Consider the following 72,089-nt stretch of genomic DNA (forward strand, 5'->3'; position numbering starts at 1 on the left):
AAATTTTAATAAATCGATGACTTTATGTCAATTTTTACGTCGTAACAAAATCGTCTCCTTTGTTCCAACTATACGTCTGCGACATTTTAAAATCTCCAAAGATTTCAATATAAATTAAGGAAAGTTCAATTTGGGTCAACTTTAATTGAAGAACAACAAGTGGACAACACCAAACAGTTGCTAAACTTTATATTAGGCTTTAATAAATCAAATATTTGGAAACTGCAAATGATTTTGCACATGAATTTTCATATTTTGTTTCAACGCTATGATTATAAGAATTTCAATAAAAGTAGTTATGTCCATAAGCCACACCAAAATATTTGGCCGCCATTTAATGTTCTCAATCAACGGCAATATATAGGAAGAGTTTATTTTTTCGATTTCAAACCACGCCTTGCAAGTTTTATTATTTTGTCGCATTCTTTAATTTTCTCCCTCGCCAAAGGATGGTCAATTTTTTTTTTTAATTTCATTTGGCCATACTTTTTTTAAACCAAATTGTTAAACCCTGTCTTGTGGATCTCTATCGCCCTCTAGAGCAGTGCTTGGCAACCGGTGTGACGCGACGTTCCCGGAGGTGTGTTACTTGCTGTTCTAAGGGTACTTTTTAATAATCAGTCAAACGCAAAGTTAATGTAAAAAAATGTATCTTTCATCAAGGCAGGTATTTTGACCTTATGCCATCTTCCAGGTGTATTTTATGAACTTTTCATAACATTTTTAAACTTTTTTTTAAAGCCTATGTTACCTTCTATCGCCGAAAACCACATATCAAAATAGTTTTTTAATTGACTCTTAAAACTTTACACCAAAGTGGAAAGGAAGATTAACCATACTTTCAAAACCCATGAAATATTTTTGTAAATATATTTGTTATTTGTCCACTGAAAAAAAATCAGAAAATAATTGTTTTGTCATATCGTTGTAAATATTTATAAATAAACTGGTAACCTGGGCAAGGCCGGGTATTTCGTCCAATATAGACCAAAGTAATTAAAAAATAAACTCAACAATTAATTGTAGCAGTTCAACAAATATTTTGAAAGGATTATTTGAAAATAAATCTTGTAAGCTTCTAAAAATCAAGATTTTATACAAGTGTCATTTCCACCGCTCGATGTCGCCATTGAGCTCGATTAATTAACCGCGATCAAATGGCTGAAGCTTAATCTGAGCAAGGCTGTCAGAACAACACGGCGCTGCGAATGAGAGATGTTAGAGATGTTTTATATTTTAAAGTTTGCACGTTTTTTTCTTGTGTAAACGTTACGTTACTTCCAGCCATAACTAACCACAGCCAGTGTTCCCTCTAAGGTGCTCAACTGCGCAATTGGGCAGCAACACCAGACAAATTGGGCGGTAAAATTTCCTTTTGCGCACTTACATCATTCTCCCATTCAAAACTAAAATATCTTCACTTGTGGGCCATAACATTTTGAAATTTTCGCATTGGCCTTTTCTATGTTTGCAGCAAAAAGCAAGTAAACAAGTGAAATCCGCATTGACGATTGTGACGTAATAAATTACTTTGTATAATCGGTTTTCATCATCCATGCTGTGCGATTTAGGAAAACCAAGCTTAAAGAAAAATGAGTTTAGAACAGTGCCGAACACAGCAGTGGGGTGGTTGATAATAATTCGGAATCATGAAATCGAAATGCATTTCTTAGGACGTAAATTTTTAACACAATTGCAGGTTTTACACGATTTCTGTGCAGATATACCTGTGGGGTCACTAATGGATCTCACAAATTGACAAAATTATCTTGACAAATGCAAATGAGCGAATAGTTCGTGATTCTTGCATCCTATTTTAAAATTAGACATTTTGTCTATACTTAAACCAAATATTCGGATAGTTTTTTGAACATATTTAACTCGATTGCAGTTGCACGTACAAGCTTAAGAGGATATTTGTTTCATGACCTCACGCTTTGCGACTTCCTATTATTTTTTCACGCCTCGCCGCAATATAAAACGTTGATCTGCCGTGGATCCCAGCCAACGCTGCCTTAAAATATTCTTGCGCACTACAACAATATTTGCGCTGTAGAAATGAGGGAATCCTAATCGTAGCTATTTTAATTATAGCCTTAAAAATATAAACCCTGTGAAAAAACATTGATGTCTTTACTGAGTGGCTTCACATAACATAAGCAAGGCTACTATCGACCTACCAACCAAAATAAGGACGGTTAACTCTTAGAAGGGAAGACGATAGTCAATTTTAAACAAATCTTTTATTCAAACGACCCACGGTTTATTACATATTTATTATAAATCTACAACACAGAAATTCACTTAAGATGCTGATTGCTTTAAACGCGATATTGTAAAGTTACCACGGGTCAGATCCAGGGGGCGGCCACCAGGCCATGTCTCTAACCGCCAAAAATAATATTCTTTTCAAGCGTTTACTGTGCAAATATAAAAATTATGCGCTTTATTTTTTCCATCATTTTTTGACCGTTTTAAGCAATATTTCAGCCCAAAGGCGCTAGACATATACGATGGCACGATGGTCATGTGTGGACTCATAAACTATTTCTGCCACAAACTCTAAATGCAGTTTGTTTTCAAATTAGCATTTAATGCCATATCTGAAAAAAGATTTTTTTGCGCCTCGCGTGATTAACCTGTGATTCACTTGCATATTTGCGCACATGCTCACTCGAAAACAGCAGATGTTTTTAAAGTAGCTGGTTTTCTTTTGTTTAATTTACTTTGCTTCAATGCACTTCACTTCTTGCCTTATTGCGTTTCTTGCCGTTACACTTTTACGTTTTCACTATTAACCAATCATTGTTTTCGCCTTGAAGGGCCGTTGCTTCGTTTGCAAACCGCTCTAGAGCACGAGGGCAGTCTTGTTGAGGAAATCACTGTTTAAAAAGCAAACAAGCTGCGCTGCGTTTGCGCAAAAAGTGACGTAACTATGACCCTATTTCTAAAAACATCTCTATAAAATTTGCTTTAACCGTCACCGTTGAACGCCATTGTTTTGGCACCGGACTATTTGTACTTGTTTGGGTTTATGAGGGTTAATATGAAGGGGCTAGCATTCGGGTTAGAAGTGGAATTATGAGGGGAACTACTGATGAAGTTGAGGGTAGAGTTTAGGTTAGTTACAAGTTTTTTAGGCATATTTTAAAGGGCTTAGGCTTTTTTTCGATCGCGCGTTATTCCGACTTTTATTGGGTAGTCTAATTTTGTTCAAAATTCAGTTTTATTTTGCGGTTGATGTTTTTCCAAATTCTGTTTTATTAGTGGAATCAAGTGAAACGTAAAGCACCTAAACACAATACAAGGAATTTCGACTTAATTTAAATAAAACTAAAACACCTTTTATTATTTTGGTTGACATAAACTTTGTATAATTTCACTGATTTTGGTAATTTGACCTTCTTTGTAAGAATTGTAATAGATTGATTAAAACTTCTGGTTGAATTCACACTGTAAATGATATTTAATCATTTTAATTGACTTTCAATTGATTAATTGTAATATAACTGGTTATATGCAAATTCTTCAATCATTTCCTGGAGTTAAATATTTTTTATCTTACGTGTTCTAGTTTCATAGATGCCATGATAGTAGATCGATGATACTGGGATGTAAGCAAAGAGGACATTTCTCCATAAATACTTAAATATAACGCGAATAAATTATATTAACTTCACGATTGTATTATTTTCACCAATAAACACAAACAGCGACGTTTACAAAAGTGATCGCCCAACCAGCAATTTGCATCCACATATAAAAGCACCCAGACATAATACAAACAAGCACATAAATACACCTTCATACTCGATACACGCACTCGTATAATGCCGGCAAAGTAGGTTAAAGGTCACCGCTGTAAATATGCTGACTCACAATGTGACGTCCAGCGGGCTCAAATAAAATTGCTGAGTCATGTTTAGAGGAGTAAGTTTCGTAGTTTAAGGAAACTTTTATGAATTTTTAAGTTTGTTTTTAGTTTAGCTGTTGAATTAACTATTAACGAGTGATTTAATTTGTTGCAAAACTATTCAAAATCATTTTGAAATATTTTTGCACTTAAGGACCGAGTCCCAACTTTACTAATTGAATTATTTTCGTGGGACTCAATTTCGTCCATTCTGTGAAAGTTGATTCCGATCTCTCTCGCTCTACAGACTCGAGACTTAAGTAAACAAAAGGAAGGTGTTACGTAAAAGTGTCGAGCGCTGCGCTGTTTGTGACGCGTTTTGCCAAACAATGGCTTCAGTTCTAAAACGTGACGTCATCGATAAACTCTGGTTTGCTTGAAATCGCTTGATATTTAACTTATATGTGGGAATAGGCGACCACTGCTCTACCAACTGAACTATCAACAAAGTGAACAAACTAATGTTTACTAAGGTTTTGTGTAAATTTACCTCTTAACAAAATTATCTCCTTTATCTTAATTACGTCTGCGATAATTATAAAATCTAAAATATTTTCAATACAAATTTTGTGCCAATTTTAATTGAACAACAATAAGTGAATAACACTTAAGCATACATATTTCATATGAAGCTCCCCAATTCCTATATTTGGCAACTGAAAATGATTTACCAATAAGGTAACCTCAAAAAGGCTGCATAGGATTTAAAATTAAACATAATGAACTTTCATAATTTTTCAGCGGTCTAACTCAAATAGTTTCAAAAAAATAGATGTCACGGTATTTAGCCGCCGTTTAAGTTTCAAGTGAGCGGCAATAATTATAGAGAAGTTCACTTTTTTGGTTTCAAACCACGTCTTGCAAGTTTTTTTATTTTGTCGCTTTCTTTAATTCTTTCACTTGCCACAGGATGGTCGATTTTTCTCCACAACTTGATTGCTGTTTTCGAACTCTGCATTGCTTTGTCATGTTGCTTCATCTGCAAATAGCATTCACCGCTTCGCAAGTGACAATCTGCAATACACATCGCTACTTCTTTATCGGGTTCCGACGGCAAAAAAAGTTCGATCTCTTGTTCAAAGCATTTCACCGCATTTTCAAACTTGCCAAGTTGTTGATACGAACGACCTACATAAAAGCACACAAATGTATATTCTTCTGGTGGAGCCAGTTTTATGTGCTCTTGCCCTTGTTCGAAATAATCAACAACCTGCTTACGTTTGTTTAATGTAAAGCTACATTTAATGAGTTTCCTGTAACATTTTCCAATTATGACATCTATTTCCACAGTTTGATGAAATCTCAAAAACATTCCCAGAGAAGTTTCTAGTGTGTTGTAAGCTTCCTCGTATCGATTAAGTTTGAAGAGACAAGTTCCAGCGTTTAATTGGGCATTTGCAACAAACCGCATAAAGTAATATCCCTGATGTGCGTCACATATGGAGATTGCTTCTTTAAACTGATCTAACGCTAATTTGTAATTATTGTTGTCAAAATTATGCATTGCAATACACATATGCATTTCAGCTTTGACACGAACTTTGGTCCGCTGAAATCGTTTACTTGAGGGGTAGAGCTCATAAGCTTCCTTATACAATTCACTTGCTCGTAGAAAATTTCCTTTTTTATGGTGGATTTTAGCCCGGAACACTTTGCATTGAACAGGAAGATGATATTTGTTGTCTGGAACGTAAGGATTACTCTTAGAAATATTTTTCGCCATTTTAATGACTTTTTCAGCTTCTGTGTAGTTTTCCATCTCGATGTAAGTTTGAGCAAGATCTAGCAACGCATTTGCTGTGTCGTAATCTGAAGTTTCATCGAAGGCCTTTTCACGACATTGAAGTAGATATTTCTCGCCGTATTCAATGCTTTCTTGGTATTTTCCAAGCTTATAGTAATATCGAGAAACATTTCGTTGTGCATTTATCGAATCATTGTCGTTTATAACAATGTGAAGCATATTGCTGGCCTTTTCAAGGTTACCTTCATCAACATACAACCCGAACAAATCGCATTGGACTCTTCGTGCAACCATATTTGTGCTGCTTGAATGCAAAGCTTTTTCGTAGCATTTAATCGCATCCAAGTGCATTCCAAGATTATTGTAACAAAGACCCATCATAAACAACGTTACATCTCGGTTTGGATAGTGGTCCCCCATATATTCCAATAAATGTTTAGATAAATTTAAAGCAAGCTCATGCTGATTAAGTTTGCAGTAACACAAGATTTCGAAAAGAGAAATGTCTACTTTTCTTTCTTTGAACTTAAATTCATTTCCGCTTCTGCATTTTTTAATGACATTAATTGCTTCGTTATACAAACTTAAAGACATAAGCGAACGTATAACACGACGCCAAGTTGATTCCTTTGCTTCAGATTGCTTGATGGTGAACATTTGCAAATTAGAAGTTAAAGAGAAAAATTCAACAATTCTTGACTTTCCGAAAACTTCCAGCAATAAATCATAAAAAGGTTCGAATCTTTTGTCAAGATAATCGCACTGGCTGGAGTATTTGAAGTAAACCCGCAACCTAACTTCACAGGCGAAAGCAAGTGCGAACATAAAATCATCCGATTGCTGCTGTGATATTTTTTCTTCTAAAGTCAATTCCCGCAGAATATCGAAAGAAGACGACGATTTGCAATTATATCGTCTACCAAGTGCTGCTATAAACAAAGTGACGCTTCGAAATACGACGCTTTTTATGTTTACTGAGTCTTCTTCAAGCATTAAAGTCAAGCATTTATCTATGTTAAATTTGTCAGTATCCACCTTAAGTTGTTTTTCCAGATTCTCGTCATAACGAGGTTGTTGTAAAATGTCAATTGTCTCCATCTTCATTTGATTGTAGATTGCATCATCGCCATAAACAAAACATATTTTTGTTAAAATATCGCCCAAGTGGTAACCGTTGTTGAGGTCAATATCTCGTCCTAGATATTCTAACATTTCAGAAACAGGTTTGATCAGCTCAGTATCCCAGGGTTTGTTCGGTGTAGCTGACCTACCAAGTGGGAACTTGCAAGCAAAAGTAACCATTCCATCAAACGAAATGCCACGAGGTGTGTGCGCATCAAAGAACCAGCCCTTACCATTATTTTCCTCATTCTTAAGGTCTGTATCACCACCTAAATATTCAAGCATTTCAGAAACAGGTTTGATTAGCTCGGTACTACCAAGTGGGAACTTGCAAGCATGTGGCATCATTCCATCAAACGAAAGGCCACGAGGTGTGTGCGCATCAAAGAACCAATCTTGGTCGTTTTCCTGATCATTAATGAAAGGCAAAGCGACGCTTGGTATTATGGTTTCACCAAAGTTTACAACCACGACTTGAAACATCACAGATACCCAACGGAAATATTCCAGTATATCATTATAATCTGAACGATTTTGAACACCTTCTTCCAACAAATAGATGTGCTCGAAATCTGAATAAGGAGTGATTTCATTTCTAGCAAGTGATCCCATTCCAACCAAAGCATATTTACAAGGAGCTGGACCTGTAGCTTCCACACAAAACTCCATTATATCTGCCATGAGCCACTTGTATTTTTCTGTAATGTTTTTTTGTAAACTATCTATCAGACTAGCTCTACGTTGATAGGTTTCTGCAAGTGAAATTGCTTTTAACGCAATATCCTTTATCCAACACCGAAAGTCTTTCACTTTAGTGACAGATGCTTCAACCAGTTCCTTCAAACTGTCCACACTGGTGTCATGGCTGCCAGCAAGTTGAAGAACATGTGAACAAAGCTCATCGAGATCTTTCTCAACCTCAGCAACGTTGTCAGGTTTCCTCACAACAGCTGCTTTTAACAACGTGGCGCTTCGAATGTAGGATATTTTCTTGTCGCGTCCTTTCGATAATCGAGCAATTATTTTATACGCAAGGCCTAGTCTGTGCATGACTTTAGCAGATGTCTTGGGGTCTCTTTCTTTTCCGTTTACAAAGCATTGTGACTTTAACTCTTTTGCTAAAGGTTCAGTAAAGCATGTCAAATATTCAACAGACACAATGTTTCCCATTTTAGGATTAAACTGACTAGCTGTGAAAAAGAAAGTGAACTTTCTCAAATGTTGTGAATTTAAACAAATAAAAAATTATAATACTAGAATATTCTAGCAAAGCTAGCCAGTCAATATTAAGATATATACATTTATTTCTCCGGCAAACCGTCGTCAATATTTCCTAATTAATGTAAAGTTCTATTAAATAAAACGTAGAATAAATAATAATTAATAGAATGTTTATAACTAATCCTAATTCACTCTGAACATGGTGGAGGAAGCACTGAGTATATATTTACTTCACGTTCCTTTCCGTTCGCGTAACATAATGACTTCAATTCCTTTGCCAGTTAAAAGTTTTAGCTTTGCAAATAGTAGCTTGATTATATCTGAGCACACTTGCATATTTTTCCTGATTGTTTAAAGTAGCGCAAAACAGATAGAAAGCAATCGTGTTGTTTGAATATTAACTACACATCTGTTTTAACAAACTTTAAAACGACTTCGAAACTACAAGCAACCAAGTCCTACTGACTGTGCGTTAGCCTACAATGTACCAAAGCTCAACATTAAGCTTAAACCGATACTAGTAGGCTGGTTGTGACGCGACAATACTCGATTGTGACGCGAGAATAAATATGGACCTTGATCCATTGTTTGTCGAAGCGAGCAACGAGCAAACATAATCCCAGTGATGTTTGTTTTAAACCGGAACGAAAATGTTTCAGGGCGAAGCAACAACTTGTAGTTTGGATAAAAATATTTGAAATGACTATTTTCCCGTTTTCCTCGGTAAGTTCTTGTTTGATAAGACTTTCAGAAATTATTGGTTTTAGATTGGATTAAATTTCCCCAAAATCCAAACAAAAATTGTGAAAAGCTAAACGTCAATGTCCAAGATTTTCACATTGCTTGTTGTATTTAAAGGTAAATTGTGACTCATGGGTAACTTGGTTAAAATAACTTTGCATAACTTAATTTAATTTATTTTGTCCATACTTTTTTTAAACCAAATTGGTAAACCTTGTCTTGTGGATCTCTATCGCCCTCTAGAGCAGTGCTTGGCAACCTGTGTGACGCGACGTTCCCGGGGGTGTGCTACTTGCTGTTCTAAGGGTACTTTTTAATAACCAGTCAAACGCGAAGTTAACGTAATAAAATGTATCTTTCATCAAGGCAGGTATTTTGACCTTATGCCATAATCCAGGTGTATTTTATGAACTTTTCATAAAATTTTTAAACTTTTAAAACTTTTTTTTAAAGCTTATGTTACCTTCTATCGCCAAAATCACATATCAAAATAGTTTTTTAATTGACTCTTAAAACTTTACACCAAAGTGAAAGGGAAATTAACCATACTTTCGAAACCCATTATATTTTTCCACTAAAAAAAAAATCAGAAAATAATTGTTTGTCATATCGTTGTAAATATTTAGAAATAAACTGGTAAGCACTCTACATAACCTGGGCAACATTCGGTATTTCGTCCAGTATAGACCAAAGTAATTAAAAAATAAACTGAACAATTAATTGTAGCAGTTCAACAAATATTTTAAATGATTATTTGAGGTTAAATCTTTCAAGCTTCTTAAAAATCAAGATTTTGTACTAGTGTCACTTCCACCGCTCGATGTCGTCCTTGAGCTCGATTAATTAACCGCGATCAAAAGGCTGAAGCTTAATCTGAGCAAGGTTAGCTGGTTATGACGCGAGAATAAATATGGAGCCTGGGCCATTGTTTGTCGAAGCGAGCAACGAGCAAACATAATCCCAGTGATGATTGTTTCAAACCGGAACGAAAATGTTTTAGGGCGAAGTTACAACTTGTAGCTTGTATCAAAATGATTTTAGTAACCTTTTGGCAATTAAACTAAGGATAAATGCACAACTATTTATAAGTTTATTAAATAACTCGTTAGCGGTAAGTTCTTGTTTAATAATTATGTTTTTGTGGTATTGAATTTACACATAATCCAAACAAAAGTTTGTTACAGGCCAAATATCAATGTTTAAGATTAGCAGATTGCTTGTCATATTAAAAAGTAAATTGTAAAACAGTGGCAACTTAATAAGTATAAACATGACATAAATTAACCGATTTTGATAATTTGAATTTGTAAATGTAACAAATTTAGTTAAAACACCTGAATAATTTTACATGGGCTAAATGGGGGTATTCTTTGGTAAAAGTTACTTTTCTAATAAACTACCCATTTTAAAAAAATGTATGCATTATAACTGTTTTGTACATAAAGCTGTTCGCATCATGTTTGGTGTATATCACTTGTTTTTTATGCGGCAATTTCGGAAATGAAAAAGTTTCATTTTTTTTCCAAACTGTTAAAAAGTTGTTTTGTGGATCTTTATCACCGTCTAGCGGACAAACATTTATTCAACATATTTTGAAATATTTAACGATTACATTAGAACTTGATTTATGTATTGGCTATGCTGTAAATTGTGTAACATGTTTACCTTAAAATAGCTCGAAAATATTAAGGGGTCCTAATGGTTGCAGTGCAATGTGCGGTTTGTAATAATGTACCGTTGAAAAATATAAACTTAACTGAAAGCGCCTGTAAACCTCGTTTACTTTACTCAATATACTCTAGTTTTGATCCTAGCTCTGAATAAACTGAATACTCCAGTGAACTTTTTACTTTTATTCTCGAAAACTTATAAATAATACAACAGCATTTACACAAGGGTAATTTCAAACTTAATGCTCATGCCGCTTTAGCTTTGTATAATGTTTAACTCGTTCCAGCAATATCAAGGCCCATGTATTACATGTAAGTAAAACCTTCAGACATTATGCTCCACAGTTTAACAGTAGATTAAATTTAAGTCACAATAATTGGCACTTCAATTTAAAGCAATAAACTAAATTCCCGCAAAATTCACCCCTAGGCAATCAATGAATTGCCAATCTACCATTGCGTTCTTGTGGCTTCCAGCATGCTTGGGCTGCAAAGAAGTCAGTTTGTTGCAACAATTCAACAAACCTTGTTCATTTAAGCGTTTCTACAGCGGGCCTTGGTTGAAGAAAGAGTTGTTGTAGTAAGTAATTTAAGTGCAGAAAACCGCTTTCATGTTGACCTTTTGTTTGTATTCATTATTATACTTTTATGTTGTTACATTCTGAGGCTAATATGTTTAATTGAAGGTTATACAACTTTAGATATATCGCCACTTATTTATACAGCGGAAGTTTTTTATATCTACCTACATTTTGTTGTTGCTTTTCTGTTATCTCTATTTTTATGTTAAAAGAATTAAACTGTAGAAATATATGAACTGTATGGACAATTGTACAACAATAGACGTTGTATACAGAATAATTTTTGAAGTTATTTAAAACTTTGTATGAGAAAAGGTTATGTGTTTGTTTTGAGGTTGATGGTAATTATGCCTTGGTCGTAAGATTAAGTTTTCATTGATATCTTGTGGGTTGTTAGCTGTTGTCTTTAAAAACATTTATTTGCTTCGGTTTTTCAATTTTGTACGATTTTAGTTTGACCTTTTCGTTGTTGAAACATTCTGCTTGAACTTTTTGTGTTGTTATTTGTTGAAGGATTCTGTTCTTGATGTTTGATTGTTTAAAGGATTTTGTTAATTTTTTTTTGGTTTGAAGGATTTTTTTGGTTTTTGGGAGTCAATATTTTGTTTTTGTCTTTTTTGGATGTTTGCAGGTAATATTTTGTTTTTATCTTTTTTGTTTGTTCAAAGATTTTTTTCTTGTCTTTTTTGGCTGTTTGTAAGGTTGTGTTTTTTTGGTTGTTTGTAGAATTTTGTTCTTGTCTTTTTGGTTGTTTGTAGGAATTTGTTCTTGTCTATTTTGGTTGTTGGAAGGATTTTGTTTTACTTTTTTGTCGTGTTTGGTTGTTGTTTTTATGCAATATCTTGTTCTTGTTATTGGATGTTTGTAGGACTTTGTTTTTACCTTTTTTGGTTGTTTGTAGGATTTTGTTTTTACCATTTTTGGTTGTTTGTAGGATTTTGTATTTTTATTTTGTTTTGTATGCAATATTTTATTTTGTTTGAAGAGTTTTGATTTTTTTTTTGGCTTTTTTAAGTAAGTTCTTTCTCTGTTTGGTTGTTCGTTTGTTATTTTGTTTTAAACTCTTTGGTTGATTGAAGGTTTTTATTGTTGTAACGTATTTTGTTGGGAGGATTTTGTGTTCAATGATATTATTTTTACCATTTTTTGGATACAATTTTGTTTATGGCGATAGAGCAACAAAATACTGTGTAGGTATTCCACTGACAAACTGTCTTGTGGTCGTACAAGTTATGTTAGCGGCTCAAAAAACGTGTGAAATTTGTGCAGTCAAATCTAACCCTAGCTTGTATTTAGCTTATTGTTTTCTATAACCTACCACATGACACTATATACTCACTGAAAGCTCAACAAGCTGTTTTTCTGCGCAAAACATCAACTTCCAACCGAAGACTGCAGCCAACAAGGAAAGAGCAGCAAGTTTAGCGGAGCACGCATCAGCTGGTAAGTTTCCCTGCGTGAACCACAACACTTACTTGTTTCACATTTAACGTTGGTTTCAAATACGCAGATTAAAGCGCCTCTCCTTTGATAAAGATGGAGCAACTTTACAACAGATCATCATAATGTTTCACAATCAAGGTAAATGAAAAATTTGGTTTTAGAATATTAAGTGCTGTATTTACTCAGAATAAACACGGGCTATAAAAAGATAGTCTTACTTTCTTCTTAAGTCACATATCTGAACAAACTTCTTACCAAAGTATGCAATAACAGAATGCGAATCAAACATTTGTGCCTAATATGCCGGTGCCACAGCATTTGTGACAATCGCTCACTTAAAACTTGGTATTAGAAACATCATACTCTACTTTAAGTTTTTTTTGTTACACCTTTATGTTTGCTTTAAATTTGCTTTTTCAACTGAGTTACATTTTTACACAAATGCTTTTAGAATGAGACCGGAATGCATACGTTTAATGTTTGTTTGTAAAGGAATTATACTTTGTCAAACTTTTCCGCTAACTGTATTGTAAAACGCCATTTTGTTGGTAAGTTTGGATTTTGCTTGTTAAATTCAAGAGCACATGTAATGTTAGCGATTTACGCAATAATCGGTCTTTCGCGTTTGACATAATTTACCAAGTTTCCTCTCTCGCCAGTCGGGCGAGTGGGCATCAAGTCATATTAAACATAACCATCCTTATGATTTTACTAAACCAACCAACTGTGTGCTTGAACATCTAAGAACTAAAGGCCTATTGTAGATTGCCTTCTTTCGGCCAACGTTTACGTTTACTTGTAGTTTATAAACATGCGTTATCTTACGGTTGTCCATGGAACAAAATTATTATTAGCGACACTTCAAAAAACATGTAAATTTGCGATCAGGCACAATGCCAGCTTTGATACAACAACAATCCTAAACATAATCGAATATAACTATATTAACATCGTAGTCGCAAGCAAGAGAAGACAATCCTCGACTACAGGATTTGTCCCGCGATAATTACAAGACATCAGAATTAGACGAACAGGCAGGGTTAGTTCTATACAATTACCTAAACTAAATTCATTAATTACTTGTAAAGTTCGTTGTGTTTAAAAAATGTAATATTTCCAACAACAAAATTTAAATTTAGTTATTTTTTCTTTTTTTATAGTTTGTTTACCAAGACGCGTACAAGTTCAACAGCAACTTATAACATTATAAAGCACCGTCTTCTATCAAGTGACGTAACAATAGTATATTGGCTGTAGCGCGCGTCAACCTCGCTTGTGGGATTTTATATTTATTTGTTAAAAGCATAAAAATGTCTTAATCTCGTTAATATATTTCGTAATCTCGGTAAAGCATTACGCAACACCGGTTCTACATTTTGCAATGTCGCATCTGTGCTGCAAAAAATCGGTCATATATTGCGCAATCTTGGTATTTCATTACGTAATTTCAGTTCTATATTGCGTAATTCCGCTTTAGTATTGCGTAGCTTACCTAAATCCAGCTATTTCAGGTTTAGTTTAGTTTTATTCAGATTCTTGAGACAAACATGTATTCAGCAAGGAATAACTTTACATCGCGTAACAGATTTCGCACCATACTCGTTTTTTTGTCGTTTTTTTAACAATTGTGGCAAATCCCTAAAAGGATTAAAATATTTCAAGCATTATTTTCATCCCACAAGTGAAGTTGACATTTATTGTAATTATAATAATTTAAAAACTTATCACACAAATTCGATGTTAATGATAAAAATGAGAAGTACAACCATGGGCGCGTTAGAGCTTTTTTGTCTGTTTTGCAAATAGTCAAGCTTTTAAAGTCTCCGGGTCATCCTACTTTTTATATTTTATTTTGTAAATTCGCGCCAAGTAAGATAGATTTCCATTTACAACCTTTGTTTTATTTACAATAATTAGCTTTATTAAATTTTCTTTATGTTTTTTAATTATAATTATAATCGCGGACCAACAATGGCGTAGGAAAGCGACTTTCTAAGAACAATTTGGTTAGAAAGATGTTGCTTCAAAATAACAATGTCCGAAATGTACAAAGTCATAAAGATTTTAGAAGATTAAATAAGAATTCGCCCAAACAGAATTATAAAATTCTAGGCAGTTTATTTGGTTTATACTTATTTAGGATTATTGTAGAAAAGACAAAAAAATCACTTTTTAGTCAAATGAGGATTTGCTAGAAGTAAGATTCAGATAACTTCCGCTGAGTCAACAAGAAGTATTACCACCTAAGTTGCTGAGTCATAATATAACTCGGGTAAGTTTCGTTTTAACTTTAGTTGCAAACTGCATCAAATTTCTCGCATATTTATTTGTTTTTCAGATTCTACACGTGCTCACTGCTGTCACCTACCGGACACACCTGATTCTCAAGAAGGTAAACATAAATACCTTACCTCCGATAAAAATAATCTGTACATGAAGAAACTTACAGATACTGGACCAAGGCTACTTTTCAGCTACATTCCATGTTTATGACGCACGCCTGAACAATTAAGCACAAACAGATCGCGATTAAAAAAACAATCCTATAGAATAACTATTTTAATCATTATTTTTGTATGCACATGCGAGACATCAAATGGGTCTTAGATTGCCATCAGTAGCTTATTTTTCGTTAAATGGATTTAACTGGGCACCAATTTCCAACCCGCACAATTTAACTAGATTTCCAAAGGAATGTAAACAAATTAAGAACCCTTCCCTGGTCTGTTAATGAAAATATAGTGGTGATAGATTTGGTTGGATAACTGGCTGACGATGATTAAATATTTAATCAAACCGTCACATATTTTACTTTATTACTATTGTTCAGTCATTAACTTTCTATTCAGTTCTTACATTGAATTCCTAGCACCTTATCCACGGATAGTCTGCTTAGCGTAAGATTTTTTATTTATTTGTTCGTGCAAAGAAAGCCGAATATTTACCCATTATGTTTCTTCATTTCAGACTTCGACTTCTTCAACTAGAATCCAGCCAACATTCCAAACAAGGGCCAAGATTTAATATCAGGTGATAATTGTCAAGTTTAAAACCAGTATTTATTAAGTTTTGTTTTAAGATTTTTTCCTGGAAAAGTTGGAATCAACGCGAGTTCAAGAAGTTAAAAGAAGATCAATATAGTAAAATTATCAGCAATTGATTAAAAACTTTTGTCTATCTAAAGTGTTTAACTAAATTGGCCAATTTATTGTGGCATGCCGATTGAGTGTGTCATATTTCGAAGTCAAATAACTAACCGTGCAAGAAATTCTCTACAAGATATAGTTTCGTCGAATAATCAACATAAACATTAAAATTGCAGATTTATCAGATCACCAAGATTAAGGAATTTACCCAACATCGTGAATAAAGACCAAGATTTAGCATCGGGTGATTATTGTCGGGTTAAAGCTTTTTATTTATTTCCACTTTTGTTTGAAGATTCCTGGCGTTTCATGGACAAGATGGAATCCAAGTAAACTCAACGAGTTTTAATCAAAGGATGGAGACAAGGTGAATACAACCAACTTTTATATACATTTATTGTTATAATCACAACTTGTGGATGTTGTTGTCAGATTTTTGTGGATTACAGCGGATCAGTTACTATTCTTGACCAAATCCATGACGGTCAGATATATTGTTTGTATGTTGAAAGTGTAGCATGTTAGGTTGGCTGGTGGTCGGTGTAATGTTGTCTGGTGGTCGGTGTCATGTTGGCTGGTGGTCGGTGCGATGTTGTCTGGTGGTCGGTGTCATGATGTTGGCTGGTGGTCGTTGTCATGGTTGGCTGGTGGACGGTGTAATGGTTGGCAGATGGTCAGTGTCATGTTGGCAGGTGGTTCCCTTTTTGGTGCCAATGCCATTGACAAAGGTGACGGGTTGTGGTCAGTGTCATGTCATATTGTCGGGTGGTCGGTGTCATGTTGGCTTGTGGCTGTTGGTTTGCTGTCCTTCACTGCATGTTAGTGTTATTTTGGCCGATTGCCAGTGTCATGTCATATTTGCTGGTGGTCGGTGTCATTGGCAGGTGGTAATCTTTTAGGTGGTGACTTTTCAATGCCAGTCTCATTGACAAGGTAAGCGGTTAAGTGCCATGTTAGCAATTTATCGCTGGCATTTAAGCAGATTGCCGGTGTTATGTTGCCAAGTGCTTGCTGTCATGTTGGCAAGTGGTGCTGCTGTCACGTTGGCAGTTGGTCAGTGTCATGTTTGTTCACATACGATCTATATTTTCATTTACAGCTTACTTGCGTTGACAATTCTATAGATCACCAACGATGTTTATAAAAGCCTATATTTACAAAAATTAGGAAATTCTTTCAGTCACGTCAGCTGGTCTAGTTACGTCATTATGACGCGTTATAGAACAGGCGATGTCTTCGTCGCTGCCATGGCAACCAGAAAATGACGTCTAAGTTTTCAGCAAATGTCTAATATAGAGGTAAGCATTTTATAATCACTGTTTTAAGACGACTCCCTGGAAGATAATGTATTGCGACTTTGCTACATTAATTGTCGCTAAAGCCCTTATAAGTGATGAAAATCACTGACGGTGTTTATAAAAGCTTAATATTTTTGGTAAAAAATCTGAATTATTTCAGTTTTATAGTAAACTTAAATAACCTTAGTTACCGTATTTAGTCATTTCGTTTCGTATTGAATATTCATTTCAACGGTCAATTTATTAGATCATGAATAAGTATTACTTAAACTGATAATAACGAGAGTATCAGAAAATACATACAAAATTTAAAATATACTTGAATAAATTTTTATTTTAGAACATTTTCAATATTGTGACCAACTTCCAGCTAGAATAAGCATCTTCGACAAATGGTAAGTTATACAAATTATGTATTTCATTAAATAATATGGCAGAGTATATCCTCTTCAATGTTAGGTTGCTTGGACTAACAAATGAAGCATTGGAGTCATGGATGTTTCTCGACTTGCTCTTCTCTGAGCCTGCATAGCTCAGTTTGTAGAGCGACGTCCCCAAGTTGACCGGAGGTTGTGAGTTCGAACCTCACCACACACTAGTTGTTTTTCTTGCCTGCTCTGCTTGCATTAATCGACAGATTCGGTTAGTCTGTGATGGCTTACGGTGCTAACACAATACAAATTGCTTTGCAGGTGTTAATCCAGTTTAATCAGAAACAACAGAAGTCTTTATCTGTTATAATTTACATAAACTTATACCACAGTAACATGTGCAACTTATTCAAATAGAATATAAAACAACAATGTTACATGAAGCAAGTAAATATGATAACGATAATAAACATATTAGCATAGTAAGCAAATATAACATAAAGATGAACAAGCTGTAATACAAAGACTGGAGCTCCCTACTGCTCGATGCACGGACAAACTAAGATTAAAGTCACGTGAGCCCGACACATAAATTAAAGCGCATGAGAGAAAGGAAAACATAGAATACTTAAACAATAACTTAACAAACTCATCATTGTTTTGTTTTTTTAATTGTTTACAAAACCATAGACAGATGAACTGCAGATGCACCTTTCGTAAGGCAATCAGCAAGTTGTTCTTTGGCATCTATCCATGATATCGAAGTGATTTGCTTTTGTGTAATCATTTCCCTTAATGAGCTGATGTCTATTCTTAAACGTTTTTTGTAGAATACACAGAAGAAAATAGGGAGTGGTTGTCCGTAACACCTTCTATTGGCAAGCTTTCATGTGATTGATTGTTGTACATGACTTCATTCCATAGTGAACTCAGAAAGATTGCTGCATCAAGGCCATCTGACATCGCTAAGGTTTCAGCAGCTAATGTACTTCGAACAACTCTTCTGATCCTCTTTGACTTCCAGCTCAATAAATTACAAGATCCATTTTGGCCCACCAAAAAGACAAGATAAGCGCCTTGGCTGCCACCATCCATTAAATTAGCAAACGCTGCATCTGTAAATACAACTAGCTTCAAGTTCTTAATATCTCCAAGATCAGCATATTTCAAATTAATATGGTTGCTTTGTGTTTTGCGTATTATCTTGTTGCATTCAAGAAGATCACTCACTTTACATTTCTTAAAATTGGTTGCCAGCAAACAAACATCAAAACCGATGTCCGGCCTGGTTTGAGTTGCAACCCAAAGCAACATTCCAATTTTTGAACGAAGAGCTTTCTTTTCTAAAGTATTTAATTCACATGTATGCTGTTGCTTCCGTTCATTTGAAATCAATAGATTTTAATTTCCAACCTTTTTGTTTTTGTTTTGCTACACAAAATAGAACTCTTAATCCATCTTTGGAGCACGTTGGAGAATCCTTGTCAAGTTCTTCTCGATTGTGCTCTTCGAAACCACGTGCAACCAATCTTGCCTTTGGTTTCAATCCAAACGCTGTGTCCTTTAATGTGCAAACCCACCTTACAGATACACACTTTTGATTATTAGAAGGGACTTCATCATATACTGCATTTCTTTTCCAACTATTTAGTTCATCCACTTTCGCTTCTTTGAAAGAAAAATCCTTGTAATAAACTTCATCCACAACAACAGGTTCTGAATCTGGCTCTGGAATTAACTGTGATTCAGCATTTTGCTCAGATACTAGTTCCAAGCCCGTAACATTTTCCAGATTTAACCAGGTCTTAGTACCCTTAACATTACTTGCAATACTCTATATTATATGCATTCTTGTATTTGCCCTTTGCTTTACCAGCACGACTTAGCCCTTTAGCTTGGCACAAATGTTCATCATGGACAAACTGAATTCTCTTACTCAAGAGTGAGGTGCCTTTGGATAACAATTCAGTACCTGTTGTACTAGAATCTGTTGTAACATCCTCTACTGTGGTTCTTTTTTTCACATCGGGAATTGAATCTTCATCACTTGATGAAGAATATTCTTGACTTTCGTCTTCTTCGTTACATGGCTTTTCCGGTTCAGCAACCACAGCTGGAACAGCAGGACTGTGTGCATCGCTATGTTTATTTACATGTTGCACCCGACATGTATGTACCCTTACATACTGACCACCATGCCTAATGAAAACAATAGAACCATCTTGGCCTAAAACATGTGCAGGTCCATGCGAAACATGGGTATTTTCTCTCTTATAATACACTTTATCTCCCACTTTGAAAGCACCATTACTTGACCTTGTTTGTTTTCTGAATGCCCTTCGAATTTTCTCTGAAGACTCAGCTAAAACAATGGCTCGGCGTGCTGCATGTAATGCAGAAATGTGCATGCCAATATCAAAACTTGTCGTCTGACCCTCTAACGCAGGAAGAGAGTCCTCGAGTACAGAAGGTAAGTTAACATTGTGGCTGAATACAAGTTGACATGAGCTAAAACCATTATTAGTTATAAGTGAATTTTTAACACTTAATGCCCAAGCGAGAGATGTTTCCCAATCACATTTAACATCTGATTTTATTTTGCACAGTATCTCAGACAAAACTAGGTTATGTCTTTCGCACAAACCATTTGACCATGGTGAGTAAGCAGCTGTAGTTAAAATATTTATATTAAAATTCTCTCACATGCCATGAAACTTTGCATTGTTAAATTCCAATCCATTGTCACTTAAAACCTTCTTAGGTGCACCAAATATACTAATCCAGTTCTTAAGAAAACACTTAACGATAGTAGATGACCTTTGTTCATGATCACTACAGCACTACTAAATCGAGAAAACATATCAATAAAATGTAAATCCATTGCAACTGTTTCATTGAACTTTTCAGACCAAGAAAAGCCAACAACTGGTCTCGGCGGAGGCTTTTTGTGCATCTTGCAGATATCACATGAGTTTATGACTTGTTCAAGCACATCAGAATACTCTGGAATCCATTTGTCAGCATTTTTTAACAATCTTTGTAAATTAGTTACAGATGCATGTCCAAACTGGATGTGTAGCTTCTTTATAGCTTTTATTCTAGTAGCCCTGGACATGTCATTTGAAAGTAAAACATCTTTATGCTTGTGTGACATACTACAGCCAGGACTGATGTCAATACAGTAATGGCCACTTGAAGTAAGAAGTAGATTAACCCATTTTTTAAACATAAAGGCTTTATCTTGCTGCAGATCAATTACAGTACCAGCTCTCTTCAATGAAGTCTTACTTAACAACAATGGAATATTATCAGAAATAATTGATGCATTTATAAAACAATGTCTACCAGCAATTTTCGCTGGAATAATTGCTCGTTTTGCTGAAGAAACTTTCCTTCCATCACCAAATTTAAAAACTGTGTTGTTGGAAAACTGCTTAATTTGTTTTTTAGAAGGTACACCAAGAGAATTCACATAATTATTAAACCATTTATTACCACATATACAGTTTTACTACATGTTGTATCAATAATAGCTGACGTCACCGTTTCTGCCACAAATATTTCATTTTTATCGAAATCAGTCATTAAAATTAAATTAACTTCTTCACTTCCTTCTTCCCATTCTTCAACAGCCCTGTCAAGTGAATAAGTCAGTTGAACTGAAGGCTAATAATACGTAAGCCGTTATCGTTGGTCAAAAGCAGCTTCAGAAGGGCTAGATCTCAGTTGTAAGCACACATATATGTGTGTACATATGTTTCATTGTATTATGATATGATACTGGCGATCCCCTTCGTTATGAAGCTGCTTGTACTAACAGATTGAGCAAGCATTGGCGTATGGTTGTTTCTCGACTCGTTCCCTTCTGAGCCTGCATAGCTCAGTTGGTAGAGCGACGGTCCCGGCTTGACCGGAGGTCGTGAGTTCGAACCTCACTGCAGGCTAGTTGTTTTTCTAGTCTGCTCTGCTTGCATCATTGATCGACAGATTCGGTGAGTCTGCAATGGCTTTTCGGTGTTGAACTGAAGGCTTTTGAATTTTATGTGGACAGCATGCTGCCCAGTGCATTTTTGAATCACAAATTACGCACCTTGAAATTTTTCCATACTTGTCAAGAGGATTTTGCTTCTTTTTAATAAAACCACGTTGCTTCCCTCCATGATTCTTGTATTGTTTAGTGACAAATGCTTCACTCTTCACTTTAATGCTTGAACTAGAATCAATGTTATTCGAACAGATCCTTTTTAGAGCACTCTTCATGTTAGCATATGTAAGATAGCTGGCAAAGGTCAATGCCATTTGTCTTTCATGTTCACTTAAACATGCCCCGTCAAGTAGTTTGAATGCTACAACTGCATCGGGTAATTTTATATCGTGGGTGCTCATTCTCTGAGAGCAATGTTCAAACTCAATGAGATAGTCATTCATAGATCACTCATTTTTCTGCAAAGAGAAACTGTGTGTATGCACTATATGCATCATCATTCTTTTCACTTTTAAAGGCTATGTCAAGTTGTTCTAACAGTCTTGCCATACCTTCATCAGAATGTAAATCTGCTGTGGTCCGGTTGGAAACAGCCTTTTCCGCCTTTTCATGACCATCCAAAGCCTCAAGCACAACCGTGATTGCCTGATTTTTCTTTTCAAATGATGTGACACAGTTGCCACATTTCTAGTTTGTTTCTCCAAGAAACATATGGAATGTCAACCCTAAACTTTAGCATAGTATAAGCAACTGTAACGTAAAGATGAACAAGCTGTAATACAAAGACTGGAGCTCCCTACTGCTCGAAGCACGGACAAACTAAGATTAAAGTCACGTGACCCCGACACATAAATTAAAGCGCATGAGAGAAAGGAAAACATAGAATACTTAAACAATTTAGATAACTTAACAGCAGGGATTTGAGTAACGTAATCTTACTATACCACGGCATTATTGCCACATTCTAAACTAGCTAAATTATATTTCCAAATCGCCTATTATCACAATGGAAGCGAATGCAAGATACAAATAATATTCTAATAACAGCACTTATTCAACATTGTCACTTACAAACTAATTAATGTTGCATGTGTATTTTCTTTGCAATATTCCATCTTACGTAAATAAAAAACGATCAATGATTGAAGGAAATGTTGCACTAATCGAATTCGTTCCGGATCGATAAAATCGCAAAATACCATTTTTGGTCCAGTTTACCTACTTTTTAGACTACATACCAATGGTGAAAGTATTCCGAAATAATCCATATCGGTAAAAATATTGTTTCTTAAAAGGTTATAGTTTGGTCGGAATATGTTTGAAATAGCAACCCCGATAAATAACACCTCGGGAAAGCTTTGTACAATTTTCTATATTCAGGGTAATACGCATTTTAAACTGAAGAGGTTTTACAAAACGAATAACCCATTTGCTTTGCTTGGCCATCTACAATTATTGGAACAAATATATTTTATGAAATACTAACTGCGCTTTAGAAAACTACTTTTCAATTAAATTGACTGTTTCACAAATCCTCATGATTTAACGATTGTCAAAATCTTAATTAAATCTAATAAGAATATCAAAGCCCATACAGAAGTAAGTAACATTTTGAACGTTTCGAATAACTCTTTATTCATTTTCAACACCTTTAAAACGACACCTACTTCTGTATGGGCTTTGGTATTCTTATTACGTATTACAACAACCTCCAACCATTATGCTCCAAACTTAATTAAATCTATTGTGCTTAATATTAAATATTGAGATTTAATTTTTATTTGACTCTAAAACACTTGCAACGAAGAATTGAGTAACAATGACGTCATTAAATGTTTTATTTACGTAAAACAATGATAGTCTAGCTGCAATCACCAGTTTGGTTACCTGGCAACCGAGTTGATCTGCTGGATTGTTGCGCCACCAAGCGGTGATATTCATTTTCACAACTACCGCAAGGTGGCAGAAAAGAGTTACGGGAAGTTTAAGTGCGAAAGAAAACAACATCTACGTGTGAAAAAAAACCACAGTAACACCCACATACGACTAAAACCTAATAATCGTAATACCGTCTAACTCAGTACAAGACTTAAATGGGCAGAATCAGATATATACAACATTTTACGTTCAATCAATGCTCACTCCTAAGTTTATAACTACCGTAACTCCCCTAATAGTTTCAACCCCCAATTTTTAACACCACCCATTACCCACCAAAACCCCGAAACGGTGACAATAAATCAGGTGCCAAAACAACGGCGACCTAACGGCACCGGTCAAACTAGGGCGCCCATGTGTCTACACTCTACAACAAAACGACCGGTGACTTTTAAGTTGTTATTCTGTCGTGCATATTAGTGCGTATTTGGCATTATGTTTCGTTCGTTCAAATACTATAGTGTTATTATGTTGCTTTTAAGCTCTTACTGTGTATTCCAAGGTTAACGCATAAAAACATTGCTACAAAGCAATACTCTTTCAGAAATGTAAGCGAGGATAATTGTAGATAAATGGATCGCCAAAGCTCCGTTGTTAGATTTACGCGTAGTATTTGCAATAAAGGCGGAGAAAAATTCAGGATTTTGAGTAAAGTTTCTATTTATAAGTCCTTAATATTTAAATATCACTTCAAATTGTTACACCAAAGCATAGCAGACATCACAGGTTGTTCCAAAAATATACATCACATGTCGTTCCGAAAAAATACATCACATGTTTTCCAAAAAATACATCACATGTCGTTCCAAAAAAGTACATCACATATTGTTCCGAAATAGTTTTTAACATTGAAGCTTCCGTACCCGGCCACAATAAATCCATTTACACAAAGTACACGGTGTGACGTAGCAGTTGTACCTAGTTGACTGAGAGCGTATTTGGCCGAGAGCGTTCATAACGCATGTATTTCACCTTTAGAAAAGGGTAAAAAAACTGGGCATAAAAGGCTTGGTTGGCAAATACAACCACCAGTGAGAATTATTTTCTTCTACAAAAAAGCAAGTTCATAATAAAGTGGATTTGCTGGTTCAATATAATTACTATTGTTCCCAAGTTAGTTTTGGCATCATCGTTGTTTTGTATTAATTATTTTTGAATTATTTCTGCGTTGATAGATTGCGTTTTTCATTTTACTGTCAAATATCATGGCTGTAAAACTACTTTTAACACGATCGACTAAAGATTTAATTTATTATTAATGTGGATAATAATCAAGGAAGCTTGATTTTGAAATTTCAAAAAATGTTTTCATGTATAGTTGTTGCGTTCCAACAACAAAGTTAGGAAAAAACAATAACCTCTTTAGGCAAGTTGTAAATGAGTAAACTTTCCAATGGTATTACAAATAATATAAAATCAAATTCAGAAAAAAAATAGTGCTTTTGTCATTAGCAATATGCTAACTTTAATGGATTTATATAGAATGACAATAAACAACAAAATAAAGGGTAAAATTGTTTGAAATTACGAAACGTAAAAGATCTATGTCGCGAAGAAGTAATTTCGAAATGGCTGAAGTTCAAAGTAATGTTACAAGTAAATACCCCACTTAACCTGGGCAACGCCGGGTATTTCGTAATTACCCTAACGTTAATAACAACAAGTAAAAATTAACTAACACCCTTAACTAAAAAAAAACTAAAAGATAATAAAAATAAAATCGTTATACGTGTAAATATTTAGTTAAAAAAAAAACAATTTGATAAAAAATGTTACAGAAAGCACCTAACACAAAATGACACAAGTCCAATTCAAATAACTTTCCCTCAAAGACCTTAGTCAAGCCATAAAAAAGTGACTTATAGAGATTAAGATTAAATATACAACATTTTACGCAAAACCAAAGCCCACTCATAAGTTTATAACTACCGTAACTCCCCTAATAGTTTCGACCTCCATTTCTTAACACCACCCATTACCCACCAAAACCCCGAAACAGTGACAATAAATCAGGTGCCAAAACAACGGCGACCTAACGGCACCGGTCAAACTAGGCCGCCCAAGCGTCTACAACAACGGTTCTCAACCAGTGGGCCATAAGAACATTTTAGGTGGACCACAGACCAATTTAAAAAAGCTCGAATCAGTCTCATTTGTGCCACTATATTTAATTTTACAGGAAAAGTGGCTTGAAGAGGAATTAAAAAGGAATGTAAATTTATTGTTTAGCCGCAAGTATCTCACTAATCCACGGTTAAAAAATAATCTGTTTTGAAATATGTTCTGCTGTGTTTTGTTCTAAACCTATTTTATAGTTTTTTCTTTCTTAAAAATGTATTGGGCCACAAAAATGTTTTGCAACGTAAATGGGCCACGAACGAAAAAAGGTTGAGAACAGCTGGTCTACAACAAAACGGCCGATGCCAGACTTATAAGTTCTTATTCTGTCGTGCATATTAGTGCGTATTTGGCATTAAGTTTCGTTCGTTCAAATACTATATTGTTATTATTGTTATAGATTTTGCTTTGTTGCTTTTAAGGTCTTATTGTGTGTTTCAAGGTTAACGTTTAAAAACATTGCTACAATGCAATGCTCTTTTAAAAAGTTAAGCGAAGAGAATTGTAAATAAATGTATCGCCAAAGCTATGTTGTTAAATTTAAGTTAAATATTGCAAAAAGGCTGAGAAACATTAGGTTAAACAAAGACAATTTAGGAAGATTTTGAGTGAAATTGCTATTTATAAATCCTAATGTTGAAATATCATTTCAAAATGTTACACCAAAGCGTCATAGCAGACATCACATGTTGTTCCCAAAAAAGTGCATCACATTTTGTTCCAAAAAAATACATCACATATTGCTCCAAAAAATACATCACATGTCGTTCGGAAAAAATACATCACATATTGTTCCGAAATGGTTTTTAACATTGAAGCTTCCGTACCCGGCCACAATAAACCCATTTGCCCAAAGTACACGGTGTGACGTAACACGTTGTACCTAGTTGACTGTGAGCATATTTGGTCGAGAGCGTTCATAACGCATGTATTTTACCTTTAGAAAAGGGTAAAAAGACTGAGCATAAAAGGCTTGGTTGGCAAATACAATCACCAGTGAGAATTATTTTCTTCTGCAAAAAAGCAAGTTTATAATAAAGTGGATTTGCTCGTTCAATATAGTTACTATTGTTCCAAATTTAGTTTTGGCATCATCGTTGTTTTGTATTAAGTGTTTTTGAATTATCTCTGCCTTGATAGATTTCATTTTTCATTTTACTGTCAAATATCATGGCTGTAAAACTTTTGCAACAAAATCGACTAAAGATTTAATTCTTTTTAATGTGGATACCAATCAACGAAAATTGATGAAGAAATTTCCAAAAATGTATTTATTTATAACTAAGTTGAACTTAAAGGGTGTTCCTTTCTAAAAACAAAATTAGGAAAAAACAAATATTTATTTTAGTTAGCCGTTAGGAAAGTTGTAAATGAGTAAAATTTTAAATGGTATTCAAAATAATATAAAAAATCAAGTCAGAAAAAAATTATTGCTTTTATCATCACCATTACATTTAAATCAATGAATATTACTAATATTGTTTAGTTTTTTAATATTATATAGAATGCCAATACACAACAAAATATAGGGTAAAATTGTTTGAAACTTTACGAAACATAAAAGTCGACCAAGTCAATGGGCCCCAATCGCCATCGGTGTTGTAAAGAAATATTTTTGAAAAAACTGAAATCCCAATCAAGTCATTCGTAAAATACCTTGTCCAAGTTGTATTTTTAAGAAATAGCATTTTAACCCAAGTCGTTTGTCCGACAAGAATATATTATTACGTCATAAACGAGAAATATGAGAATTTTTTCGTAAACAACGAAAACAAGAAGTAAGATTTACGACACTGGATGGCAAAAGCTTTCGAAATCATTATGTTGTGTAGTTTATCTTTGAAAGGGTACGTACTGCACAACGTATATGTGTGAAAATATATTCATATTACCGCGGACCACAGTTAGGGAAACCCTGATTTAGGTCACTTCCTTTATTAAGTCATGTTTGACTGTATATTTATGCAGAATAGTCATGCAGTGCAATGGTTATCCACCGGTGTACCATTTTTAAGGCTCAAGGGTGCAGAGAGAATATTGAGGATGGTCAACTCTTACAAACAACTTTTTGTGTAACATTAGAGTGGAATAAATCCAATTATAACTTCCTACGTTGTATAGAGTTGATGTGTGTTGTTCCAGTTCCGTTTATGTTGTGTTATTTTAGTGAATTAATAAAAAAGCTATTTTAATTAAAAAAAAAGCTATTTTAATTTGTTATTTTGGCAGTTATTTTTTTGCTGTGGTTTAAAGTAGCCTACTTTTGTGTGGTATGTCATTCATTGTACAGTATATCTATTTTTTTTATTTTTGACGAATTTTTTTTACTTGACGAAAAGTTAACGAATAGCATGCTTTTTCGTACAGATATAAAAACCTGAAGGAAATTAGTAAAAGAGTAAAATTTTCGAAAATGAGGTTGGCATTTTTAGCTTTACTCATTTTTGTGAAACTATCAATCGGTTCCTCAGGGTGCCAAGATTATCAGTGGCAATGTAAAAATGGAGAAGCCTGCATCGACCAATGCGATGTTTGCAATGGCTTTGGAAACTGTGACGACTTTACCGACGAATTGGAATGCAAAACTTGCAAGCAAGGAGCGTTCAGGTGCGAATTGGAAGGACGTTGTATAGTGCCAAGTCGGGTTTGCGATGGTTCAATGCTCTGTATGACAGGTGATGATGAGTCGAACTGTACATCTTGCCCCAAAGATCGGCCTTGGAAATGTAAAACAGGCACCAAATGCATTACTAGAAGGTCGGTGTGTGATGGGCTGAAGGACTGCGACGACAATAGTGACGAACTGAACTGCACGATATCGTGCGATGACTTTCAGTGGAGATGCAAAGACGGGAGCGAATGTATCGATTACCAGTCGATTTGTAACGGAAACAAGGACTGCAAAGATGGAAGCGACGAGTTGAACTGTAATGGAAACTGCTCTAACGATGACTGGTTATGCCAACACCAGAGTGAATGTATTCCTAAACGCTGGCTTTGCGACGGAATTGCAAATTGTGACGACAACAGTGACGAGTCGAACTGCACAACTTGCCCCGGCGATCGATGGAAATGTGGAAATGAAAACGTTTGCGTTAATCAATGCTATGTTTGTAATGGAGTGAAGGATTGTAGCGACAATAGCGACGAGTCAAACTGTTTGTCAGGTTGGTAGACATCTAATGTGCGGTTGTTTGTCCCACCTAAGTCCATGCAAACCAAACGGGAAGTGCATAAAGGAACATAAACTCGCAGATGGAGTTAAGGATTGTGAAAATGGAGACGACGAACCTTGTATTTGGTCTGAAGCAGGTTACTTTCAGAATGCTTGGCGCTGTTCGGATGAGTTCAACATGGACATTCTGCTTTCGTTTCGGTCTTACAATCAACAATTCAACTGCAGCAAAATACTTGGTCCTTGTGAAGATGGAAAAGACAAACGTTGCTACACTGGAGAGTGGCTTTGCTCGAACTTGCGTATTACAAATTTGTACGAGCGTATTAACGGATTGTTTGGCAATAAACACGACCGCTGCGTCAATCCTAAGCTTAGCTTCGGGTTCAAATGTTTAGAAGTAACACTTACATCGCACAAGCCAAATAGATGTCACTTACCACAAGCGAATCTTTACGACGATTTAGCTCAATGTGGAGACGAGTCGGATTTGTGCTTCGTTGAAGGTGAATTTAAGTGCTTTTTGTGCTTGGATGAAAGACTGGTGATATCTCAACAACAAGTCTGCGACGGAATTGTGGACTGCTACGATCTTTCCGATGAATGTTTATGTGGAAACCAAACTGTTTGTGATGCAATATTGGGCGACGCTAGAGACACTTGCCCTCCCAATCAAATACATTGCCACAATGAAACTGACTGCTTGAATATTGAAGATGCTTTATGCAATGAAGAAGTCAGTTGCGCGAAACAGTCCAACATTAGGTGCAGCAGTTCACAGAATCAAAGCTTAGAAACAGTTACATGCAATGTTTTTGACATAAGTTATTACACTTATAAGTTGGCCAAAGCGACGAAATGCGACGGAAGACCCGAGTGTCAATATTTATCTGATGAATGTGATGATTGTGCAACTCGACCCCCCTTCTGTGATGACTTGTGTGCATCAAGTAGTATATTTGAGATATTTGTCTGCCGGGGTTTATTGATGGTAGAGCAAAACGAATCAGTTTGCAACGAAATCGAAAAAAACCTTTGCCCGAAACGCTACAATTGTCGGCACGGCTCAAGGTTTGCGAGCATTGACGTCACTTTGCTTTGTGACGGAATAATCCAGTGTGATGACGAATCAGATGAAATGGAGTCTCGATGCAAGGACACAAGGTTTTATTGCGTCAACAAAGAACCATTGTCGGTCGACATCGACTTGGTTGAAGATGGACTACAACAGTGTTCGGACGGAAGTGACGAATGCCCGGATGTTAGCAAGTATGACACCGTGTTTTCAAATGTGAAAGAAATGATTGCAAACCTTTTTTTTAGAGTAATGTTCTGGGTCATGGGATTTCTAGCTGTGGGTGGAAATTTTACTGTTTTTGTTACCACCTTTAAGGAAATGGCTACTTATAAAAAATCCAGTGAAGTAAAAAAAATGAATCATTTTTTTATTTTAAATTTGTCTTTTGCCGATTTTTTGATGGGTGTTTATTTGCTTGGTATAGCTGCTAAAGGCGCCCAACTTTCAGGTGATTATTGTTTGAATGATGCCGCATGGCGAACCAGTATTCCTTGCAGTTTGTTCGGTTTTCTGGTAATCCTAGCTTCTGATGCAAGTGCTTTAATTATGGCAACAATGACAGCTTATCGACTTTATACTGTGTGTAATCCATTTGAAACTAGGGATATAAAACTCTATAAAGTTTACTTGTCTTGTATTTCTGCATGGCTTGTAAGCATCTTGCTTGCAGCCGCACCCTTAATTCCTTACCCATCTGGTTACTTTATTTCTCATGTTTGGTTTCCAAATCTGTTTTATAAAACGTCCAGAGTTCCCCGAAACGAAACACTGCTTTTTGCAAAACGAATTTTAAAGGATAATTTTACTGATCAACCTTGGTATGACATAAAACAACTAATAAGCTCAACATTTCCACGATTTCCAATTAAAGGTGAATTTGGTTACTATGGTGAAACTAGCGTTTGCATGCCTAGGTTATTTGCTTCAGTAAATGAGTCTTCTTGGCAATATTCAACCTTTCTCATAACCCTTAACTGTACATTGTTCATTTTTATGTTGGTGTCTTATATTGTCATTTACATTAAAAGTAACAACATGTCGAAAGCTAAAAAGAAACAAGCCAACACTAAATTGCAAAGGCGTATTTCTCGCTTGCTTTTTACTGACTTTTGTTGCTGGATTCCTTTATGCATTTGTGGCTTCTTGGCTGTATCTGGTTTTCCACTTTCCAAAGATGTTTACATTGTAAGTGCTGGCATTTTGCTCCCCATTAATAGTGCAGTGAACCCATTACTTTACTCAAACTGGCTTGATTCTTTTTATATTCGCTGCAAAAATCTTGTTATGGCCAGGATTCAAAACCTTGGCAGCGAAACTGAACCGAGCGAGAATGTTCCTGGCTAATGTTCAGCTCATCTAAAAGTTTTGTTTTAAAATAGTAAAACTTTAAGGTTGTTTTTTGCAATTGCTATTTCTCTGCCCATGCTGCTTTTCTGAAACTTAAAAGTGAAACTGAACCATAATAGGCCACATAATTAATCAGTAATTTTGTTTCACTGCTATATTTGAGCTGTATTTATTGCTTCCATTTTTTCTGTGTTGATATTTTTTATTTCTATTAAACAATGTACCACTAATAAACCATAACCTTAGTAAAAAAAGATGACTATTTGTTTCTATTATTGCCTACGCTAAACCTTTTTTATAGCGTTTTCACAAATTCTTGTTTTTAATTGTGTGAATGAATTATAATCAAATATATATAACAGAAATACAGTTTTGCTTGTTTCTTTGTGCAAAAGGTTAAACGAGTAGTACTTTAACCTTTAGCGAGAATGCGAGCTTATTGAAAAGTAAAGCTTTAAAACCATAGCCTTGTTAAAATATTATTGGTACGTTAACAAAAAGCAATTTCAGCAGAAAAAAGTTATCCATTTTTATAATTGTGATAAGATTTATTTATTTTAGAAAAGTATTTTTACAGGTTAACGTTCATTGATTTTCATCACCTTCCATGAATAAAGCTTTTCACAATTTTTAAACAAGCCAGTTTGAAACTATTTTTAGTCGAAGTGAAGTATTTTGCAAAAAATAACAATTCAAGCTCCAGTCCAAGTCATTATTTTCACTAGGGTTGTACTCCACTAATGTATGTAAAAGCAAGCAAAGCTATTGGTAAAAGCGGAATTATTACAACAAAACACTCTGTATACTGAACAAACATTAGGTAATAATTTAATTATGCAATCATCTAAAACTGTGGTTCTCAACCGGGGTCCGCAAAACGTTTTCAGTGAGTCTGCAAAAACTCCTAAATATACCTTCATTAAATAAATTAACGCTTGGAAGTTATAAACACGCGTAATCACTACTTTGGTAAGTGACAAATCACATTGTAACATTTTGAAAATCGCATTGAGTGTGACGTAACACTTTCATTATGATGTAACACACATATATTGTAAAATGGAAGTCAGCATTACAACAGTTCACATGTAGCCTACTGGATTTTTAGCTTAGTTAGCCTATCCTTCGTAAAGATGACATCCGTCTATCACTGTTAAAACACAACCACGCATTTCAAAACTTGCTTCGTGAGATGCAGCAGCAAAAATCGCATTATAACAAACGAGTCATAATAAAGGAATTTGGTGTTTTCTGTTACTTATACTGAATTTATAAAATTATTAAAATATACTGAATTATGAATTGTTAAAACGAACTAAACCCAGTTATTACACCAGAAAAATCTAAGGGGTCTGCGACTATTTGGAAGCATCAAAGAGGGGGTACAGGTACAAAAAGGCTAAGAACCACTGATCTAAAATGATTAATTCTAGTAGTAATTCTCCCTAACACATATAACGAGCAACCTACAGCCGCCCGTATAAATGACATCGGCTACCAACCCCGGTGAATAACACCTCGGGGAGGCTTTGCACAATTTTCTAAATTCAGGGTAATACGCATTTAAACTTAGGATTTCCAAAAAACGAAAAACCCAGTTGCCTGTCAAAATATACATCGACGATTTTCAAAAATCTATTGTGTTTAATATTCAAAAATGAGATTTATATAATGTGGGAAACAAGATTTAGTAACAATGACATCATTAAAAGTTTTGATTACGTAAATTCGAAAAACAATGATAGTTGTGCCGACATGACCAGTTTAGTTACATGAGCACCGAATTTACAGTTGTACCTAGTTAACTGTAAGCGTATTAGGGCGAGTTAGTTCATACAGTATTTGTAACATGTTAAACAACTAAACGCCAATAAACACACGCAGTTAACCTTATTAAAGAGTAAAACGTCTGACCCTAAATAGATGCATTGGCGCATGTAATTTTACTCCTGATAAAATTAGTCTCGTTGACAAAAAGCAAATAACATAAAATAATTTCCAGGGTTACTCTCATTGGCGTTTCGAATATTCGTTAGATTGTTAAACTATGCAGTTTTATATCTATTTTTGTTTGATAAAAAGTTCGTTCAATTATTTATGCCTAGTCAGACTTTGTCAGGTATAAATATTGATCAGAAAAAAGGATTGGCTGTTAATCTTGTTATGTGTTGTTGATTAGTGAGATTTTTATTGTTATTAAACAATGTACCACGAATCTTAGTAAAATAAGTAGGCTATGACTATTTGTTTCTAATATTGCTGTACAAAACCCATTTTTCCAGCTTTTCCACAAGAAAGAAATTCCTGTTTTTAATTGTGTTTAAGAATTTATTGAAATGTAATCAAATATATTCACAAATAGATTTTTGCATGTTTCTTTATTGAAAAATAATTTTGTAAGCTTATTGTAGTTTAAAGCAATGAAACTAAAACCTTAGCATTGTTGAAACTTGAAATATGTCTGACAATTTATTGGTACGTTATCGACAAGCAATTTCAGTATAAAATATGTAGCCATTTTTATGTTTGTTTTAAGATTTATTTATTTCAGTAAAATCTTTGTACAGGTAAACATTTGATTAATTATTATTGCACACTTAATAAAGTGTTGTAAATAAGTCATTTAAAAAACTTAAATCCGAGTCAAGCAGAAATGACATCTCAAGTCTCAGTATAATCAGTTGCCCAACTCTAGTCCCAGTTGAGCCATTATTAGAGCAAGTCCACTTCAAGTCAAGTCATTGACTAAAAAATAAAACGTTAAGCTATTCGAATTAGTAACTGGTATGTAAAATATCTTACAAAAAAATTAGAAAAAACGCATGAAGCAAATTAGTTTAGGTGCAAAAATTTAAATAATCAACCAAATTTTATAAAAAATATTTGATGAAAGCCGTTAATTTTAAATCAAGGTATTTGACACAATGACTTAAGTCCAAGTCAAGTCATTTTGCCCAAAAGAAGTCAAATCAAGTAATATGCAAAAAGCAGGGAGTCGAACCGTTTGACTTTTCCGGTCAGGTTCGGTTCGGGTTCAAGGATTTTTTCGAAATCCGGTTCAGTTCCGATTTCAGTTCGAAGCAATTTAAAAGTTCCGGTTCAGCTCCGGTTCGACCATCGTTATTTCAAAACCGGTTCATAAAGTTTCGGTTCAGATACAATATAAGTTGCGTTAAAAAAAACTGTGGGTCATTAAATGTAGAGAGTAACTATTGAGTAGCAAGTAGCAACTCGTATTTAATCTATGTTTCGTGACTAGTAAAAAACGCAGTTCGTTATTTAAACATCTAAAGTAAAAAAATAAAAAAATCTCTGTGAAATTCAAGTTTGTGACGTCAAACGCTTTCTTGGCAGGTTCGGGTTCGGTTAAGGTTCAGGTACTTTCGGGAGTATTCGGTTCAGTTCCGGTTCGGCTCCTTAAAATCTTATAAAAACCGGTTGAGGTTCGGTTACGGTTCGTAAAAAATTGGCCCATAACCGGTTCATAAAATTCCGGTTCGGCTCCGGTTCGACTTCCTGGCAAAAAGTGACTAATTGCACTTAAAACAAGTTATTGTTCTTACTAATCTACCTACACTTGAAATCACTTTTATGCAGTGAAGGGATTCAGCCGGTTCGCGTCGGTTCTATAGAACCGTCAGTCACAATGTTATGAGATCAACGAACCGGGCATGGGGGGGCTGTAGAGCGACAAGGGGGGAAGTGCCCTTTTCATGAAAATGATATATTGCTTTCACAACGTTAAATATTATGCGACGGAAATCATGAAGCAGTGTTGTACACGCAAATTAGAAAATTCAAGTAACTTTTAATAGTCCACAGGACCGAATGGAGTAGGGCTTGAGCTACGGAAAAATGCAAAAAAATCGTGACATGCTTGACATTTGTTAAAACATTTTTGGTACCATTTTAAGCCAATCTAGAGGGCGTGGCCGCAAAAATTTTTCCGGCGGAGTACCCCCGGACCCCCCAATATTTTGGATCGCTACGCTCGCCTGCGGTCTATGTTGCCCTTACCAAAAAAGTCGCCCCCCTTGCCCTGAAATCGCTCCGGCGTCCCTGGCTGGAACCTGGGGTTGCATCCTGTTTTTGCAACTACTTTAGTTATTTGCTGATTAAATATGACAGTTTGTAACAGAACCTGCTGACAAACAAATTGAATCCCACCACTGCTTTTATGTGATCGTCACTGTTCTTCTACCTACAATTTTTTGGGTATTACTTTTATGTTATCCTAAGTTGAAAAAGAAAGCAATGTACAGATTTACCTACAAGTTACCCCGAATGAAGTATTCCATGACAAAAGCAATGAACAAATTTACATTTAACACACGTCCAAAATCAACACCAAAGTAAAACGGTTTTTGTTTTGAAATTATAGAATAAAATTACTTTGCATGGCATTTTGTGTTGTATGTTTTTTCGAGCAGCGTACGTGACTATAGGAAATAGTTATATTTTCCCGATGTAATAGGTTTACAGTCAACTAAGTGCATTTTATATTACATAACATTTGTTACATAACTGTGTACTACATAACATTGTGTTACATAACTGTGTTTTACAACTGTTTACTACATAATGTGCTTTGAAAAACAATTCAAAGGCTGTTAACATTTTGCTAGTTAGCCTATCCGGTCACTTATAGAATATTATATTGATCGTAGAATATTATTGAGACCCCTGTAATTTGCCAAAATATCCTTTTAGGGTAATTACTCACAAGTTTGTGAGGGAATACCTCACAAGTTAGGAAAAACATTACCATTATGCCGAGTTGTTACTTACTGGTGTTAAAGGGAAACTAACATTAATAATACCAATTTGGATAATTGTGTTTAAAACCACCATCTGCGTTTCTTTAAATTGTCGAGTCTCACTGTATAATTGATCACAAGAATTTGGGTTTATTAACAAAAAGAAACGAAAATTCGCGTTAAAATGTAGTTGATGTTATAAATGTTTTTATATATTCAATATGAGCTTAAAAACATTCTTAAGCATTGAATTTGGCGGTTTTGTTTTATTACTTGCAATCATTATTACGCAAAATTGAACGGTGTCATGCAACATTGGTTTGTCATCTTTGAAGTCTTATGATAAGATAATAGGAAATTAATTTGTCTAGGGATTAAATATTATTTGAACAATATGACTTTTGTCTTCTTTGTTGGATGGTGAATCTGTAAAATATAAATAAATTTTATGTTTTAATTACACGTTATATACTAAACACATTGCCAGTCTACATAAGTACATACTTTTTCCTCCTAAATTCACACTAACCAACGACAACGCATATCTATAGTGACTGTGCGCTCAAAATCAATCGACAAAAACTAAACACTTGTGAAGGGAACAGACAAAATATCCTAATTATCAACAAATTGTGTTAACCTTACGATTAGTCGTCATGTGAAGATGCTTTTTTTTCCTTAAATCCCTGCCTTTCATTTCCTTTCGTTCCCCCCTGAAAAAATACAGTTGAAACTTGAAACTTAGTAAAAAATATTCCACAGATAAATTTGTTGTAAAATTATTTCACACCAAGTAAATATATAGCCATACGAAGTGGCTAAATCTCTAATATTTTGTTAATTAAGAAGTATTGTAAGTGAAGCTCAAAAGTCAATAACTTGTAAATGTATTCAGACGTAAAAGAAAACATTCTATACCGGATGCCTTAGAAATTACCAAATTCAGTTAGTCAGAATTCATGCAAGGCAATTAATTGGAGAAATATCTAGCGTGAAGTGAGGTGACGACCTTGGCATCGCTCTACCGACTGAGCTACGCAAAAATTTAAGTCATGTCGCGCCCATCAAAGACGTAGCCAGGATATTAAGCGCCCGGGGGCAAACTACGAAATAGGCGCACCCTCCTCCATGTTTAATCACATTTTCTATTGCATTAACATAATATACCTTAGTTTATAGGAAAAACAATTTAAATTTTAATATAGGCAATCTCATTTTGACGCCCGGGACATATGTATCCCACCGCCCCCCGTAACTATTGTCGCCTAACAAAGGTTTGTGGCAATAAGAAATACATACAAATTTGCAGTTTACCGAAACAGTATAGACAAAATAAATAAAAATAAATTATTGAATAAAACTCGACAAAACTTTTGTTTAAATAGGTTTAATTCAACTGACCTTAATACGTGCGAGATTTTCCAGGTTTTTGTGTAAAATCGACGGCTTCATACAGGTGCCACTTCCACCGCTCGATGTCGCCCTTAAGCTCCATTAGTTTCCCGCAAATAAATCTCAAACTGGGCAAGCTTTAACGCCCAACTTCTGTGAGTAAACAACTAATTAAAATATAAGACAAGAGTATTACTTAAGACACGACGTAAAATCGTATGGGAATCAACTTGAAATTTTATGATTTTAGTTCAAATATAAGAAAGCTATATATAAAAAAAACTGGTATTGGAAAGCCCATTAAATCGCATTTTGATATTGTTCACATTGGCTGCTAAGATCAAAGAAACGCGAAAACGTGACGTCAATGCGCTTTTTGGCGAAAACCATTCAATCAAACTAAGTCAAGACATATACTAAAAACATAATTAAGATTCGTGCCGAGCGCGAAACTTTTGCCATTTACACAGTAATTGTCGGCAAATGCTGTGGTTATTAGGGGGCCATTGTCACGTGCCCCCTGGAGCTGCACCCGGTGCTAAATAGTGTAGGAGTAAAATTTCGCTTGAATATCCGTAAATGCTTTTAAGCAGTAGTGATTGCAAATCATTTAATGTAAGAAATCTGCGGCTTACTAAGTAAAAAGGAAAATAAAATCCAGGCACAAACAGCTGTACACCCTTATTTTAACTGAAGACCTCTGTACCTACTTTATGCTGCATTCAACAGTGTTAGAACCAATGGTTCAGAAATAACTTACTTAATTTCATTGCTGCTAAAGCAAAAAGTTTATTCCCTGATGAATTTGAACCAAACTTTTTAGCAACTGATTATTTTGCTATATGACAAACCAGTTTGCAAATTAAAAACCCTGTTAATTTATAATTTTAAAGGTCACCGCTTTTTTTGTCAAATATGCTGACTCCCAATAAAGTTCTTAAAATTTTGTTAATTTCTTTGCAAATCAGAAAACTTGTTGTTGTTTTAATTAGTGATTTAACTAATTACTTTTACCACTGTTTAAAATCGTTTCGCAATTTTTTTTTATTTTTGCACCGAGTTACAACTTTACAAATTAAATAATCGATTATTTTCGTCTATATTTGAAATGACTATTTTCCCGTTTTCCTCGGTATGTTCTTGTTTAACAAAACTTTCAGAAATTACTGTTTCTTGATTGAATTGAATTTCCCCAAAATCCAAACAAAAATTTGTGAAAAGCTAAACGTCAATGTCCAAGATTATCACATTGCTTGTTGTATTTGAAAGTGAATTGTGACTCATTGGTAACTTGGTTAAAATAACTTTGCATAACTTAATTTAATTTATTTTGGCCATACTTTCTTTAAACCAAATTGTTAAACCTTGTCTTGTGGATCTCTATCGCCCTCTAGAGCAGTGCTTGGCAACCTGTGTGACGCGACGTTCCCGGGGTGTGCTACTTGCTGTTTTAAGGGTACTTTTTAATAATCAGTCAAACGCAAAGTTAACGTAAAAAATGTATCTTTCATCAAGGCAGGTATTTTGACCTTATGCCATATTCCAGGTGTATTTTATGAACTTTTCATAAAGTTTTTAAACTTTTGAAACTTTTTTTTAAAGCCTATGTTACCTTCTCCGTCAAAAAATGGGGGGTTGTTTGTTCTCGTAGAAAACACTCCCAAGTCCTACTGCATACCTCCTCGTGGTGTCGGACGGAAACAGTTAGGCTGGCTAAATGCAGGGGTCGGCAAGGAAAGGCAATGGCAAACCATCCTTGTAATTCTTTGCCTAGTCAACATGAATGAACACTGATAGAAAAAAATTAAACGATAACAGCGTTAACGGTAACCAACTCCAGTCAGGAGCAGTTATCTCGCTCGGTAGGGATCATGATGTTCGTCAGGTCATACCCGATCGTCATTCAGCTACTCGTCGAAACCAATCAAAGTTAAAAAGGATTGCAACATGGAATGTACGAACCATGCATTAGAAAGGAAAAGTGGAAAATGTGATTTTGGAGATGAAGAGGTTAAAAATTGATATTCTTGGCATATCTGAAATGAGATGGACAGACCAAGGCGAAATTACTAAACAAGGATTTAAAATCATATGGTCTGGAGGAAGCAAGCATGAGCGTGGCGTTGGTTTCATACTCGGAAATAAAACTGCTGAAAGTTTTATGGGATGCTTGGCTGTATCCGATAGAATCATTCTTCTTAAACTGAAAGGTCAGAGGACTAATCTCAACATTATACAGGTTTATGCTCCTACTGAAAAAGCCCCTGACGATGAGATTAGAACGTTATACACACAACTGAATTTAGTTAAAAAGAAATGCAAACACGGTGAAATTATAATTGTGATGGGAGATTTCAATGCAAAGGTGGGAAGAGGAAGAGACGGAGATATTGTTGGGGGTCATGGGCTTGGCGATCGCAATGATCGTGGAGATTTGTTCGTGGATTGGTGTCGTATCAACGATGTCACTATAAGCAACACATGGTTTCAGAATCATCCACGCCGCATCTGGACATGGAAATCACCAGGAGACCAGACCAGAAATCAAATAGATTACATCACAATTTCAAGGCGCTTCAGGAATAGTGTTTTAAATGCAAAGACTTATCCAAGTGCTGACTGCTCGAGCGACCATGTACCTGTTGTCGCAAATATCTATACCAAACTAAAGATTTGTCGAAAACCGGTAAGAAAACTGCAATACAATGTTGCCGCCTGTCAAAATGCAAAAATAAAGGAAGTACTGAAACATGAAATGGGTAATGCACTGAAAACCTGCATGACAAAAAACAGAGTTGGCCAGAAGACATATTCCAGGAAATCAAAACGTCACTGAGAATATTAATGGAAAACAACCTTCCGAAAGTCCAGAGAGAGAACTTGCAAAGCTGGATGACAGATGAAATAAGAGGTTTACTGGAAAAAGGCGCAGAACCAAAAGAAATCTTAAGAAGTACAAGGAATTAGATAGGTGTATTAAATTAAAGTGCAACTCTGCTTATGAAGAATTTCTAAATCAAAAATGTCAAGAGGTAGATAAGCTTTTTAATATCAGCGCGAAAGAAGCTCACCAAAAAATTAATCAGCTCAATGGAAAGAAGGAAAACTGGATAAAATCGGGCTGCGTGAAGAGTAAAACCGGAAAGATCTTGTTTCAAAAAGAGGAAATTAAAAATCGTTGGCGAGAATACACCCAGGAACTGTACAGTGATCCAACAAGAAACGCCCCACCAATTATGTTTAAAGAACCACTAACTGGGCCAGAAGTAATGAAATGTGAGGTTGAGAAAGCCCTGGCTAGCATGAAAAATGGAAAGGCGGTTGGTCCTGATGAAATTCCAATAGAAGTGTTGAAGGCTTTGGATGACATTGGAATCAATTTACTTCTACTTCTTATAAATAGCATTTACAACACTGGTCAAATTCCTCAAGACATGCGGAAGTCGATTTTTGTCGCACTGCCAAAAAAAGCAGGAGCAATCGAGTGCAAAGATTATAGGACAATAAGCCTTATGAGCCATATTGTTAAATTACTGCTAAGAATATGTATGAATCGAATGAAAAACAAAACTAATGCAGAAATTGCAGAAGAACAATATGGGTTTATGACTGACAAAGGGACACGAAATGCGATATACGTGATGAGAATACTCAGCGAAAGAGCAATCGAAATGCAACAAAAACTTTATGTTTGCTTTCTTGACTACAGGAAAGCTTTTGATCGGGTCAATCATGCGCAGATGCTACAGATACTAAAAAACATCAACATTGATGACAAGGATCTAAGAATCATTCAAAACCTTTACTACAACCAACATGCAGTGGTGCGCGTGGGAGACTCCGAAACCGAAGTTATTACCATAGAAAAGGGTGTCCGACAGGGATGTGTGTTATCTCCAGACCTTTTCAATTTATATAGCGAAATCATCTTAAGAAGCATAGCTGACTTAGAAGGGATCAAAGTTGGTGGTGTAAACATCAACAATATTCGGTACGCTGATGATACGGTACTTATTGCAACATCCGAGAAGAAGCTTCAAAATATGGTAACAACAGTGGAAGAAGAAAGTGTGAAAATGGGAATGGCTTTAAATGAAGATAAAACAGAATGTATGGTAATTGCCAAAATAGCAGGTGTGAACAAATGTAATATACTAGTTTCAGATAAACCAATTAAACAAACCCGAAGATTTAGATACCTTGGTTGTATACTTACAGATGATGGTCGGTCCAAATCTGAAATTAAAGCCAGAATTGCACAGGCAAAAAATTGCTTTATAAATCTCAAGTCAATTTTGACAAACAAAAAATTAAATGTAAATACCCGTGTGAGAGTTCTTAAAAGTTATGTGTGGCCTGTTCTTCTCTACGGGTGTGAAAGTTGGACTTTCACAAAGGAACTGATTGACAACCTGAGTGCCGCTGAGATGTGGTTCCTGAGGAAAATGCAGCGTATATCTTTTACGTCCCATAAAACCAATCAAGAGGTACTGATTCAGACCAATCAACAGAGATCACTGTTAAGCACTATAAAACTTAGACAACTCAAGTTTTTCGGCCATATAACCAGACACCAAAAACAAGAATTCATAATTTCGTGTGGCAAAATATGTGGAAATCGTGCACCTGGACGACAAAGAAAAATGCTTATAAATCAACTTAGGGACTTTCTGAACATCAAAGCAGAGAATATTTTTGAATTAGCAAGAAATAGTAACATATGGAGAAAACAGTGTTTCATGGCAGCCGAAGCCTGGTTCAGGCATGGCACTGAATGATGATGATGAATGAGCGAACTGGAAATCCAAAGACAATTGGGAACATAGTAAATCAATTATTGCGACGTTTATTAAGTCGTTCCTTGCGTGAGAACTTTGTCATGATTGTTGTAATTACGTGTTTATTGAACTTCTTGCACGTTACATGTCTTGATATTGGCAAAGTTTCAAACTTGACTGCAAGAGTTCTGGTATGTGACGTCCTCGATAATTTACAAACTCTGGTTCGCTTGAAATCGCTTGATATTTAACTTGTATGCGGAAGTAGGCGACCACCGCTCTACCAACTGAACTATCAACAAAGTAAACAACCTAATGTTTACTAAGATTTGTGTAAATGTTTAATTTCGTAACAAAATCGCTTTTTTATTCTAGCTGCCCCTACAATTTTTATAAAATTTAAAGTTATTAGTTTACATAAAATAAAGTTGAATTTTTTTATTTAATTATATCTCAATATATATTTTTCATTATTTATCAAAATGTCTTTATGTTCGCTTCTGGTGCACTTATACGACTTTTCATTGGAACAGAAAAGTATGAGTTGTGTCGTCACAATTGCGTCGGGCATTAAGTTAAGTATTCAGTAAACCGATTTCAGATTGTTTCCTTTGTTTAATTTTCATTCCTTTCGCTTCGCTTCGCTTCGCTTCGCTTCGCTTCACATCTTTTTTTTGTCACTAGCCTTTTACCTTTACACTCCTAATTACTCATTATTTTACTGTTTTAGCCTTGAAGTGACATTCCTTCGTTTGCAAACCGGTTTGGAGCACGAGGTTAGTCTTGTTTTTGTGTTATGATATGGTCGCTGTTTTGGGAGCAAGCGAGCTACATTCTCCCAAGAAAGAGACCATCGTTGTTGTTCGCGCCACGCGGCTTCTTAAAAATCAAGATAACGTACAAGTGTCACTTCCACCGCTCGATGTCGCCCTTGAGCTCGATTAATTGACCGCGATCAAATGGCTGAAGCTTAATCTGAGCAAGGTTAGCTGGTTATATAAAGGTTATCTTAAAATAAAACGCACTAAAACATTCACAAACTATTTTTTCGCCGTAATATTGTAAATATTTAGAAATTAACTGCTAAGTAATCTATTTAACTGGGTAACGCCGGGTATTTCGTCCAGTGAGGACCAACTGAACAATCAAATGAAGCAATTTAACAAATATTTTAAAATATATTTTGAGGATAAATCTTGTAAGCTTCTTAAAAATCAAGAACTCGTACAAGTGTCACTTCACGGCGCTGCGAATGAGAGATGTTTCATTTTCGCACACAGCAGTTAATTTATCGTTTGTTTGTCGATATTTGTGGCCCTAGCTTGTGGATAACAATTGCGGCTCCTTAACATTACTTTAATTTTATCGACAAATCAGGGACACTTCGATATCTTTAAAGTCCACACGTTTTTCTTGTGTAAACGTTACGTTTTGATTCGAGATTTCTAACCACAACTCCCCACAGTCATTTTAATCAAAGCCTCACAAATATAAACCCTGTAAAAACATTGATGAGTTTACTTAGTGGCTTCATTTAACACAAACAAGGCTACCACCCGTGTTTTATGACATCTTCATTATAAATCTCCAACACAGCAACTCACTTAAGATGCTGATTGCTTTAAACGCGATATTGTAAAGTTACCATGGGTCAGACCCAGGGGGTGGCCACGAGGCCATGTCCCCACCCGACATAAACATGTTGTTTCCAGCATTTACTGTGCAAATACAAAATTTCTGGACTTTGCGAACTTATTTTTTTCCTCATTTTTTGACCGTTTTATGCAATATGTCAGCCCAAAGGCGCTATATGCATACGATTGCATGTTTTGTCATGTGTGGAATCATAAACTATTTTTGCCACAAACTCTAAATGCAGTTTGTTTTCAAATTATCATTTAATGCCACTTCTTAAAAAAGATTTGTTTTGTGCTTCGCGTGATTAACCTGAGATTTCACTTGCATATTTGCGCACATGTTCACTGGAGAACAGCAGATGTTTTAAAAGTAGCTGGTTTTCTTTTGTTTAATTTACTTTGTTTTAATGCACTTCACTCCTTGCCTTAGTTCGTTTCTTGCTGTTACACTTTTACGTTTTCACTACTAATCACTAGGGACATTTTTTAACCTTAAAAAAAATTTCTTTTAACTTTATTGACTTTAGCGGGCCCTACTACTGACTTATTGTTTTAACCTTGGAGGGGCGTTCTTTTGTTTGCGATGCAAACCGTTCTAGAGCACGATGGCATTCTTGTTGGGTAGTTCACTGTTTTAGAAGCAAACGAGCTGTGTTCGCGCAAAACGTGACGTAACTTATGACGTCATCTCTAAAAACGCCTCAAAAAGTTGCTCTAAACGCCACCGTTGGACGCACCGGACGATTGCACTTGTTTGGGTTTATGAGGGTTAAGAGGAGGGGCTAGCGTTCGGGTTAGAGTTGGAATTGTTAGGGGAATTAATGATGATGTTGAGGGTAGGGTTTTAGGTTAGTAAAAAGTTTTTTAGGCATATTATAAAGGGCTAAGGCCTTTATTCGATAATATGTTATTGCGACACTTATTTGTTAGTCTAATTTTGGATCAAAATTCAGTTTTATTTTGACGTTGATGTTTTTCCAATTTCTGTTTCATTACTGGAATCTAAAGAACGTAAACCACCTAAACACAATGCAAGGGATTTTGACTTAATTTAAATAAAACTAAAACACCTTTTATTATTTTGATTGACATAAACTTTGTATAATTTCACTGATTTTGGAAATTTGACCTTCTTTGTAAGAATTGTAATAGATTGATTAAAACTTCTGGTTTAATTCATACTGTTTCTGAAGTGGTTATTTTTCGCGTTTAATTTCCTCAAGGTCAAAATGATATTTAATCATTTTAATTGAGTTTTAATTGATTAATTGTAATATATCTGGCTAAATGCAAATTCTTCACTCATTTCCTGGAGGTAAATATATTTTTTATCGCACGTGTTCTAGTTTCATAGATGCCATGGTAGTATTTCCATGATACTGGGATGTAAGCAAAAAGGACATTTATCCATAAATAATTGAATCTAACGCAAATAAATTATATTAACTTCACGATTGTTCTCATTTTTACCAATAAACACAAACAGCGACGTTTACAAAAGTGATCGCCCAACCAGCAATTTGCATCCACACATAAAAGCACCCAGACATAATACAAACAAGCACATAAATATACCTTCATACTCGATACACGCACTCGTATAATGCCGGCAAAGTAGGTGAAGGTCAACGCTGTAAATCAGCTGACTCACAAGAAAGTTCGGCGGGCGCAAATAAAATTGCCGAGTCATGTTTAGAGGAGTAAGTTTCGTAGTTTGGGGAAACTTTTGTGAATTGTTAAATTTGTTTTCAGTTTAACGAGTTAATTAACTAATCACCAGTTATTCAATTTGTTGCGAAACTATTTAAAATTATTTTGAAATATTTTTGGCACTGAGTAACAACTTTACAAATTTAAATAATCGCTTATTTTCGTCTGACTAATATTTACATTTCGTGAAAGTTGATTCCGATCTCTCTCGCTCTACAGACTCGAGACTTAAGTCAGCAAAGGGAAGGTGTTACGTAACAATGCCAAGCGCTGCGCTGTATTGTGACGCGCGTTAACAAACAATGGCTTCAGTTCTACAAATGTGCGATCGTTGGTATTTTAAAAATTCTGGTTCGCTTGAAATCGCTTGATATTTAACTTGTATGCGGGAATAGGCGACCACTGCTCTAACAACTCAACTATCAACAAAGTGAACAAAAATATGTTTTATTAAAAATGAAAGAAAGTTAAATTTGTTGATTAATATCTCGAATAAGTTTTCCACGCAATAAAATCGCTTTCTTTATTTATCTCCGCGCAGTTTAATTCAATCAAGGTTTGTATACAGTAATCAAATAAAGTTGAATTTGCGTTCGATCTTAATCGAACAATATTTATCAACAACACTTTATGAACAACACAAAATGCACATATTTTTCTTTACTTCATATTAAAGCTCTATGGCGCCTGAAAATGATTTACCAATAGGGCACCTTAACAAGTTACACATAAAATTTGATATTTTGTCCCAAAAAGCAAAAATTAAATATGTCAATAAACTGTAAATGCATTCAAAGGACACTTCAACTCAATTTGGCCTATTCATTTCAAGAACGAACAACAATAATTATAGAGAAGTTTATTTTTTCACTTTTAAACCACGTCTTGCAAGTTTCATTATTTTATCGCATTCTTTGATTTTCTTACTCGCCAAAGGATGGTCGATTTTTCTCCACAACCTGATTGCTGTTTTCGAACTCTGCTTTGCTTTGTCATGTAGATTCATCTGCAAATAACATTCACCACTTAGCTTGTGACAATCTGCAATAAACATCGCTACTTCTTTATCGGGATCCGACGTCGAATGAAGTTCGATTTCTTGCTCAAAGCATTTCACCGCGTTTTCAAACTTGCCAAGTTGTTGAAACGAACGACCGACATCATAAAACAAATATATACGTTCTTCCGGTGGAACTAGTTTTATGTATTCTTGCCCTTTTTCAAAATAATCAACTACCTGCTCATGTTTCTTTAGTCCAAAGCTACAAATAATGAGTTCCCTATAACATTTCCCAATTATAACTTCCCACTCCACAGTTTTATGAAATCCTAAATACATTCCCAGAGAAGTTTCCAGTGTGTCATAAGCTTCCTCGTATCGATCAAGTTGGTTGAGACAAATTCCAGCGTTAAATTGCGCATTTGCAACAAACTGCATAAAGTTATATCCCTGATGTCCATCACATGTGGAGATTATTTCTTGAAACTGATCTAACGCTAATTTGTAATTATAGTTGCCATAATTGAGTGCTCCAATACACATATACATTTCAGCTCTGGCACAAACTTTACTTTGCTGAAATTGTTTACTTGAGGGGTAGAGCTCATAAGCTTCCTTATACAATTCACTTGCTCGTATAAAGTTTCCTTTTCCAAGTTGGATTTTGCCTCTGGACACTTTGTATTCAGCAGGGAGATTACATTGGTTGTCTGGAACGTAATGCTGACTCTTTAAAATACTTTCCGCCTCTTTAATTGACTTTTCAGCTTCTGTGTAGTTTTTCATCTTGATGTAAGTTTGACAAAGTGCTAAAAACGCAACTGCTGTCTCGTGATCTGAAGTTTCATCGAAGGCCTTTTCACGACATTGAAGTAGATGTTTCTCGCTGCTTTCAATGCTTTCTTTGTATTTACCAATTTCACGGTAATATAGAGCAATATATCGTTGTGCATATTTGTAAACATTGTCGTTTAAAACAAGATCAATCATGTCACCAGCCTTCTCAAACATATGCTCTTTAACATACAACCCAAACAACTCGCATTGCACTTTTTGTGTAAGCATGTCTATGCTTCTTGATTGCAAAGCTTTTTCGTAGCATTCAATCGCATCCAAGTTCATTCCAAGCACAAAGTTACAACGTCCCATAATATTCAAGGTAGCAGCTCGCAGTGAATCATCGTCTTCCACGAAATCTAACGCACATCGAAAAGACATTAAAGCAGTTTCATGCTGATTAATTCTATAGTAACAAACACCTTCCGCAAAGCAACTGATGGATTTCGCTTCTTTTGACCCAAATATAGTTTTGCTTCTTGCTTTTTTTATGACCTTAATAGCTTCGTTATACAAACGTAAAGACATAAGCGAAAATATAACACTAGGCCAAGTTGATTCTTTTGTTTCAGCTTCATTAATGGTGAACTTTTGCAAAGTGAAAGCTAAAGAGAAAAATTCAACAATTCTTGATTTTCCAACTACTTCAAGCAACAAATCATGAAAAGGTTCGAATCTTGCGTCAAGATAATCGCACTGGCCGGAGTATTTGAAGTAAACCCGCAACCTAACTTCACAGGCGAAAGCAAGTGCGAACATAAAACCAAACGATTGTTGCGGTGATATATTTTCTTCTAACGTCAATTCCCGCAGAATATCGAAAGAAGACGACGATTTACAATTGTATCGTCTACCAAGTGCTGCTATAAACAAAGTGACGCTTCGAAACACGACGCTTTTGATGTTAACAGAGTTTTCATTATGCATCAAAGCCAAGCATTTAATAATGTTGAATTTGTCAGTATCTTCCTTAAGTTGTTTTTTTAGATTTTTATCGAAACGAGGTTGTTGTAAGATGTCAATTGTTTTCATCGTCATTTGATCGTAGATTGCATCATCGCCACAAACAAAGCATATTTTAGTTAAAATATCACCCAAGTGGTAACCGTTTTTAAGGTCAACATCCCCTCCAAGATATTCAAGCATTTCAGAAACAGGTTTGATCAGCTCAGTATCCCAGGGTTTGTTCGGTGTAGCTGACCTACCAAGTGGGAACTTGCAAGCATGGGGCATCATTCCATCAAACGAAATGCCACGAGGTGTGTGAGCATCAAAGAACCAATCTTGGTCTTTTTCCTGATCATTAATAAAAGGCAAAGCTACGCTTGGTATTATGGTTTCACCAAAGTTTAAAACCACAACTTGAAACACCACAGACACCCAACGGAAAAATTCCAGTATATTATCATAATCTGAACAATTTTGAACACCTTCTTCCAATAAATAGATGTGCTCGAAATCTGAATAAGGAGTGACTTCATTTCTAGCAAGTGATCCCATTCCAACCAAAGCATATTTACAAGGAGCTGGACCTGTAGCTTGCACACAAAACTCCATTATATCTGCCATGAGCCACTTGTATTTTTCTGTGACGATATTTTGTAAACTCTCAATCAGACTAGTTCTACGTTGATCGGTTTCTGCAAGTGAAATTGCTTTTAACGCAATATCGTTTATCCAACACCGAAAGTCTTTCATTTTAGTGACAGATGCTTCAACCAGTTGCTTCAAACTGTCCACACTGGTGTCATGGCTGCCAGCAAGTTGAAGAACACGCGAACAAAGCTTATCGAGATCTTTCTCAACCTCAGCAACGTTGTCAGGTTTTCTCACAAGAGCTGCATTTAACAACACGGCGCTGCGAATGAGAGATATTTTCTTGTCTCTACCCTCGGGTAATTCATCAGCTATTTCGTGATATGCCCGGCCGAGTTGATGAATAACTTTGGCGGATTGCTTTACATCACGTTCCTTTCCGTTTGCGTAACATAATGACTTTAATTGTTTTGCAAGTTCAAAAGTTTTAACTTTGTAAATACTAGCTTTATTATCTGAGCACTCTTGCATATTTTTACTGGTTGACGAAAACATTTTAAAATGTCGATTACCAGTACTGTAATAAAACACAAAACATAAATAAATTGTGTTATCTGCACTTCTGTTTTCAACAACAATCTTAAACGCGACTTCTGAGCTACAAGCAACCAAGTTCTACCGACTGTATGTACTTTAGCCCATGCTATACTTGGTAACTATGGCTCAGTATTAAGCTTAAGCCAATACAAATAGGCTGGTTGTGGCGCGACAATACCCGACTGTTGTGCAACAAAAGGAACTCTGGCGCTTTATGTGCCTTGACAATAACAACTATAATAATATAAAATCTACAGCTAGAGCCAGGATCAAGTTTTAATCAACTTTATGGCTTTAATAGAAATAAATTAATTGAAGCCAAACGATTCTTTTGAAATTAATATTGCGCAATGAAGGTTTTAACTCAAAACTGTGTCGATCTGACTTGAACTTCAGTTATTTTGCAAGTGACTAGATACACAACAAACCGGTAGCATTGATCAAATGCTAAAAATCACTTGCCGTGTGACGTAATAGTGTAGGTTAGCTTAAAATCTATTTTGGTAAAACTTAAACCCAATCTAATTTTGTCAAAGCCACTGGTTTAAATTATGTTATCGACAAATAAATACAAAATATTTTGTACATTATAACTGCCGCCAACATTAAGCTACAAACAATAGGCTGATTGTGACGCGACAATAGCCGACTGTGATGCAACAAAGGACTGGGGCGCTTTTTGTGTTTTGACAATAAAACGAACGTGACGAGTTATTGGACGATTCCTAAAAGAAGCGCTTGGCTTGACTACGGCTTTGTTTAACCACGAGCAGAGCAAAATATTGGAATGAGAATGGCGGATGGTTGGGCGTGATGCGCTCACGCGGTAAGTCGGCCATCTTCTCTTGTCCGCTGGCCGCATTTCGTCGGCGGCAGAAAATCCATTTTCCAAGCACTTGTCGTACAGCAACTCCTCCGCGAACGAACCAATATCTTTGGCGCGGCAAGTTCCATGTTAGTTGTAATCTCACCTTAAAAATGAAAACGAGGTTTAGCAACTAATTTTTCTGAATATACAACACACAGATGATAACATACAATTGCCTAAATGCATTAAAAGTATATCCAAGTGAATAACAAAACATGGTAAATGCATACAATGCTAACGAGTAGTTTAAATGGTGAGCTACCATGTCAAGTAGTTATAGCCTAATTGCTTACAAAAATTAACTTCAAGCCCAAAGTGCTGAGAAACAGTGAAGTCTAAACAAACCTTATCCATACTATCGAATTTTACAATATAGTGAAACAAACCAAACGTTTTAACTATAAATATATATTCATAACTTTATAAATCAGCAATTTCCAAGCCACGGACCAGACAAAAACAAATATAATTAGATATAAGTTAAATTAAATCAATGATCTCAAGCCGCTGAACGGCGCATTTTGAGGTAGAAAATAATTTATATTTCTTTCAGTATTCCAAGTGTTTCACTTTCACTTTTCTTCGACAAAATCAAATACATTCAGCTATGAATTTAAACCTGACGTTGCTCTTTTTTCTTTACTGTGTTTTCTTGCTTAATGATTTATGATGTCTATCGGGGTATGGGTTATCCAAGCCCTGTGTGCCACATATGCCCAGCAAAATACATATATTTGGCCCGCCGAACATTGTTTACGGTAATTGTGCTTAAATACTTTATATTCTATTCAGAATGTGTTAGTATTTCACCTATATACAAAAAATACAACATAGAACAAAAACAGGGCGCATTATATGGAGGGGGCCTATGCTATGTCCCCGTAAAGAATACATTTTTGATCAACTCATCTATTCAAACTTTTGCACTTGCAAATTATTTCAGCCCAAATGCGCGCTTATATATTGGCATTTCATTTGACAGTTATGTAAACGATAAAACGTATCCAGCTTCCAAAAAGCTTTTTTACTTCGCCTTTACTGTTTGTTTAGAGAGCAGCGCCGTTCATCAGTTCTTGCAGTGAGTTCGCCATTTGCGAAAATTTATAACGTTTTTTCAATATGGTTTTGTATCGTAAATGGCACCACAACCTTTGAATCTGGCTAAACGATTTTGCGTTTCGTTACTGTTTACATGGTTTCTGCGCAGTCGTACAGCTCTGCAATAATTAGAAAGAAGTTAATTTTTTTTAATGGAAGTTTTTCAAGTAACTACAGATCAACATTAAGATTAAACCAATACAAGTAGACAATAACCGATTGTGACACTGTAAATAAATATGGAGCCTGAGCCATTGTTTGTCGAAGGCAAGCGCACCTTCTACGTCGAATGAAAATTTTGTTCGAATTTTCTTAAATTTATTCAAGTTTAAAATATATATTTAAAAAATTTGCTCCCATCGTCAAACCTAGGTTTTATATTAAAAGTGAATTAAATGTGGCAATGAGAGAATATAACTTACGGCGCAATAATGATCTACTTTGGTTAATTTTTCACTTCGCATAAACCGATAAGTTGCTCGCGTTTTACTTCAGCACTGGTTTCGATTTATTGCACGAAACGGGAAAATAGAGTTTACTAAGCAACATTCTATCGTTGTCCAGGCGATTAAGAAATTAATCGTTTTATATTAGTTTGGTTTTACGGGATTAACATAATTAATCTTTGTTTACATTTTTGTTATTTAGGGTATTACTTGACAGAGTAAAGAATCTAAAACCCTTTCGTCAAAAAACGCTGCTTTGAAAGCAAACCTTTATGTCGACCTACTATCTGACGGTATAGTTTATATACAAACTGGTATCGGGTATCGGCTCCATCCGATATTATCGGACATATGTATTTCCACCAACAAATTCACAGTGAAACTTTAGACATTATAAAAAACAAGTATCAGCAACATATTTATTTAAATATGCAAAGCACAGATGCAAACAAGAAATACAACAGCATAAAAAGTACCCCCAAGTACATAAAAAAAACTTGGTAAAATGCATGCAATGCTAACGAGTAGAAGTTTAAATGTCGAACTACAACAACAAGTGGTTGAATGAAAGTGATCTTTACAATAATAAATCAACATTATAACTTACAGTGTTTGAGTACTACACCAGGGTGTATCCAAGTGTTTAAACAATGTTATTTATGCCAACAAAAAATGCCTACAAATTTGCAATTGATTGAAACAATTATAAACAAAAGTAGACAAAAATAAATTAAAGGATTAAATTAAACGTACAAAAGCAGCAACTCTAGCAATCTTTTAAATGTACTAAGTTCAACTTTAAAAATACGTGCGACAATTAATCTTGCAGGTTTTTGTGTAAAATCGACGGTTTCATACAGGTGACACTTCCACCGCTCGATGTCGCCCTTGAACTCCATAAGTTCACCGCAAATAAATTTCAAACTCAGCAAGCTTTAATGCTCTTAAACCAATCCATCGAATTACTACTGCCAGTAAATAACTAACTTGTCAATTACTTTTAAACACCAATCAGCTTGAATATCCCGTTTGCTGATTGGTCAATAGTAGTCACGTGATGGGACAATGGTCATTGTTTTTTACGGCGCAATTTTGTGTTCCTCCTTTAAATTAATTAATCAATTAGTCGCGTTAAATGAAGAACCACCACACATTTCGTTTATTTGTTTAACTTTTAGTTTGGAGGGCTGTTACTTATGATACAAAAGCTACAACGATGTTATCGATTCGCGCAAAACGATCAAACGCCTTAGATGCCAAAACGTTGATTTTCGAGACGCACGACCATCTCGTCTAAAACTAGCATTCGTGATTCCTAATCATTTAAAGGCGATCCTACACCGTTTTATTTGTCAAATATGCTGACTCACAATAAGTTCTCACAGATTTTGTTAATTTTTGCAAATCCCATAGCTTGTTGTTGTTTTAATCTTAGTGTTATCTAATTACTTCTTAAACTGCTTAAAATCGTTCCGATCTCTTTCCTTCTACAGACTTAGACTTAAGTAAACAAAGCAAATGTGTTACGTAACAATGCCGAGCGCTGCGCTGTATTGTGACGCGTTCTGCCAAACAATGACTTCCAGAATGTGACGTCATCGATATGCGCGTTCAGTTTGGCTCAAAATCGCTTGTTATTTAACATGTATGCGGGAACAGGCGACCAATGCGCTGCCAACTGAACAATAAACTTTATTTTAATTCTGCAGAGTTTAGCACAATCAACGTTAGCATCATAAAACAAACAAGATTTAATATCGATTTAATTAAATAACAATTTATAAACAACACATTAAAACACTTTAATGTACATTTTCTTTACTTCATACTAATCCTTTTTAAATAAAATATTTGACGACTGATAATGATTTACCAATGGGCCACCTTAAAATTTTACACATAAAATTTGATATTTTGTCTGAAACGCGATATTTAAATAAATGCATTTAAAGACCACTTTAAGTCAATTTGGCCTTTTCATTCAAAAGGATCACCAGCAAAAATTATTAAGAAGTTTATTTTTGCACTTTCAAACCACGTCTTGCAAGTTTTAATATTTTGTCGCATTCTTTAATTTCCTATTTGCCAAAGGATGGTCGATTTTTCTGCACGAACGACCCAATATCGTTGGCGCAGCAAGTTCCATGTTAGGCCCATGTCAGCTGCACTTCTGTTTTATAAACAGGTTTAACATATTTAGGCCTTCATGTTAGTTTTAATCTCACCCGTAAAAACAAACGAGTTTAGTAACTAATTTATTTAATTACGCAAAACACAGATGCAACGATGACATAAAATTAAACTGCATACAATGCTAACGAGTGGCACTTTACATGACGAACTACAATATCAACAAGTCGTTGAAATATTGTTATACTGGCAATAATCAAGTTCAACCTAGTGTTGAGATTCAGTGAAATCTGAAGCAAACTTTTTAAAATATTGCCTTTTACAATATTTTGAAACAAACCAAACGTATTAACTATATATTCAAGTTTGCTCTAATTCAGGGATCACCAAGCCATAGCCCGGGACCAGACGAATCAAACATTACACGGGAACCACATATAAACTAAATTAAATCGAAATTCTCAAACACGGGCCGCTTAACATTTTGTGAGGTCGCGACGCAATTTGAAGTACAAAGTAATATGTTTTTTCAGTATTTCAAGTGATTTACTTTTTCGCCCAAAGCAAATATATACAGCTATGGATTTAAAGCAGATTGTGCGATATTTTATTTACTGTGTAACTCATAGACCTTTTATAATGTCTATCATTGTATCGTGGTTCAACCCTAGGCAAGTGTGCCACTTATATACCCAGCAAAAAAATATCCGCGGAACATTGTTTACTTTAATTTTGCCGAAATATTTTATATTTTATTCAGAAGGTGTTAGTGTGTCACCTACTATATACAGAGCATAAAGCATAGAGTAAAAAAGGGCAAATTCAGGGGCGGGGCGATTACCTCGTAAAAACGTAATATTTGTTCAACTAATTTATTCAAACTTTCGCACTTGCAAATTTTATCAGCTCAAATACGCGCTTACATATTGGCATTTTTACAACTAGGTTAACGATAAAATGTATCCAGCTTCCTAAACGCTTTTTGTTTGCACCTTTGCTGCTTGTTCAGAGGCAGCACTATCTACAATTTCTGCGTTAATCAGTTCATCCAACGTTTTTGTTATATGGTTATTGATCGTTCATGGCACCAACTTTGGAATGTGCATAATCTATTTTGCATTTCGTTGCTGTTTACGTTGTTCGTGCGTTTGCAGTCTTACCGTTCTGGTAAATGCTTCTAATACAATTCGTTTCCCAAATCCTGATGAACATTATTGTATAAGGCAAAATGATTTTTGTGAACCTAATGCGTAAGTTTCTTTTAAAGGGAAGCGTTTGTGAATTGAAACCAAATAAGTAGAATTTTGTTCGAGCTTCGCGTTATTAGAATTCACTGCAGTTTCTTATTACAACGTTTTTCTTGAGCTCGATTAGTTCCCCGCAAACTTAGCAAAAGTTTAATGTTCTTGCATCACTACATAGATTTACTGTCATTGAATAACCAACTAGGCTTGGAGATTTGTTTTACAATACAAAATCTAGAACTATGTAAAGTGAAAAACGACTTTATATCGTTTTAGTTGATAAAACATTTCATTTTACAAAGGTAAAATGAGACGCATGACGCCTTTGGGCTAACACAATTTAGTTGTTATTTGGGGGCCATTGCCACGTGCCCCCTGGAGCCGCCCCCGTTGCTTAATAGTTTAGGGGTAAGATTTTGCTTGAATATCCGTAAATGCTTTTTAGCATTAGTGATTCTTGATTATTGAATGGTGATTTTACTAAAATTAAAAATACCATCTGCAGCTTACTTTTTAAAAAGGAAAATAAAAGCACAAACAGCTGTACACTCTAATTTTGATTGAACCATTTGAACCTAATTTATTTTACAATCAACAGTTTCCGAACCACTAGGTCAGTGTTTCTTTAAGTTTTTTTCGTATTCCTCCCTTAAAGACTTAAACAATGTTAATTCCTCCCCAAAAACCCCAAAAAGAAATATTGCCAAAATTTCACAGTATATGGATATGATGTGCAAGGTGCGTTTTTATGATTTATCTCAGAGATAACAGTGAGTATTACAAAAGTAGGTATAATTAAAAAACAACACAAAAATGCAAAGAATAATTTTACCGAACGAAATATACATAAGGTATTTACAAAGCGTTATTCATTGTTAATGTGAACCATGAGCTTCATGCTTAAAACAAAAAACAATGAAAATTGAGCAGAAAAGCATGAAAGTTTTTCCGAAGATCATAAAGTGTTCCTTTTTTTGTTAAAATATCTTAATGGCACTAAAACCCCGTGCAACTAAATATGTAGTCGGAAGTGTTAGCTCTGCAACGGTTGATTTGGCATACTTAAAACAAACTTGTGGATCCAACAACATTAGCTGTTTTTTAAATGAATGATTTGGAAAAAGTCGCTCTCAAGCATTTGCTTTGGAAAAAAAAGGCATTTTGCAGAATTTAAAACATATACTGGATCTGGGCAATCCTACGTTTTACCATTTCTTTACTTTACTTTTACATATTAATTTTTCCATGCTAAAACAAACAAACAGTATAAAACATACACCGGGTGCTAGTGAACTTTACTTATTGTGACGAAACGATAGGTATTGTAAACCAACCCGAGTCTATTATGACGTAGGTTTAACATAGTTAAAGAAGCATGTTGTTTTCACATAAGGCTACTTTAAGTCTTATAGCAGGTAGACGTTCCCATTTAAACTTTGTGCAGTTAGTTAAATGTTATAATTATCAAATAATAAAAAGTGAGGCATTTTCATCCACTTTTCCTCCCCAATTTCTTCCTGGAACAAATTTCCTCCCAAATTTTAAAATTTCCCCTAAAGTGAGCCAAGTGGCTCCCTTTTGAGAACCACTGCACTAGATAAATAATACTCTTACTTTAGTTTTTTGCGGATAATAAAGAAAGCAATAAGTTTATTTCCTGCTGAATTTGAACTCAACTTTTTAGCAGCTAAACTTTATTTTTTGGATTATTTTGCTACATGACAAACTAGTCAAAAACCCTGTCAATTTATTATTTTGTCGTAAATGCCGGCGAAGTTGATTGCAATTTTCCCCTAAATACTTTTGCACCGAGTTAAAACCATTTAAAACAAAAAAATAATCGAATATTTCTTCTGATTCATTTTCGTCCATTCTTTGAAAGTTGATTCCGATCTCTCTCGTTCTATAGACTCGTGACTTAACAATACCAAGCGCTGCGCTGTATTGTGACGCGTGCTGCCAAACAATGCCTTGAGTTTTAGAATGTGACGTCCTCGATAGTTTACAAACTCTGGTTCGCTTGAAATCGCTTGATATTTAACTTGTATGGGGGAATGGGCAACCACTGCTCTACCAACTGAACTATCAACAAAGGTGACAAAATAATATTTATTAGGAATTAGAGACAATTTTAATTGAAGAACAATTAGGGAACAAACACTAAAATATACATTTTCTAAACTTTATGTTATGCTTCTCCAAATCAAATAATTGGTAGCTGCAAATCATTTACCAATAAGGCACATGAAAGAACCTGATTAGGATTTTAAGTTAGGCATTATAAGAATTTCAATAAAATTAGTTATGGCTATGTGCCACTTTAGCGACTTTTTAAGTTATCACCTATGGTAATATCCTATACTCGTTTAATAAGTAACAAAACCTAAAGTCGCTGAGTGAGTTCTATTCGGGTAATTATAATTCCTATTCTGTCCTTAGAAAGACAAAATTTACTAATTCAAAATAGATTGTGCTACATGAGCGCTATTAATTATCACCAAACGAGAGGTATTAATATTCGGCATTATACAAATCCACTTAAATCGTAACATGTTACTACAATAACCACAAATCAAGACTGGCAAATCAGCACCGAATCGTTCTCAAATATATAGCACAAAAGCAAATTTCGCAAAGTCTTAACGCTCATAACCCTATTTCTGGCCAAGTTAGTAATTTTAGAAGCGCAAAAGTCCAGCAGTCACTTGTCGACCGGCAGACGAGAAAAGGCCAACAGGAAATTACTAAGTAAACAGAACACAGCACTGGGCGCCCACTTATCTCGCCTGAGTGACCATTGCTTCGGGCAGCGAATTTCGCTCGCACGCCCAGGTAACATCAACAATGTATGCTCTAAATGACAGAAATACAACCTTCGTAACCTACACAAAAAAGATTGGAAGGAACAGATTATAACTATATTAACTTCGAAATGCAAAAACACTTTAGAATAATCGCCGTCCTAAGACCTATTTAACAATTCGTAATAACTCCTAATGATAGTGGAACTTGAGATTATATAACAAATTTAGGTGTTTACTGTGTTGATAAACACGTAAAAGCCACGCCAAGTCATTAGGACGACATTTAAGGTTTTAAATTAAAGGAAATAACTAGGAAGAAGTTTATTTTTTTGATTTCAAACTACGTTTTGCAAGTTTTTTTATTTTGTAGCATTCTTTAATTTTCTCACTCGCAAAAGGATGGTTGATTTTTCTGCACAACTTGATTGCTGTTTTCGAACTCTGCATTGCTTTGTCATGTAGCTCCATCTTCAAATAACATTCACCGATTCTCAAGTGACAACTTGCAGTAAGCATCGCTAACTCTTTATCGGGGTCCGACGTCGAATGAAGTTCGATTCCTTGTTCAAAGCATTTCACTGCATTTTCAAACTTGGGAAGTTGTTGAAACGAAAAGCCGACATCATAAAATAAATATTTTCGTTTTTCTAATGGAAGCTGTTTTATATATTCTTGTCCTTTTTCGAAATAATACACAACCTTCTTATGTTTCTTTAGTTTAAAGCTACAGCTAATGAGTTCCACGAAACAAATTTGAATCATGACATCTTCTCTCTTGGTAGTTTTATGAAAACCAAAAAACATTCCCAGAGAAGTTTCCAGTGTGTCATAAGCTTCCTCGTATCGATTACGATCAAGTTGGTTGAGACAAATTCCAGCGTTTAATTTCGCATTTGCAACTAACCGCACAAAGACATGTCCCTGATGTCCTTCGCATATGGAGATTACTTCTTTATACTGATCTAATGCTAATTCGTACTTATTGTTGATTTCATTATTTACTCCAACACACAAATACATTTCAGCTCTGACACGAACTTTGCTTTGCTGAAATTGTTTACTTGAGGGGTAGAGCTCATAAGCTTCCTTATACAATTCACTTGCTCGTAGAAAATTTTCCTTTTTTAGGTGGATTTTAGCCCGGAACCATTTGCATACAGCAGGGAGATGATATTTGTCGTCTGGAACAAAATGCTTACTCTTCGAAATTTTTTCCGCCATTTTAATGACCTTTTCAGCTTCTGTGTAGTTTTCCATATCGATGTAAATTTCACCAAGATCTAGCAACGCATTTGCTGTGTCGTGATCTGAAGTTTCATCGAAGGCCTTTTCACGACATTGAAGTAGATGTTTCTCGCCGTATTTAATGCTTTCTTTGTATTTGCCAATTCTACGGTAATATTGAGCAACATAGCGCTGTGTACCTTCCAAAACATTGTCTTTTAAAACAAACTTAACAATGTTACCGGCCTTCTCAAACAAATGTTCTTCAACATATAATTTCAGCAACACACATTGACCTTCTCGTACATCCATATCTGTGCCGCTTGAATGAAAAGCTTGTTCATAACAATTGATGGCATCCAACTTCATTCCACGCTCGCAGTAACAAATTCCCATCAAAAACAACAACGTGTAACGCTGCATGTGATTATTTTCTTCCATCAAATCTAACCCACGTTGAAAGCACTTCAAAGCGGGTTCCAACAAATTAACTTTGTAATAACACAAACCTTCGAGGGCGAAACTTGGGCCTTTATTATTTACAAACTTAAATATATTTCTGCTTCTGGATTTTTTTATGACATTAATTGCTTCGTTATACAAACGTAAAGACATAAGCAAAAATACAACACGAAACCAATTTGATTCGTTTGCTTCAGATTGCTTGATGGTGAACATTTGCAAATTAGAAGTTAAAGAGAAAAATTCAACAATTCTTGATTTTCCAAATACTTCGAGCAACAAATCATGAAAAGGTTCGAATCTTGCGTCAAGATAATCGCACTGTCCGGAGTATTTAAAGTAAACCCGCAACCTAACTTCACAGGCGAAAGCAAGTGCGAACATAAAATCATCCGATTGTTGCTGTGATATTTGGCTTGGAGTCAATTCCCGCAGAATATCGAAAGAAGACGACGATTTACAATTGTATCGTCTACCAAGTGCTGCTATAAACAAAGTGACGCTTCGAAATACGACGCTTTTGATGTTTACTGAGTCTTCATTAAGCATTAAAGTCAAGCATTTATTGATGTTAAATTTGTCAGTATCCACCTTAAGTTGTTTTTCCAGATTCTCGTCATAACGAGGTTGTTGTAAAATGTCAATTGTCTCCATCTTCATTTGATTGTAGATTGCATCATCGCCACAAACAAAGCATATTTTAGTTAAAATATCGCCCAAGTGGTAACCGTTTTTAAGGTCAATATCACGTCCAAGATATTCAAGCATTTCAGAAACAGGTTTGACCAGCTCAGTATCCCAGGGTTTGTTCGGTGTAGCTGACCTACCAAGTGGGAACTTGCAAGCATGTGGCATCATTCCATCAAATGAAATGCCACGAGGTGTGTGCGCATCAAAGAACCAATCTTGGTCGTTTTCCTGATCATTAATGAAAGGCAAAGCTACGCTTGGTATTATGGTTTCACCAAACTTTACAACCACGACTTGAAACATCACAGACACCCAACGGAAATATTCCAGTATATCATTATAATCTGAACGATTTTGAACACCTTCTTCCAACAAATAGATGTGCTCGAAATCTGAATAAGGAGTGATTTCATTTCTAGCAAGTGATCCCATTCCAACCAAAGCATATTTACAAGGAGCTGGACCTGTAGCTTCCACACAAAACTCCATTACATCTGCCATGAGCCACTTGTATTTTTCTGTGATGATTTTTTGTAAACTCTCTATCAGACTAGCTCTACGTTGATAGGTTTCTGCAAGTGAAATTGCTTTTAACGCAATATCCTTTATCCAACACCGAAAGTCTTTCACTTTAGTGACAGATGCTTCAACCAGTTGCTTCAAACTGTCCACACTGGTGTCATGGCTGCCAGCAAGTTGAAGAACATGCGAACAAAGCTCATCGAGATCTTTCTCAACCTCAGCAACGTTGTCAGGTTTCCTCACAACAGCTGCTTTTAACAACGTGGCGCTTCGAATGTAGGATATTTTCTTGTCGCGTCGTTTTGATATTCGTGCAATTATTTTATACGCTAGGCCTAGTCTGTGGATGACTTTAGCAGATGTCTTGGGGTCTCTTTCTTTTCCGTTTGCAAAGCATTGTGACTTTAACTCTTTTGCTAAAGGTTCAGTAAAGCTTGTCAAATATTCAACAGACACAATGTTTCCCATTTTAGGTTTAAACTGACTAGCTGTGAAAAAGAAAGTTCAACTTTCTTAAATGTTGTGAATTTTAATAGTAGAATATTCTAGCAAAGCTAGCCAGTCAATATTAAGATATATATATTTATTTCTCCGGCAAACCGTCGTCAGTATTTCCTAATTATTGTAAATTTCCATTAAATAAAACGTAAAACAAATAATAATTAATGTAATGTTTATAACTAATCTTAATTCACTTTGAACATGGTGGAGAAGGCACTGAGTATATATTTACTTCACGTTCCTTTCCGTTTTTGTAACATAATAACTTTATTCGTTTGCACGTTAAAAAGTTTTAGCTTTGCAAATACAAGCTTGATTATCTGAACACCCTTGCGTATTTTTCCTGATTGTTTAAAGTAGCGCAAAACAGATAGAAAGCAATCGTGTTGTTTGAATATTAACTACACATCTGTTTTAACAAACTTTAAAACGACTTAAAAAAAAACTACTACAAGCAACCGAAACTACAAGCAACCAAGTACTACTGACTGTAACCGAACCTACAATGTACCTAAAGCTCCACATTATGCTTAAACCGATACTAGTAGGCTGGTTGTGACGCGACAATACCCGATTGTGACGCGAGAATAAATATGGGCCCTGAGCCATTGTTTGTCGAAGCGAGCAACGAGCAAACATAATGCCAGTGATGTTTGTTTAAAACCGTAACGAAAATGTTTCAGGGCGAAGCAACAATTTGAAGGTTGGATAAAAATATTTGAAATGACTATTTTCCCGTTTTCCTCGGTAAGTTCTTGTTTGATAAGACTTTCAGCAATTATTGGTTTTTGATTGGATTAAATTTCCCCAAAATCCAAACAAAAAATTGTGAAAAGCTAAACGTCAATGTCCAAGATTTTCACATTGCTTGTTGTATTTAAAGGTAAATTGCGACTCATGGGTAACTTGGTTAAAATAACTTTGCATAACTTAATTTAATTTATTTTGGCCATACTTTTTTTAAACCAAATTGTTAAACCTTGTCTTGTGGATCTCTATCGCCCTCTAGAGCAGTGCTTGGCAACCTGTGTGACGCGACGTTCCCGGAGGTGTGCTACTTGCTGTTTTAAGGGTACTTTTTAATAACCAGTCAAACGCAAAGTTAACGTAAAAAATGTATTTTTCATCAAGGCAGGTATTTTGACCTTATGCCCTATTCCAGGTGTATTTTATGAACTTTTCATAAAATTTTTAAACTTTTAAAACTTTTTTTAAAGCCTATGTTACCTTCTATCGCCGAAAAGCACATATCAAAATAGTTTTTTAATTGACTCTTAAAACTTTACACCAAAGTGGAAAGGAAGATTAACCATACTTTCAAAACCCATTATATTTTTCCACTAAAAAAAATCAGAAAATAATTGTTTTGTCATATCGTTGTAAATATTTAGAAATAAACTGGTAACCTGGGCAACATTCGGTATTTTGTCCAGTATAGACCAAAGTAAATAAAAAATACTGAACAAGCAAATGTACAAATATTTTGAAAGGATTTTTTGAGGATAAATCTTGTAAGCTTCTTAAAAATCAAGATTTCATACAATTGTCACTTTTACCGCTCGATATCGCCCTTGAGCTCGATTAATTAACCGCGATCAAATGGCTGAAGCTTAATCTGAGCAAGGTTAGCTGGTTATAACGCGAGAATAAATATGGACCTTTAGCCATTGTTTGTCGAAGCGAGCAACGAGCAAACATAATCCTAGTGATGTTTGTTTTAAACCGGACAAAAATGTTCCAGGGCGAACAACAACTTGTAGTTTGTATCAAAATGTCTTTAGTAACTGTTTTGGATTGAAAGAAATGCACAACTATTTACAGGTAAATTAAACAACAAGTTAGCTGTAAGTTCTTGTTTAATAATTATGTTTTTTGTGAGATTGAACTTACACATAATCCAAACAAAAGTGTGTTCCAGGCCAAATATCAATTTCTAACATTAGCAGATTGCTTGTCATATTAAAAAGCAAATTGTAAACAGTGGCAACTTAGCATAAACATAACTTAAATCACCCGATTTTGATAATTAGAATTTGTAAACGTAACAAATTTAGTTAAAACACCTGAATAATTTTACATGTGCTAAATGGGGTATTCTTTGGGAAACGTTACTTTTCTAATAAACTACCCACTTTTAAAAAATGCATGCATTATAACTGTTTAGTGCACTCGATTTTTATGCGGCAATTTCGGAAACGTAACAAGTTTCATTTTTTTTCTTCAAACTGTTAAAAAGCTGTTTTGTGGATCTTTATCGCCGTCTAGCGGACAAACATTTATTCAACATATTTTAAAATATTTAATGATTACATCATACCTTGATTTATGTATTGTGCTAAGCTGTAAATTATGTAACATGTTTACCTTGAAATAGCTCGAAAATATTAAGGGTCCTAATTGTTGCAGTTCAATGTGCGGTTTGGAATAATGTACCGTTGAAAAATATAAACTTAGCTGAAAGCGCCTGTAAACCTCGTTTACTTTACTCAATATACTCTAGTATTGATCCTAGCTCTGAATGGACTGAATACTCCAGTGAACTTAACTTTTTACTGTCTCGAAACTTATAAGTAACTTCCAGCCATTATGCACCACAGTTTAACAATAGAGTAAATTTAACTAGTTTAAAAATATAAATAACAATAAATTGAGTTGTATGTTGTCCTACAAGTTGTTGTAAACTTAAAGACAAACACGAGCATAGCAGTTGTATTGTACATTATTATGTAAGTTTCCTGCAAGTCACATCGATTGGCACTTTAAAATGAACAACTATAATTCAATTCCTGAAAATTCCACCCGAAACTCACCTTAAAGTAATAAATAAATTGCTAATCAACCATTGCGTTCTTGTGGCTTCCAGCATGCTTTGGGCTGCAAAGAAGTCAGTTTGTTGCAACAATTCGACAAACCTTGTTCATTTGAGCGTTTCTACAGCGAGCCTTGGTTGAAGAAAGAGTTGTTGCAGTAATTTAAGTGAAGAAAACCGCTAACTTTTATGTTTACCTTCAGTTAGTATTTATTATACTTTGTTGTTGCATCGCATGGCCGATGTGTTTTACTTAAGGTTATACAAGTGTAAGATATATTGCCAGTTATTTGTACAGCTGATATTTTCATATCTACTAATATTTTGTTGTTGGTTTTTTGTTATGTATAATATATATTTTTTTAAGTTTATGAAAGGCGGATTATGTGTTCACTTTGTTTGGTGGTTGATTGTCATTTTATGCCTTGGTCGTTAGATAGAAGGTTTCATTGACATCTTTGGGTTGTTAGCTTTTATTTTTGGATACATTTTGCTGCGGTTTTAATTTATAGTACGATTTTAGCTTGTCCTTTTTGTTTTTGAAATATTTTGTTTTATCTTTTTTGTTGTTCGAAGGATTTTGTTTCTGTCTTTTTTGGGTATTTGAAAGCTATATTTTGTTTTTGTCTTTCTTGGTTGTTTGAAGCATTTTGTGTTGTCTTTTTTTGTTGTTCGAAGCATTTTTTTTTGTCTTTTTGGAGTATTTGAAAGCTATATTTTGTTTTTGTTTTTCTTGGCTGTTTGAAGCATTTTGTATTGTCTTTTTTGGTTATTTGAAAGCTATATTTTGTTTTTGTCTTTCTTGGTTGTTTGAAGCATTTTGTGTTGTCTTTTTTGTTGTTCGAAGGAGTTTGTTTTTGTATTTTTTGGGTATTTGAAAGCAATACTTTGTTTTTGTCTTTCTTGATTATTTGAAAGCTATATTTTGTTTTTGTCTTTCTTGGTTGTTTGAAGCATTTTGTGTTGTCTTTTTCTGTTGTTCGAAGCATTTTGTTTTTGTCTTTTTTGGGTATTTGAAAGCTATATTTTGTTTTTGTCTTTCTTGGTTGTTTGAAGCATTTTGTGTTGTCTTTTTTTGCTGTTCGAAGGATTTTGTTTTTGTCGTTTTTGGTTATTTGAAAGCTATATTTTGTTTTTGTCTTTCTTGGTTGTTTGAAGCATTTTGTATTGTCTTTTTTTGTTGTTAGAAGGATTTTGTTTTTGTCTTTTTTGGTTATTTGAAAGCTATATTTTGTTTTTGTCTTTCTTGGTTGTTTGAAGCATTTTGTGTTGTCTTTTTTGTTGTTCGACGGATTTTGTTTTTGTCTTTTTTGGGTATTTGAAAGCAATACTTTGTTTTTGTCTTTCTTGATTATTTCAAAGCTATATTTTGTTTTTGTCTTTCTTGGTTGTTTGAAGCATTTTGTGTTGTCTTTTTTTGCTTTTGTCTTTTTTGGGTATTTGCAAGCTATATTTTGTTTTTGTCTTTTTTGGGTATTTGAAAGCTATATTTTGTTTTTGTCTTTCTTGGTTGTTTGAAGCATTTTGTGTTGTCTTTTTTTGTTGTTTAAAGGTTTTTGTTTTTGTCTTTTTTGGTTTTGGATTTTGAGGATTTTGTTTTTGTATTTTTCTTTCTTTTGAATGAAATATTTTGTTTTTGATTGTTTGAAGGATTTTTTGTCTTGTTGGCTGCTTGGATAATATTTTGTTCAATACTTTGTTTTGAACGTTTTAGTTTAATGGAAGGTTTTTGCTTTTACTGTTTTGTTGTTCAAACCTTTTTGTTGTTCTTGGAATGATTTTACATTAAATTTTCTGCTTGTTCAATATTTTTTTTTCAATTTTAATGTACCTGATGACTATTGCTGTTTGTTTTTTTGCTTGGTGGTTTGTTTTGATTGTGTTTAAATTGCTTTTAAAGTTTACGGAGTAATTATATTGTTATATTAACTTGTCATTTCTTGTAATGAATGAATTGGAAGTTTATGGTGATAGACCACAGAGTATAGCAGGTGTATGTATTCCACTGACAAACTATTTTGTGGTTTTACAAGTTGTGCGCGAGGCTGAAACATACATTTGAGATTTGTGCAGTCAAATGTATCTAACCCTAACTTATATTAAGCCTTATTGTTTTGTATAACCTGCCGCATGACAACATATACTCACAGAAAGCTTAACAAGCTGTTTTTCTGCGCAGAACATCAACTTCCAACAGAAGGCTGCAGCCAACAAGGAAAGAGCAGCAAGTTTAGCGGAGCACGCAGCAGCTGGTAAGTTTTCCTGCGTGGACCACAACACTTACCTGCTTCACATTCAACGTTGGTTTCAAATACGCAGATTAAAGCGCCTCTGCTTTGATAAAGATGGAGCAACTATACAACGGAATCATTATGATATTTCACATCAAGGTAAATTAAAACTGTATTTTGTTGCATGGGTCGGAATAAACCTATTTACAATATACAGCAACTTGTAATCTTCGAAATATTAGGTGCTATAATACCACATAATAAACACGGGCTGTAAAAATATAGTCTTACTTTCTGCTTAAGTTACATATCTCAACAAACTTTTTTACCAAAGTATGCAATAACAGAATGCGAATCAAAAGTTGTGCCTAATATGCCAGTGCCACAGCATTTGTGACAATCGCTCACTTAAATAACTTGCTGAATAATGTAGTACAATACTCTTAATACATAATTAAGTAGTGCAAAATGTAGTGAAGAAGGGTTTCTGGTATTAGAAACATCATATTCTACTTTAAGTTTTTTTTGTTACACCTTTATGTTTGTTTTGAATTTGCTTTTTGGCTTTTAGAATGAGACCGGAATGCATACGTTTAATGTTTGTGTGTAAAGGAATATTACTTTGTCAAACTTCATCAGTTAACTGTATTGTAAAACGCCATTTTGTTGGTAAGTTTGGATTTTGCTTGTTTGATTTAAGAGTTACGTGTATGGTTAGCGATTTACGCAATAATCGGACTTTCGCGTTTGACATGATTTACCAAGTTTCCTCTCTCGCCAGTCGGGCGAGTGGGTGTCAAGTCATATTGAACTTAACCATCCTTATGATTTTACTAAACCAACCAACTGTGTGCTTGAACATCTAAGAACTAAAGGCCTATTTTAGATTGCTGTCTTTTGACCAACGTTTACTTGTAGTTTATAAACATGCGTTATATTACGGTTTGTCAATGGAACAAAATCATTATTAGAGACACTTATCGAATAAAAAACATGTAAATTGGCGAGCGAGCAAATGCCAGCCCTAATACAACAACAATCCTCAACATAAATCGAATATCACAATCCTCAAAATAATCGAATATAATTTTTATGTGCAGGTGATATGGACATGAGTTATTCGATTATAAAGTTGGCCGAGGTAGGTGCGTCATTGTTTATATAGGTTGGCAATGTCATGGTGACAAGTGGTGGTCAGTGTCATGTTGGCAGGTGGTCGGTCTCATGTTGGCTGGTGGTCAATGTCATTGTGGCAGGTGGTCGGTATCATTTTGGCTGGTGACGGGTGGGCAGGCGTTGTTTATGTTGGCTGGTGGTCGGTGTCATGTTGGCTGAGGTTAGTTTCATGTCGTCAGATGGTCGTTGTCATGTCGGCAGGTGGTCGGTGTCGTGTTGGCAGGTGGTCGGTGTCGTGTTGGCAGGTGGTCGGTGTCGTGTTGGCACGTGATTGGTGTTATGTTGGCAGATGGTCGGAGTCATGTTGGCAGGTGGTCGGTGTCGTGTTGGGTGGTCGGTGTCATGTTGGCTGGTGGTCGGTGTCATGTTGGCAGGTGGTCGGTGTCATGTTGGCTGGTGGTCGGTGTCATGTTGGCTGGTGGTCGGTGTCATGTTGGCAGGTGGTCGGTGTCGTGTTGGCAGTTTGCCGGTGTCATGTTGGCTGGTGGTCAGGTGGTCGGTGTCCTGTTGGCTGGTGTTCGGTGTCATGTTGGCAGTTTGCCGGTGTCATGTTGGCTGGTGGTCGGTGTCGTGTTGGCAGTTTGCCGGTGTCATGTTGGCTGATGGTCGGTGTCGTGTTGGCAGGTGGTCGCTATCATGTTGGTTGGCAGTTTGCAGGTGTCATGTTGGCAGTTTGCACATGTTGGCTGGTGGTCGGTGTCGTGTTGGCAGGTGGTCGCTATCATGTTGGTTGGCAGTTTGCAGGTGTCATGTTGGCAGTTTGCACATGTTGGCTGGTGGTCGGTGTCATGTTGGCTGGTGGTCGGTGTTATGCTGGCAGATGGTCGGAGTCATGTTGGCAGGTGGTCGGTGTCGTGTTGGGTGGTCGGTGTCATGTTGGCAGTTTGCCGGTGTCATGTTGGCTGGTGGTCGGTGTCGTGTTGGCAGTTTGCCGGTGTCATGTTGGCTGATGGTCGGTGTCGTGTTGGCAGGTGGTCGGTGTCGTGTTGGCAGTTTGCCGGTGTCATGTTGGCTGATGGTCGGTGTCGTGTTGGCAGGTGGTCGCTATCATGTTGGTTGGCAGTTTGCAGGTGTCATGTTGGCAGTTTGCACATGTTGGCTGGTGGTCGGTGTTATGCTGGCAGATGGTCGGAGTCATGTTGGCAGGTGGTCGGTGATATTGCGATAATCCAAACTGTAGCAAGAGTAAAATCATTTAGACCACCACGATTTAATTTTAAAATTTATGTTGTTTTAAACATTGGTTCTTAACCTCTCTGGAGTTTCAATTACCCTATTTTAGAAATTTAAAAGTTTTAACCCGTAACCAATTAAGAAATAAACAACAATGTAATGACCAATTAAATTGTACTCCAAAACGTGTGACTGGTTGACTGGTCAGGTTCAGTTTTGGGTTAAAGTTTGTTTCAAAACACGGTTCGGTTTCGGTTCAGAGCAATTCAAAAGTTCCGGTTCAGTTGCAGTTCGACTATTGTTATTTCAAACCTGTTCATAAAGTTCCGGTTTGGGTTTAATATAAGTTCTGGTAATAATAAAGCTGTTGGTCAATAAATGACAGAAAGATTAATTATTAAATTGTACCTCGTAAATATTCAATTTCAATTAAGCATTAAAAAGCAAACAGGTCAATATTGAAACCTTTGAACAATAAAGTAGCATCGTTTTATTCAATAGATATACATTTGTTTTTCCATCATATTTTGCGCTGTTGCTGCGTATGTTACACTAAGTATTTGTATGATTTACATTTATTTAAGATGAACCTACAGTCCTATAAAAGTTAACCTATGATTTATTAAGTACAAACCTTAGAGGCTACAAATTTGAAAATAGTATATAGTGACTCTTGTAATATATGTTTTGACGTCATGCTGTAGTGATTCGCCTTTCTGACGGTTTTAAGTCCGGTTTAGGTTCAGGTTCTTTTAAAATATTCGGTTATTTAAAATCTTACAAAAAAACGGCCCGAAACCGGTTCATAAAGTTCGGGTTCCGTTCCCTGTTTCAAATAAACAATTTAAATTGAATTAAACAGAAGGCTTTCGCTACATTGTTTTTGGTCATTTACAATAAAGTCGAACAATGATATTGAAGCCGAGAAATGTGGTTTATTTACACAACGAAACAATAACCACGATACAATGGCAAATTGCAGTAAATTGTCTGTAAATTAAGAAAATCAATTAAAACACATTGAAATTGGAAATTTATTTCCATTACTTAAATTTGAGAAAAAATTAAACGGCCAAGAAGCATTATAGTTAGTTTGTAATAATATTTTGTAGAGATTTATTGACCTTCAAAAGCTTGTGAAAAGGATCTAATGATTAATTATTAGAAAGATTAGTTGATTATATTCTTTGTTCAATTTTGTTTTTGCTCCATTTTGAAGATGACGAATCTGTGAAACAGGATTCACGATAATTAAAGCAAAAACCCAGTGTTGTAATGACTTAAGTTAAAGTGCACTTAGGTTACGATTTTCAAATGACTTGACTTAACTTAAGTCTTTTGGACAGGGGGCTTGGGTTAAAATAAAGTGTTTTTAATAGGCATTTTTTATAAAATTGACTTATTTATCTCAATTTTACACATAAACAATTAACTTGCGATATGTTGCGTGTTTGTTATTTTTTATTTTATTGTTATTCATAATTGGTTGAGTTTAACCATTTTTAATATTTTGAGGTTTAATTTTTATGACAAAGACTTGACTTAAAAACTTGCTCTGATTATGACTTGATTGGGATTTTGACTCAAATGTGACTTAAGCCGTTTCAAAATGAACTGTTTACAACACTGGCACACACACAAAGTAATGATGATAAGAGCACATAAAACACAAAATAAAAGTAATTTCAAGAAATTAACGACCAAAAACATAGTGTATGTTCGTTTTTCTACTAAAATGACATTAGTCAACGATAACGGAAAATTAATATCCAATATGTGGACTAAAATAAAATTAGTGTCCGTACAATATAATCGTTCTCAATAAATTGTGTTAAACTTACCATTTGTTGTTATATGAAGATGCTTTTTCTTGATTGAAGTTGTTTACAATCTCACTATTTTCCTCCTAAAGAAATTTGAAATTATTTTACATTATTATTATTGTTTAATCAAGTATTATTGTGTTATGTATAGATGGGGGCGTATCCCAAAATTATTCAAAAAATGTAAAGTGATCTAAATGAGGTATTTTATTTTAATCCTAATAAATTATAATAGTTGTGTCAAACCAACAAGCAACAATTCAATACTTTATTAGCAAAAACTTCTTCTCACCCTCAAATTTATATTTGCCTGAAAACTTCTGATTCTTTCTAGTTTTCCAAGGCCGCCACCTCCCCTGTACAAAAAAATCATGCATCAAGAAAATACTCAACTTGGACTTTTGTCTAATATCTCTTAAATGAAGTGTTTGCATTCAATACATTTCATAAAATTGTGTTATTAATCATACTTTTTGCACACAACACAATTTGCTTTATGTAATCTTTGTTATTTTTGGTTGAGTTATGGCTTATAATTATACGAGTTTACCAATTTCAACTTAAGGAGTCAACAACATTGTTTCTATTTTCTAGTCGAATCGACGAGTAATAAGTCTTCCTATATTTAACACCGGTTTGGCTGTTTGTTGTAACTATAGTTGTACATTCTGGGTTTCGGCCAAAGTTTATTTAAGTCTCACATTTTATGAAAATGTTTTAGATTGATAGCAGTATTTCAAATTTCTATCATTATTTATTACGTTTTTTTTTATTTACGTGAACTTACGGTCCTTGTGACGTCACAGTATCAGTCATCATCAAAAAAGCAGCACAAACCACAACAAGAAATATCAGTTTGTTCATTTTCAACTTATCGCTAACTTTTACAATTAAAACTTTAAACCAAGTTGTTTATTCAATAAGGTAAACGCAAGCTACACATATTTCCTTTAAAACTATTTTAAATCTTAAATCATAAATTCGATTGATATTAAGTTATTCTTGTAATTCTTTACACTTAGCTTCAGTGTTAAAAATAAGTCGGACAGACATTTCACAAAAATAATTATCCAGGTACTCAGCACTGGTAAAAAAGGTATCTTTTTAAATGTATTTAGACTAATATTCCAGTAACCTCATGCTTCCTAAGGTTAGTTGTTAAAATTTTCTTTCCCTGCTTCGGTTTCTAGGGAAGACCTTTCACAGACAATATATTCCAGCCATCTGTGGAGAACAAACAACTGCGACGCCTTAAAATCAAGTTTATTCAAGTTGCAATGACGTTTTTCCGTCACGTTTAGGCAATCTTGGGTGCAATGCATTAATGTTGGAATCACGTTTTTAAGGAACGACATTCTTATACTTTCGGGTTGCTTTAATTTGGCTTTTAAAGGTTCAAGTTTGTCCACAAGAAATTTAAAACGAAATATTTTACGAACCTCTTTGTATATTTATAGTTTTTTGTTCATTTTGTTTTAGGTTGTAATTTCTCCTAAATCGCTTAAAAATGCTATAGTTGCCAAAATGTCGTTTTTGTTTGATTGGACCAGCAACCAATTGCGAATCAAACTTTACCGTTTCTTTTCTCATTAATTTTTTTTCACTCTTTGGCAGGTTTTTTTTAAGGTTTGATTTGGGTGACCGCAAGTAGTTTTAAGAGACCGCAAGTGTTTCATTTAAATACCAAAAAGTTGCAAGTCCAAAATTTGGGAAACCGCTAGAGGAATTCGGGGGACCGTTTCGGTCTTTTCAT

At 35.1% G+C, this 72,089-nt stretch overlaps 1 protein-coding gene and 1 non-coding gene across 2 annotated transcripts; both read left to right on the plus strand.

Moving 5' to 3' along the window:
* The first annotated feature begins 21,119 nt into the window (after nucleotides 1-21,119).
* On the plus strand, nucleotides 21,120-21,194 carry Trnaa-ggc (transfer RNA alanine (anticodon GGC)). Its single transcript has one exon. It is a non-coding gene; the product is annotated as a tRNA-Ala (tRNA).
* A 6,598-nt stretch (nucleotides 21,195-27,792) lies between these two features.
* Nucleotides 27,793-30,888, plus strand: LOC146139106 (uncharacterized). The gene is made up of 4 exons (XM_083391647.1): nucleotides 27,793-27,898; nucleotides 27,967-28,458; nucleotides 28,547-29,820; nucleotides 30,340-30,888. Exons 1-4 carry the CDS (start codon nucleotides 27,793-27,795, stop codon nucleotides 30,886-30,888), a joined length of 2,421 nt encoding a protein of 806 aa, XP_083247773.1.
* The last annotated feature ends 41,201 nt before the right edge of the window (nucleotides 30,889-72,089 follow it).

This window comes from Ascidiella aspersa, chromosome 6 (assembly GCF_963924565.1).
Source record: "Ascidiella aspersa chromosome 6, kaAscAspe10.2, whole genome shotgun sequence".
Lineage (NCBI taxonomy): Eukaryota > Metazoa > Chordata > Ascidiacea > Phlebobranchia > Ascidiidae > Ascidiella > Ascidiella aspersa.

Excerpts from the sequence above, each read along its gene's own strand:
- LOC146139106 (XM_083391647.1), top strand. The coding sequence starts at position 27,793 with ATGGAGAAGCCTGCATCGACCAATGCGATGTTTGCAATGGCTTTGGAA. Across the intron at positions 28,459-28,546 it reads CGAGTCAAACTGTTTGTCAG|ATGGAGTTAAGGATTGTGAA; the intron begins GTTGGTAGACAT and ends ATAAACTCGCAG. Across the intron at positions 29,821-30,339 it reads GGGTCATGGGATTTCTAGCT|GATAATTTTACTGATCAACC; the intron begins GTGGGTGGAAAT and ends CGAATTTTAAAG.